Source organism: Phacochoerus africanus, chromosome 4 (assembly GCF_016906955.1).
Source record: "Phacochoerus africanus isolate WHEZ1 chromosome 4, ROS_Pafr_v1, whole genome shotgun sequence".
Classification (NCBI taxonomy): Eukaryota; Metazoa; Chordata; class Mammalia; order Artiodactyla; family Suidae; genus Phacochoerus; species Phacochoerus africanus.
Window position 1 is genome coordinate 21049156 of NC_062547.1, and position 72089 is coordinate 21121244.

Consider the following 72089-nt stretch of genomic DNA (forward strand, 5'->3'; position numbering starts at 1 on the left):
TTCTATGCTCAGTGCCTATAATAAGACCAGACATATATTGAGCATTCAGTAAACATACTGAATAAGTAAATGTATGACAAATAGAATTTGTTAACACTTTAATAGTATCAAGACTCCCTTCTGATACACAATATTTTGGCAATTTTTGAACTCAAAAGCTTGGTAAGTATCATGATCTTAAAAAAAGACAAATTGATGGTATTTGTCATTGATGGTATAAAAGTTACATGGTTTAGGACATGATGGTCATCAGAATCCCTGCCTCTACTGCACTTTGGCTGCAAGAGGTCTCTATGAGCGATATAAATCTGTCAAAATGTTCTTCTTTAAAAGAACTTTCCTCTCCTACGAAGGCATTCTGCATGACAGTTATTAGTAAGCACTTAAAAAATCAGACTGCCTTGGCTCAAGTTCCCCTCTGCCACTTGCTAGCTGTGTGGCCTCGTATAGCTTCCTGGACTTCTTCATGCCTCAGTTTCTCACTTGTAAAATGGAGGCTTTAACTAAAATACGTTCCTCATGGATTTGTTCTGAGAATTACATGAGTTAATATACATAAAGCACTTAGAGCCTGGTATTTAATAAACATATGTTAAATTTCTTCACATGTTACAAGATACTGTGTCTATATATTCTTGACATCTAAGGGACCCTCTGAAAACCTTAGCTAGTTAGGGGAGAGCTCCCTGATGATGGAAATAAATATTAGCTATGATAATCATTCATCATAAAAATATTTGTATATTTGTATGTGTATTGATATGTGTAATAATAATAGCAGGATGATGATTGATGATAGTGATGGAATTCTCAATATAGTAAATTGTCTTCAAATTCTTTTGAACCTAGATCTCAAGTGAGCCAATAGAATTCCTGCTCTAAGAATAAGCTTGGAGTCAAGAATTGAATGCACAGAAAAGTTCCCTATGGATTGAAAGCTTGCAAGTCTGTCTGCTGTCACATCCACAGAGCTGTGTAGTGTTCCCCACTCCTTTTGACCTCTCTGGTCTCACCTTCTTTGGTTCTAACTCCTCTTCTTGCTATGCATCTTGGCAAATGGTGAAAATCAATAGGAAATTATAGATGGGAAGTGATTGTGTTCCTTGGAGAAATTTCTGAGATAAGCAAGAGGCCATGTAGTTATTATATGACTAATGAATACTGTTTTCCTTCACCGCACTCAAATGTGGGCAGCAGTATTGAACCTGGCCTTGGTCAACTGTGGTATTGATTTCCTTTTGTGATTTCAGATTCTCTTCTCAAGTAACCTTAACTAAAGACTCAAAACAGGAAAACCAATTCAAATTAGACAAAGCGTGCACTGAACTTCAGACATAGATTTTAATTAACAATTTTTGATAAAAATCTTATGTTGATTTCTAGAATAGATTTACTTTATTTTTAATACTTTTTGACTATCCTTTTTACTATGAAGTATAATTTTGATGTTTCATTAATATGTAGTGAATCATTATTTCTTTTAACAACCTTGTCTAGATATAACATATATACCATAAAAATTACTCATTCAAAATATACAATTTGATGTTTTTGGTATATTTAAAGAATTGTGCAGCCATCACTACAATGTACATTTAGAATATTTGACACCTTAAAACAAAACCTTGGGCTGATTAGTAGATGTTCCTTATCCCCTGACCAACCCTAGGCAATCACTAATCTATTTTCTGTCTCCATAGATTTATTTATTCAGGACTTTTCCTGTAAATGGAATCATACAAAGTACAGTCTTTTGTATCTGGGTTCTTTCACATAGTGTGAGTCAGCTTTATTAAGATCTCAGCTTTCAGACGGATTGTGGAAAAACCCAGATCATAACCAATCTTCCATTCATTCTGGCTCACCACCTCCTTGAATTGCTGTTTGGAAGTCATCTTTTTGAGATCTCATCCTGGTGAATGTTGGAAAGGGGTGTGACATATAAATATTATTTTCCCTGAGTCTCTCCTCAGGTGATAGTGGAGGTTTGTATGTATTTGGGGATCATTCTAAGAAGTTATAATTGGGTCCCAAGGACTCTAGTAACCCAGTGATAAGGTCAGTAGGTATTACAGACATTGCCTTGAACTTTCCCTCTCCCATCTCTCTCCTTTTACAAAACTTTCATGGGTGCTGATGAGTCTCTCAGTGGCTCTGTGCAGTGAAGATCATCTTCCTCGAGAATTCTCACTTTGTCTAGAGACCCAGGGATCTGTGTTCCTAAAGGCTTCCAAGTCTACTTCAGTCTAGGGGAAGGGGTACTAATCATTAAAATCTGGTTTACTGCTGGAAGACAGGAGCCATCGGGCTCTGACATTAATCTGCCTATGTGGTAGTTAACGTTGACAGGATCTGATGACTTCTGTTGATTGTAGTAATGTATGGACATTCCCATGTGACTTCTCTGAACTCTGTTTCCCCAACAAGGGGTCAGACCATGAGGCATAGTGAAAGGGATATAGGCTCCTGGAAGAGTCAGGCCTAGGACTGAATCCTGGCATGGCCACTTATCAGCCCATTGATTCTTGGCAGTTTTCTTAGCCTTATTTTCCATGTGGGAAAAGCTGGCAATAATAAATGTCATGGGATTGTTGTAAACATTGAGTTAGGTGATATATGGAAAGAAATTTGTAGGGGCTTGATTGCCAATTCCTATTTTTAAAGGCAGTGTGGTTTAGGAGAAAGGGCAAAGGCTTAGGAAGCCAGATGATCAGCATTTGAACCATAGTTTTCAGCTTACTAGCTATGTGACCATGAGTAGGATTTTTCCCTCTTTTTTTATCCTCTGTTTACTCATCTGTAAAAGAGGAATAATATCTGCTTTGAAGAGTTTATAGAAGAATTAAAGACAATTATTTACCAGTTACCCATTCTAGTACCTGCCATTATAGAAAGTGGTCAATAATTGATAACTAGGACTATTTTTGTTATCAAGGTGGCCATGGCCATGAAGGGAGGATCTCTCCAAGTCAGTGGTGTAAAGCACTTACAGTTATATGCTGGCATAGGTTAGAGTGAGATTAGTAATGGTACCAAAACACTCATTCCCAAGGGGAGGAGTAACTCCCCTTTCCTTTTCTCTGGCATTCGGACTGATGGAACATGCATAAAAGGATATCACAGAGTTAGTGGAGAAGCAAAAAAATATTTATCTAATTCCAATGTAAGACTTTTTGGTAAAAGATGGCTGAAACAAGATGATAAACCTAATGCCAAAGTGGAACTACTTATCTTTCATTTTGAATTTGCCCTTAGGGATCTGCAAATTCAGGCATGGCCAGGAAAGAGTGAGAGGAAGAGCAAGAATAAGTCAGAGATGGAAATGAGACCGAGATAGAGAGGTGTGACTCAATGTGAGCACAAAGTAACCCAGGTTCACTTACCCAGCCCATTGCTTGGAAGCGTGAGTATTAACTCATCTACTCAGTCAGAGCCAAAACGAGGGGGAAAAAATGACAGGACAGGCTCAGCCCTGTATGCTTACTGCATAGCAGGAAGATATAAAGCAGGCTTGGGTGTTCCCGTCCTGGCTCAGCGGGAACAAATCTGACTAGTATCCATGAGGATGGAGGTTCGATATCTGGCCTCACTCAGTGGGTTAAGTATCCGGCTTTGCCATGAGCTGTGGTGTAGGTCATAGATGTGGCTTGGATCTGGCAGCAGCTACAGCTCCAATTCAACCCCTAGACTGGGAACCTCCATATGCCACAGAGAAGGGGACCTAGAAAAACTCCTTCACAGAGCTCTCCCTCACCCATTCCCAGGGGACATGGGTCTTCCTTTCTATGCAATCATCCAGCCTTTTTAGATACCCCCTTATGGTATTGGTACATTTTTGCCTTGAAATTTCTATTCATGTTTTATCTCCCTCTATCAGCAGCTTTCCAAGGATGAGATCTATGTCCAGTCCATCCCTCTATATTCTCCAGGTTCCAGCCTTTTGCCTTGCATATAATATAACAAATATTTGAGGAAATAATAAAGACGAGATTACAATAAGAAGCACCATCCCAGAGTTATCTCAATAACTAAATTTTAAGATGTGATTATGAAGTACCTGGAGGAAAGCTACCTATTTAAGGATGGTAGTATGTTTGCACAGATTAAAAACAGGGTTTCAAGCTTGATTACTTCTAAAGGTGAGCAGCTAATGTAAATAGGGTAAGCGTAGCAAATGTAGGAAAATGGATGGACTGTGTATTTTGGACCCAGTAAAGAAGAGAGAGCTGTTCTCAGATGTAGCCAATTACTGTCATGAAGGATGTGAGCTCAGCGTTGCCAAATGCCTCATTTTCTTCAAGAGAACCTGAAAACCCAGACATTATGTGATATGTCTAATCTTTCAGCCACTTTCAGGGCAACCAAACAATATCTATGAATTGAATATACTCCTAGGGGGCGGGCAGGGGCTACAATCCTGAGATTCCTAGGAAGGACCTCTTAGGTTTTACACACCTTTGGTTTTCTGAATTGTGTGTATCTGTCCAAAATAGTTGTAGTTCATGAGAAAATGATGGACTGTATTTACTTGGATGGTCTTTTTTTTTTTTTTGGCTTTTTGCCTTTTCTAGGGCCGCTCCCATGGCATATGGCGTTCCCAGGCTAGGGGTTGAATCAGAGCTGTAGCTGCCTGCCTACACCAGAGCTACAGCAATGTGGGATCCCAGCTGCGTCTGCAAACTACACCACAGCTCATGGAAACGCCGGATCCTTAACCCACTGAGCAAGGGCAGGGATCGAACCCGCAACCTCATGGTTCCTAGTCAGATTCGTTATCCACTGCGCCACAACAGGAACTCCTGGTGGGTCATTTTTATCCACTGTTACGTTCTCGTATTTCTCACTGAGAGGACCAGAGGAGGATGGTTACATGCTGGGCACAGTATTTGGACCATAATTTCCAGAATGTTTTAAGAATTTCATAGGAAAGGTTCAGTACAGCTCTAAGACAATTGTTGTGTTTTTTCATGCCTCATTTTTCACCTTTAGAATAATCTTGTGAAATAGCCTGGCTAACGGTCTTGCTGCTTATTGAAAAATGCAGCCAGGTCAGTTTGTGACAGCATTTTTTGCATTTGTATTTTATGGATGCATACATAGAGATTTCAGACCCAAATCCAGATCCTTTCTTCTACAATACAGGAAAAAAAAAATCTCCTTTTTCTTCCATCTGATCGTTCCTGACATCTGTGTAGTAACTATGGACTAGGTAAGGGCATAAACACTGAATGTCTTTTGTTGCTTCTCACTCATAAAATAAGGTTCTTAGTGTGGGTAAGGAAAGAGGCTCGTCTGTGAACACAGTTACTTAATGGGGAAATTGAAAATGAAGAGTGAGTGTGTGTGTGTGTGTGTGTGAATTATCCAAGCTCAGAAACATGGAGGTGCAAATGATAGGAAATTCAACAGCCTATTGTGCAAAATGATAGGAAATTCTAGTAACTTGCTGGTAAGTAATTTAGCTCAAAGGGTTATACCTTATTTGCTAAAAAGAATTAAGTTAAAGTCTGATTTACTTAAATTGGGTCATTAGAATGGAGCTAAGAAAATAAACCAAGAGACAAGTAAATATCAAGACTTGTGATTTACTGTGCTAAAGTTATCCATGGAAAATGCACAGAAAAGTCCCAATTTAAGGTGTGATCTCATTTGTAAAAAGGGAGAGAAGTCACACATAGTATGAGCTGTTACCATTTATATGGAGAGTCTGACTAGTAAACATTAGTCTTAGGTGGAGAATAGAGATCAGAGGTAAAGGACAATTATGTCTTTTTACTCAGTCATAATCATATGCCCATTTGTACTAAGATGTCTTACTTTCAATAGAGCAAAATTCCATAAACAAAGAAAATTTAATATATTATTATCCAAAGGTGTTCCTAAACTTTCCATTTTTCTTTGGATTTGGCCTCAGTTGGTATCCTTTAGATACCATTCTTTTAAAATTTTTTTTTGCACCTGAGGCATATTGAAGTTCCCAGGCTAGGGGTCGAACTGGAGCTGTAGCTGCTGGCCTGTGCCACAGCCACAGCAACACCAGATCTGAGCTGCATCTGCAACCTACACCACAGCTCACAGCAACGTCAAATCCTTAACCCATTGAGCAAGGCCAGGGACCAGTCTTGCGTCCTCAAGGATGCTAGTCAGATTTGTTTCTGCTGAGCCATGGCAGAAACACCCCCATTCTTTATAAATACTTTAGAGGCATTAATTCAGCTAACAGAATTGTAACTTCTATGATAAAGCTATTGATTTAACTCTAACTAGTGACCATGCTAAATGTCCTTACTTGTTTCATACACACTTTCATCGATTTTGAAGAAGAGATATATACATGTATATGAAATAAATCTATAAATGTTATTTTTAAATTGTCTTTTAAAATCACCAAGTGTTTTATCTCAATGGGGTTTTGTTGATCCATGTTCTCCATTTTAGTAATTTGGGGAATAGGCAAAAAGAAAGAATGAAAGCAAGCATTTCAGGGCTGATGAGAAATAGGACCCTTCATATTTCAGTGGCCTTCTGTTTACACTAGTCAACATCCCTTTTTCCTATATGGTGTTTCTAAGCAGCATTGCTTACTCAGTGGTATTCTCATGGAAAGAAAAGCCTTCTTTCTCCTATGAATATTTTTCAGTGAATAGGAGGAAGAGTGGGATGGGACTACATCAGATTATCTCTGACCAGAGTTCTTGTCCAATCCTCAGAGTTGTATAGTCATTTGGTTTCAGTTCTGCATGTCTCTTGCATTATTCCAAACTAGCCTGAAGGGCTTGCCCATTGCTGCTTAGGTTTTCTGTATAAGATGTCAACAGAAACACAGTGATAGCAATTGTTGCCTTGGATATCTGTTAGAGGTTCCTGAATTCAAGGATCTTTGAAGCATCACTACTTACTCAGTCCCATCCACATGGCTCCCTTAAACCACCAGAACATTTGTTGAGATCTTCCAAGAGGAGCTACAGCTCTTAGCTCTAACCTGCTAAGTACTTGTCTGACTCATACTAAGTAATTATGCTCTATCCTGATCATAATGCTGAAACATCTTTCCCCAAGATCAGCACCTCTAGCATATTTCTCCAGTTGTCTCACCAAAGTATTCATAAACAGAGTGGGGGGAGAAATTGGGAAATCAACATAAAAGGTGATACTAATGAAATCTGAAGGAATATCCTTCAGATTGGCAATTGTTGCAATTTATCTTATAAATTGCCACCACAATTTAACATTATATTCTATGAAATACAATAGCAAACTTGATAAAATTGTATGTAATTTTAATATTGATACAATTTTAATAACATTAATATAGATGTGTTAGCATTTAAAAAATATGATTTTTATTGGTTTTAAATAAAACATTTCCCCTAAATATTTGAGGAGAAATGATTGCCCAGGACACTATGTTAACTTCATCAGTGGTTTCTCCTACTTTTATTGAAGATACCTCCCCAGCCTCATATCCAGTATTGTCCAGAGGTATACAGAGCACGTGAGAAACATTGTTTTATCAGGTATTCTAGCCAGTTGGCCCAATATTGCCTTAAATATTTACCCAGAGGCCAGAGATTTTATGTTTTTAATGCAGTTTTTAATTTTAACATAGCACATCCATTTCATCCCTTCCCTCTTTAAAAGTACCTATAAAGAGCAACAAAATCCCAAGAATTGGCAGCCAGGAAAAGAATATATATATGAAGGACCCCAGAAAGAGTTTTTGGAAGTGAGCTACGTTATCTTTTTATAAACTGTGTGGAGGTTAGAATTTCATGCAAAATAAGAAAATAAATCTAAAAAATAATAGGATATAGTTAAATCCATATTGATTATTTAGAGTGAAAATGCTTTATGGGAGGCAGTAAAATCTTTTAGGATCCTGAGGGAAAAATATGAGTGTAAAAGCAGAATAAATTACTCCAGTTTAATCACTTGGTAAATAACTAAAATACTGTTGCTGGATTTATGGTGTCAGAGAGCAATCTCCTATTAAATATAGAACATATTGGTGATTCAGTTGTGATGGATTTTAGGGAAATTGTGCAAAAGCCATTACTGTCTTTATAGCTTACCTTTAGTATTTCTCTTCATTATTCTCCCCTGCATGTGAGTCCATTTTAAAATGCCCTGTGTTTGTAAAACCATAAATTCTCATTTAAAGAGAGTCTGTCCAATTCTGAAACATCCATTTAGGAGCCTTACCTGTGCTACTCACATTGTTGACAATTTTCACTGAAACTGTTTGTGACTGGAGTTTACTTTTCTCCATTACTGCCAGGATCGGCCTTTTGGCTTCAGCCTCATGGCTCTACCTGATTCCAAAGTGTTTTGAGATGGTATCTGTAGTTGTAACTTTGTGGATAGTGTTAAAAAGAATGGAGCATCAGATATTTAGTATTTTTTGGCTTCCACTAACTTTCTCATGGTAGAGCATTGATCTGAAGAAGTAGAGAAATGGGGTTAATAAGACGGCCTATGTCAAAACTATGCAATTGGTAAGCAAGACATCACCTCCAACGGCAAAGGAAGCCACCACATTTCCATTACCTTCTCACCGCAACACTGCCAAGGTCACTCTTTCCTGACCACTTCTGACATTTTGAAAACCTTTCCTTAACCTTCTTATCAAATACATGTCTCCTTTGTTCCATTTTTTAATTAAGTGGCTAGAAAATGATGACAGATTAAACATCACTAAATAATAAGTAATTAATAAAAATGATGTTTTAAGTATGTTTTATATTTATTACATGTATTCAGGTGTGTGTAATAAAGGTTATATTACAATCACAAGTATAAGGGAGTAGAAAGCATTAACATAATACATACAGAGAAGGTAATATTCAGTTACAATGTAGCAGTTTCCTCATATTCATTTTAAAGTCGTTTTCTCATTTTTAGTAAACTATGTGGTTGGTTTTTTTTTTTTGTCTTTTTGTCCTTTTAGGGCCACACTGTGCCATATGGAGGTTCCCGGGCTAGGGATCTAATCAGAGCTATAGCTGCTGGCCTACACCAGAGCCACAGCAACGCCAGATCTGAGCCAGGCCTGAGACCTATACCGCAGCTCATGGCAATGCCGGATCCTTAACCCACTGAGTGAGGCCAGGGATCAAACCCGCAAACTCATGGTTCCTAGTCAGATTTGTTTCTGTTGCTCCGCAACGGAAACTCCAAACTACGTGTTTTTAATATGTGAAATTTCCATTTCCAAATAACCTTATATCAGATTGAATCACATGAGACTGCTGATCTCTGAGTGTGCCAGTTACAGTTAGGGTTCAAGCCTGAGAAAGAGAACCTATAGGAGACATAAATTAAGGGGTTTACTGCAGGAATTCACATTGTGGCTCAGCGGGTTAAGAACCTGACATAGTGTCCTTGAGGATGAGGGTTTGATCCCTGGCCCCTCTCAGTGGGTGAAGGATCTGGCATTGCTGCAAGCTGCAGCATAGATCACAGATGCCGCTCATATCTGGCATTGCTGAGGCTATGGCGTAGGCCTGCGGCTATGGCCTAGGCCTGCAGCTGCAGCTCTGATTTGACTCCTAGCCCAGGAACTTCCATATGTCACACATGTGCACTTAAAAAGAAACAAAAAAAAAAAATAAGAGGTTTATTGCCAAAAATTGGCTTATATCATTTTGGGGGCTGGCTAGGAAAGTTCAAAACCATAGCGCAGGCAACCAGAAAAGGCAGTCTGGAACTCTCAACACATACTAAAGCGGATACCCATAAGTGGAATTTCTTCATCAGTAAAGCCTCAGCCCTCTGTAAGGCCTTTCAACTGATGGAATGAGGCTCACACTAAATATCTCAGATAATGTCCTGTACTTAAAATCAACTTATTATGGACTTATTCATATATACAAAATATCTTCAAGGAGCACTTAAATTAGTGTTTGGATTATGGGGTGGAGGGTGATGGTGACTACAGCCTAGCCAAGTTGAAACATCAAAGAATCACAATGTGGACCTTTTTTGACTATAATAAACGACAGTGGAATGTGGTGTGATCTAATAGTTAAATACAACTCCCAGATTCTTTGTATATCAAGATGACTTACCTATTTTAGGACCTCATAAAATTGTTCTGAAATTCCTTTAGACTCATCAATGAGAAGACATTCAGTACCTTCGTAGAGTTTTCCAAGCTCCCTTGAATCATATTAGAATATTGTTATTATTATTATTCCACATAGAAAACTTTCTATTATTTGAAGGTCTGCTTTAATTTATTCTTTTCTTCCAAAAATAGCAGGCTTCATTAACTGGGCTATCATTTTTCTACTTCATCTACAGAAAATAATAAAACAGTATCTGTTCAGTATCTTACAGAAAGTCCAGAGAATTATTTCTATAGGATTTCTTTGCCCCTTAGTCTAGGAGCACAACAATAAATGAAGCAATGGTTTCAATTATTTCCTAATCTTTAACCAACCAGATTCCATTCCACATACACAGAAGAACCCAGGATTTTTAAAAAAAATTTTAAATAAACAGTATGCTGACTTGACAGCACCCACAAAAAGAAATTGCAAAGCAAATCCTTGCCCTAAGTTCCAAGAGTCAGTCTTCCCACAGCTGAGCTACATGCTGCTTCTTGAAGGAGAGTGGAAAGTAGAGTGGTACACATTGCTCTTTGCAGGGTCCTCAGAAACTGTGAAGACCTATCTGTTCTTTTTGTATCAAACAAGCCAAGGTACTTAGAGAGCTTGTGAATGTGTCAGCGTAGTCAATGAAAAATAATAGTTTTAAACTTCAAAATATTAAAACAGATGTTAGAAAAGTGTCAGCCTGTAAACAATTGATTGCCAGGATAGAGTTTTTCCTTATACACTTAAGTCAGTATGTTTTAAGCATCATTGAAGTTAAGAAATTTGCAGAGAGTAAATCCATATTATTTATGGCAAAGGACACACCTGTATTATTTTTTTTTCTGCCAGGCTCTGTGATAAATCAAGTCCCCTTGTACTCTGACTCAGTAGGAGCTGTATTGGCTTTCAATCATCAATTCTCACCGCAGCATTGGGGAAAAAGAGTAGTCTCTGTGGCTAAAAAGACAAAGAGGAGCCACTTTTTCTTGGCTTTCTTTCCTGTGGAGTTTGGGGCACTTAAAGCCACCCTGTCATGATAGAACCAGGTGGATCACTGAAGGTTCTGAGCTGTGAGACTGAAGTGAACATTCCAGCAGTGGGGTGAAGGGATGAAGTTTATTGGACCCTCAGCATTTGCAGATCCCAATAGCTGCTTCAGAACAAGGAGTTACCCATGGGGTAATAGCCAAATATTTAACTTGACCATCATGGGACTCAAGATGATGTGACAGTATTTGCCATCCTGCTGTTTCTGTGACAGTCTGTAATGAGTTTTACCTTCCCTAAGATGTGGACAGTTTCTCTTCAAAAATGCATGGAGATAGTAGGCCAAAGGGAAACTATTTTGCTTTAAGAGTTAACCCAAGAACAGTGTATCAAAATGGGTTTCAATAATAGTAATAATATTTAATAATACTATAAAACTTTAGATTTTTTGAATCTACTATGTACCAACATCCTATAAGAAGACTGCTTTCATTATCTGCTTTCTCCGCATAAGGAAACTAAGACTTAAAGAGGTTAATTAAGCTATGAAAAGTTATGAGCTGTGAGGTGACTAGGAATTAGGTATTATTAGCTATTAGGTATTGAGGATTTGGACTCAAGTCTAACTCTGCCTATGTTATCAATACTATGTTGCATGAAGCAAAGAGAAAGTGATTTCACCAAACCATACCGCCAACTCAAAATCTCTATTCCAGGTTTAAGAATTATTTTAGTTCTCTTAATGTACCTCATCCTATCTTGTACCATCCGTCATCTCTGTTTGCCTGTGGCTTTGTTGATGTGGTGGACTTCCAAAGGCTTTTAGCTTCCAAGAGGCTCAGGACTTCATTGTTTATGTTAACTCTCCAGGGCTAGGCAGAATTCCCAGCAGCTAGTGGATAATAAGCAGTGTTGGTCAAATGACATATATTAGCAAAACCATGTATATGTATATAATATCTTTATATGTCTTGACTTTATTATGAACACATACATCTATCTTCTCAGTGTTTTTTTACTCTGTTTGTTTTGATCTTTCAGTGGCTTTTGCTTGCTGCATAAAAGAATTAGATGAACATATAAATTAATTGTTTAATGATGCTGAACCACAGAACAAAGGATTTACAGAGGAATTCCACTTCCTCTTTCATTTCAATTCTTAGAAAAAGCTTTTGTGCTCTTATCTTGGCTGTGTGTTTTCTTCTTACCCCTGACCTTTCTCATTTCTTGAGGCTGCCATCGCTAATGGAGCATGAAGATACAACCCTGATGAATTGGTGTGTCAAATCAGTCATCATCACACTATATAAACTTGGTTACCGTTTATTAATCAATTCCCTGCTCCAATCAAAGGTGCCAATGCTGCCACCTTTGCTGCCACTCCTGGTGAGCCAGTGAAATCCTGGCCAGGGCTGTGTGGAACTTTGGAATATTTATGTGTTTTTTTTAATATTTGTTTTATTTTAAAATAATTTTTTTAATTATACTTGATTTACAATGTTTTGTCAATTTTCTGCTATACAGCAAAGTGACCCAGTCTCACACACAAACACACACACACACACACACACACATATATATATATATATATATACATTCTTTTTCTCACACTGTCCTCCTTCATGCTCCATCATAAGTGACTAGATAGAGTTCCCAGGGCTATACAGCAGGATCTCATTGCTTATCCTCTCCAAATGCAATAGTTGGCATCCATTAACCCCAGAAGCCCAGTCCATACCACTCCCTCCCCCTCCTCCTTTGGCAACTATAAGTCTGTTCTCCAAGTCCATGAGTTTATTTTCTGAGAAAAGTTTCATGCATGGCATATATTAGATTCCAGATATAAGTGATACCATATGGTATATGTCTTTCTCTTTCTGACTTAATTCACTTAGTATGAGAGTCTCTAATTCCATCCTTATTGCTGCAAATGGCATTACTTTGTTCTTTTTTTAATGGATGAGTAGTATTCCATTGTGAATATATATATTCACATATATATGTATACATATATTATACATACATACATACATATGTATATATAGTACATTCATCTGTCATTGGACATTTAGGTTGTTTCCATTTCTTGGTTACTGTGAATAGTGCTGCAGTGAACATATGGGTACATGTGTCTTTTTCAAGGAAAGTTTTGTCTGGATATATGCCCAAGAGTGGGATTGCTGGGTTATATAGTAGTTCTATGTATAGTTTTCTGAGGTACCTCTATACTGTTTTTCATAGTGGTTGTACCAATCTACATTCCCACCAACAGTGTAGGAGGGTTCCCTTTTCTTCACACCCTCTCCAGCATTTGTTATTTGTGGACTTATTCATGATGGCCATTCTGACTGGTGTGAGGTGGTATGTCATGGTAGTTTTGATTTGCATTTCTCTAATTATCAGAGATGTTGAGCATTTTTTCATGTGCTTGTTGGCCATCTGTATATCTTCTTGGTAGAAATGTCTATTCAGGTCTTTTGCACATTTTTCAGTTGGGTGGTTGGCTTTTTTGCTGTTGAGTTGTATAAATTGTTTATATATTTTTGAGATTAAGCCCATGTCAGTTCCATCATTTGCAACCATTTTCTTCTGTAGGTTGTCTTTTTGATTTTTTATGATTTCCTTTGCTGTGCAAAAGCTTGTCCGTTTGATTAAGTCCCACTGGTTTTTTTTTGCTTTTTTTTCTGTTTCCCTGGGAGACTGACCTGAGAAAACATTTGTGTGGTTGATGTCAGAGAATGTTTTGCCTATGTTCTCTTGTAGGAGTTTGATGGTGTCTTGTTTTATATTTAAGTCTTTGAGCCATTTTGAGTTTATTTTTGTGCGTGGTGTGAGGGAGTGTTCCAGTTTCATGGAATTACATGAGGATGTCTGGTTTTCCCATCACTACTTGCCGGAAAGACTGTCTTTTTCCCATTTTATATTCTTGCCTCCTTGGTTGAAGATGAATTGACCATAGGTGTCTGGGTTTATTTCCGGGTTCTCTACTCTGTTCCATTGCTGTGATTATCTATTTTGGTACCAATACCACACTGTCTTGATGACAGTGGTTTTGTAATATCGCCTGAAGTCTGGGAGAGTTCTGCTTCCCGCTTGGTTTTTGCTCCTCAGAATGGCTTTGGCAATTCTGGGTCTTTTGTGGCTCCATATAAACTTTAGGATTGTTTGTTGTAGTTCTGTGAAAAATGTCCTGGGTCATTTGGTAGGGATTGCATTGAATCTGTAGATTTCTTTGGGTAATATGGCCATTTTTACACTATTAACTTTTCCCATCCAGGAACATGGAATATCTTTCCATTTCTTTGAATCCTCTTTAATTTCCTTGATGAATGTTTCATAGTTCTCAGCATATAAGTCTTTCACTTCCTTGGTCAGGTGTATTCCCAGGTATTTGATTTTTTGGGGTGCAGTTTTAAAAGGTGTTATTGTATTTTTATATTCCTTTTTAAATATTTCATTGTTAGTATACAGAAATGCAACCAATTTCTGAATGTTAATCTTGTGTCCTGCTACTTTGCTGAATTCGTTGATCAATTTGAGTAGTTTTTGTGTGGAGTCCTTAGGGTTTTCTGCATATATATTATCATGTAATCTTCATACATTGACAGTTTTACCTCTTCTCTTCCTATTTGGATGCCTTTTATTTCTTTTGTTTGTTGGATTGCTGTGGCTAGGACTTCCAATACCATGTTGAATAAATATTGTGAGGGTGGGCATCCTTGTCTTGTTCCAGGTTTTATCAGGAAGGCTTTTGGCTTCTCTCCATTGAGTAGTATATTTGCTGTGGGTTTGTCATAAATGGCTTTGATTATGTTAAGGTATGTTCCCTCCGTACCCACTTTGGTAAGAGTTTTGACCATGAATGGGGGTTGGATTTTGTCAAATGCTTTTTCTGCATCTATTGAGATGATCATGTGGTTTTTGACTTTTCTTTTGTTAATGTGGTGTATGACGTTGATTGATTTGCATATGTTGACCCTTCCTTGTGCACCTGGGATGTATCCTACCTGGTCGTGGTGTATGATGTTTTTGAAAAGTTGTTGGATTCATTTGGCTAAAATTCTGTTGAGAATTTTTGTGTCTGTATTTATCAAAGAATATTGGCGTGTAGTTTTCTTTTTTTTAATATAATGATTTTAATTTTTCCATTATAACTGGTTGACAGTGTTCTGTCAATTTTCCACTGTACAGCATGGTCTTTTTTGGTAGTATCTTAATCTGGTTTTGGTATTAGAGTTATGGTGGTTTCATAGAATGTCTTTGGGAGTGTTTCTTATTCTTCAACCTTTTGGAAAAGTTTAAGAAGGATGGGTATAGTTCCTCTTTGTATGTTTGGTAGAATTCACCTATGAAGCCATCTGATCCTAGACTTTTGTTTGTAGGGAGTGTTTTTATTAATTACACATTCAGTTTCAGTTCTAGTGATCAGTCTGTTTGGTTGATTTATTTCTTCTTGATTCAGTTTTGGCAGGCTGTAAGTCTCTATAAAGTTGTCCATTTCTTCTATGTTGTTAAATTGTTGGCATATAATTGTTCATAGTGTTCTCTTATGGGTTTTTTTTTTTTTTTGTACTTCTGTAGTTGTGACTTTTCCTTTTTCATTTCTTATTTGGGTTTTTTTCTCTCCTCTTCTTGGTGAGTCTGGCCAGAAGCAGTGGGTAGGGATAGTAGTCCATGCCTGGTTGCTGGGCTCTTGATAGTAGCAAGGGTCTGTAGGAAGGTGGCACAGGCTACTCCTAGTTGCAGGGCCCTGGGAAGTGATAATGAGCCTCAGGCAGATTTTGGCAGGGCCTGGAGCATTTGGCAGTGGCAGTGGCAGCATGTTTGAGTTCCCAGGGGAGTGAGAGCAGCAACAGGTGGTCTTCGGTCACAATGCCCTCTTCTGCAGTGTCCTCTGAGGTGATTGGGGCCATAAGTAGTGCCTGTTCACAGACCCCTAGTGGTGGCAGGCTACACCCACCTCTGGAGTAAGAGATAACTGTGGCAGTTTGCCTTTGCCAGCTGTAGACCACACAAGAAGCACCTTGTCCCACTTAGGCTACACAGGAGGTTCTGCACAGGCCATGCAGTGCCCTAGTTGCAGGGTCCTGGCAAGTGAAAGTGATCAAGCATGAGTGGGCACTGCCCAGAGCGTTTGGCAGTGGCAGCAACAGGGTGGGTGTGTTCCCAGGGGAGTGGGAGCAACAACAGGTGGTGCTTGGTTACAGTGCCTTCTTTTTTGCCAACCTCTGAGGTGGTTGGGGCTGCAGGTGGAGTCTGTTCACAGACCCCCAGTTTTTGTAGGCTATGCTTCCCTCTGGTTTCTGAAATGACTGCTGTGGTTTGTTCCTGATGCCTGTAGATCATGCAAGAGGCACCATGTTGTGTTTAGCCCCCTGCTGCCCTTAGCCCACACAAGAGGTGCCTGGCCACCTGTGGCCTGCACAAGAAGAGTCCTGGCTTCTGAGAACCTGAGGGTGGATGCGGTTAGGTTCCTATGGTGGCCTGCCCCTCCTCCTCTTGCCCTCCCCAGCAATGGCACCTTGCTTTTCCTGCAGGCCCAGACCTCCTCCCAGGTTCCCTTGGCTGTGGTGTTCTGCTCCCCAGCTCATGGCACACAGCTCCTTAGCCTCTCAGGCTGTCTCCACACAGCCCAAACTAGTCCTCTCCCTGGAACTGATCTCTGGAGCCCGAATCTCAGCACCCAGCTCCTTCCCAAGCATCTCAGGCTGTGGTGTCACGGTGTCTGGGGTGGTGGTGCCGATGCACTTTTATCTTATCCCTCCTCTTAACAGACAGCCTTCTTTTACATTTTTATTGTGCTTGACCTGATTGAGAATTATTCGTAGAGTAGAAGATACTGTCATGAAATTTCATGTTAAATATGAGAAGTCTATATGCAAATAAATGAATAAACAAATACATAACATAGATGAAACAAGTTAAAACCTTCATTTATGTAATGAATTTATGAATTCCATTAAGACTCATTTTTTCCTATTGATTAGCAAAACACTTTCATGCAATCTGGCGTGTTTTTTTTTTTTTTTTGGAGCATTCAAGGAGTGTTCAGGTTTTAGATGTGCAATTACCATACTGAAAAGCAAGAAGCAACATCTGGAGTGAGGAAAGGGGCAATGGTGAACAGAAATAGAAGCTCATTTATTTCCAAGCTAGAAGGTGGTAAAAGGAAAAGTACAGCATTCACACCTGGGTGTGCAAATCAATATCTATTACACTCCATTCAAAATGCTGGCAGCCCCTATTATAAGGCTGCTATGAATGTATAAGATAACAACTCTGCTGAAGGCTTTTGGTGACAGCTGTATGATGGAGCATCTACTATCTAGAGCAAGTAAAACTTGGGTACAGTGAGGTGCTTTCAATAGGATTTTACTCTATATGTTTTGAGTCACCTAATAAAATACAATTTCATATCATCTAATCATCATTTCTGCTGCTGGCAGAATAACTTCTGCTCTGGGAAGCACATTGCTAGAATCCACTGCCACAGCCTTGTGTTTGGGGACCAATGATTGAATTGAGCTTGTAACAAAGGTAACTATAATTTACAGATAAATAGATAAATGTGTAAGTAATGATATTCATTTGGGACATGCATTGCTAAAGGTTGGGGGCCTCTGCCAGGAAAAAGAACTGCCAGGCTTCTTGTCTGGTTTTATTAAAAAGTAGTTGTCAAACCCTGAAGGACATCTTTCCTTCCTTTTGTCAAAATATATCTAAATTCTTTCATGTGTCTCCAGATTTGGCTGTTGTTTAATTATGTATTGCCTAAATACTGTCTTGACAGCATAAATTAATATAAAGGTAATTGGTCTGAGGTATTTGTAAAGTCTGGAAAGGTAATATTGATCAGTGCTTCCTAGACATGAGTGAGTCCACATGGTCAGAATTGAGGAAACATAGCACCAGTTTTATTATTTGATGAATTTCAGAATAGAAATTGCCTTCCTTCTTCCCGCTTTCTTGCCAAACTCCAGTGTATGTATGTATGTATGTATGTATGTATGTATGTATGTATGTATGTATGTATGTATCTATCTATCTATCTATCTATCTATCTATCTATCTATCTATCTATCTATCTATCTATCTATCTATCTATCTACCTTTCTACCTATCTGGCCTGATTGTAAATGAATATGTTTATTGACGAAACCTGGAAAATATAGAGTCACATGAAGAAATTAAAATCACTCACTACCCAAATACAAATATTTAATATGTATCACTCAACATTCATTCATCCATCAGACATTTACTAAGCTATCTAATGGATACAGGCAGTCTTCTAGGTGCCACAAATACGTTAGTGTCCAAAACAGACAAAAATCCTTACTCTCTTTGAAATTACAATTAGATGAGTAAATAAACAAATAAATAAGTAAACTGGGCAGTTGTTGGATATTTCCATGCTGCTGTGGGAGATTGAGTTTTTAAAGACCACATCAACCAGCTCCTTTGTCGTCTATGTTCTGGTTGGCTTCAGAAAGTGAGAGGCATTGGCAGGAGATGACGTAAAGGCAAGGGAGGAGGGTATCTATCTGTAGGGCCATGGGTGCACAGTGGATTTACTCCTTTGCTCAGGCCACAGCACTTGTCTGGCAGCCCTCTTCTGCAGTTACCACTTTGTTTCCAGGTTCTGATAACTGCTCTCCCCTTTTGCTTCCTCATAGCATTGCCTCTCCTCACATTATTGCTTATCCTAGGCTGCTTTGCCCTGTTTTGCTGATTTTCCTTAACTCTGCCCACACCCTTGTAAATAGTCCCTGTGTTAAATTCTTTTCAATGACTGTACTCTGTATGCCATCTGTTTCTTCCCAGCACCTTGACAGATAAGTTTAATATGCTACAGAGTGAAAAATGCTAAGGAGGAGAATTAAAGAAGGGTTTGGAGATTGAAATATTTGAGGAGTTCCCGTCATGGCTCAGTGGTTAACAAATACAGTGAGGAACCATGAGGTTGCCGGTTTGATCCTTGGCCTTCCTCAGTGGGTTAAGGATCCGGCGTTGCTATGAACTGTGGTGTAGGTCGCAGACACAGCTGGGATCTGGCGTTGCTGTGGCTGTGACGTAGGCAGGCGGCTACATCTCTGATTAGACCCCTAGCCTGGGAACCTCCATATGCATGGGAGTGGCCCTAGGGAAAAAAAAAAGCAGAAAAAAAAAGCAAAATTTGAGAATAGCATGGGATTTTATTTTTTTTATTTATTTTTTTAATTTGTTGAAAATCTTTTCTTATTTTTTTATTTTATTTTTTTTAATTTTCCCACTGTACAGCAAGGGGGTCAGGTTATCCTTACATGTATACATTACAATTACATTTTTTCCCCACCCTTTGTTCTGTTGCAACATGAGTATCTAGACAAAGTTCTCAATGCTATTCAGCAGGATCTCCTTGTAAATCTATTCTAAGTTGTGTCTGATAAGCCCAAGCTCCCGATCCCTCCCACTCCCTCCCCCTCCCATCAGGCAGCCACAAGTCTCTTCTCCAAGTCCATGATTTTCTTTTCTGAGGAGATGTTCATTTGTGCTGGATATTAGATTCCAGTTCTAAGTGATATCATATGGTATTTGTCTTTGTCTTTCTGGCTCATTTCACTCAGTATGAGATTCTCTAGCTCAATCCATGTTGCTGCAAATGGTATTATGTCATTCTTTTTATGGCTGAGTAGTATTCCATTGTGTATATATACCACCTCTTCCGAATCCAATCCTCTGTCGATGGACATTTGGGTTGTTTCCATGTCCTGGCTATTGTGAATAGTGCTGCAATGAACATGCAGGTGCACGTGTCTCTTTTCAGTAGAGTTTTGTCCGGATAGATGCCCAAGAGTGGGATTGCGGGGTCATATGGAAGTTCTATATATAGATTTCTAAGGTATCTCCAAACTGTTCTCCATAGTGGCTGTACCAGTTGACATTCCCGCCAACAGTGCAGGAGGGTTCCCTTTTCTCCACAGCCCCTCCAGCACTTGTTATCTGTGGATTTATTAATGATGGCCATTCTGACTGGTGTGAGGTGATATCTCATGGTAGTTTTGATTTGCATTTCTCTTATAACCAGCGATGTTGAGCATTTTTTCATGTGTTTGTTGGCCATCTGTATATCTTCTTTGGAGAAATGTCTATTCAGGTCTTTTGCCCATTTTTCCATTGATTGATTGGCTTTTTTGCTGTTGGGTTGTATAAGTTGTTTATATATTCTAGAGATGAAGCCCTGGTCGGTTGCATCATTTGAAATTGTTTTCTCCCATTCTGTAAGTTGTCTTTTTGTTTTCTTTTTGGTTTCCTTTGCTGTGCAAAGCTTTTCAGTTTGATGAGGTCCCATGGGTTTATTTTTGCTCTCATTTCTATTGCTTAGGGAGACTGACCTGAGAAAATATTCATGATGTTGATGTCAGAGAGTGTTTTGCCTATGTTTTCTTCTAGGAGTTTGATGGTGTCCTGTCGTGTATTGAAGTCTTTCAGCCATTTGGAGTTTATGTTTGTGTGTGGTGTGAGGGTGTGTTCTAGTTTCATTGCTTTGCATGCAGCTGTCCAGGTTTCCCAGCAATGCTTGCTGAGTAGACTTTCTTTTTCCCATTTGATGTTCTTGCCTCCCTTGTCAAAGATTAATGGACCATAGGTGTCAGGGCTTATTTCCAGGCTCTCTATTCTGTTCCATTGGTCTGTCTGTCTGTTTTGATACCAGTACCACACTGTTTTGATGACTGTGGCTTTGTAGTATTTCTTGAAGTCTGGGAGGGTTATGCCTCCTGCTTGGTTTTTGTTTCTCAGGATTGCTTTGGTGATTCTGGGTCTTTTGTGGTTCCATATAAATGTTTGGATTGTTTGTTCTAGTTCTGTGAAAAATGTCCTGGGTAATGTGATAGGGATTGCATTGAATCTGTAGATTGCTTTGGGTAGTATGGCCATTTTTACAATATTGATTTTCCCAATCCAGGAGTATGGAATATCTTTCCATTTCTTTACATCTTCTTTGATTTCTTTGATTAAAGTTTTATAGTTCTCGGCACATAGGTCCTTTACCTCCTTGGTCAGGTGTATTCCGATGTATTTGATTTTGTGAGGTGCAATTTTAAAAGGTATCATATTTTTGTATTCCTTTTCTAATATTTCATTGCTGGTATACAGAAATGCAACTGACGTCTGAATGTTAATCTTATATCCTGCTACTTTGCTGAATTTATGAATCAGTTCAAGGAGTTTTGGGGTTGAGTCCTTAGGGTTTTCTATGTACAGTATCATGTCATCTGCATACAGTGACAGTTTGATCTCTTCTCTTCCTATATGGATGCCTTTTATTTCTTTTGTTTGTCTAATTGCTGTGGCTAGGACTTCCAAAACTCTGTTGAAGAGCAGTGGTGAGAGTGGGCATCCCTGTCTTGTTCCAGATTGGAGTGAGAAGGCTTTCAGTTTTTCCCCATTGAGGATTATATTTGCTGTGGGTTTCTCATAAATGGCTTTGATTCTATTCAGGAATGTTCCCTCTATACCCACTTTGGCGAGGGTCTTGATCATGAATGGATGTTGGACTTTGTCAAATGCTTTTTCTGTGTCTATTGAGATGATCATATGATTTTTGACTTTTTTTTTGTTAATGTGGTGTATGATGCCGATTGATTTGCGAATGTTGAACCATCCTTGTGAACCTGGGATGAACCCCACCTGGTCATGGTGTATAATTTTTTTGGTATGTTGTTGGATTCGGTTGGCTAAGATTTTGTTAAGAAGTTTTGCATCTATATTCATCAATGATATTGGCGATAGTTTTCTTTTTTGGTGGTATCTCTGTCTGGTTTTGGAATGAGGGTGATGGTGGCATCATAGAATGTCTTTGGGAGTATTCCTTCTTCTTCAACCTTTTGAAAGAGTTTAAGGAGGATGGGCACCAATTCCTCTTTATATGGTTGATAAAATTCACCTGTGAAGCCATCTGGTCCTGGGCTTTTATTTGTAGGGAGTGATTTTATGACCTCTTCAATTTCATTTCTAGTGATCGGTCTGTTCAGTTGGTCTGTTTCTACTTGATTCAGTTTTGGCAGGCTGTAAGATTCTAGAAAATTGTCCATTTCTTCCAGATTGTCAAACTTGTTGCCATATAGTTGTTCATAGTATTCTCTTATGGTTTTTTGTATTTCTGCTGTATCCGTTGTGATTTCTCCTTTTTCATTTCTAATTTTGGTTATTTGGGTTCTTTCTTCTTTTTAGTGAGTCTGGCCAGGGGTTTGTCAATTTTGTTTACCTTTTGAAAGAACCAGCCCTTGGTTTTATTAATTTTCTCTATTGTTTTTTGAGTCTCTATTTTATTGATTTCTTCTTTGATCGTTATAATTTCCTTCCTTCTGCTGACTTTAGGCCTTTTTTGTTCTTCTTTTCTAATTCATTAGGTGGAGGGTTAAGTTGTCCATTTGGGATCTTCTTCTTTTTGAGAAAGGCCTGTATTGCTATAAATTTCCCTCTGAGCACTGCTTTCACAGCATCCCATAGATTTTGAGAGGTTGTGTCTTCATTATCATTTGTTTCAAGGTAGTTTTTAATTTCCTTCTTGATTTCCTCATTGACCCATTGGTTTTTTAGTAGCATGTTGTTTAGTCTCCATGCAGTAGGTTTTTTTCTCTTCCTTTTCCCATGGTTGGTTTCTAATTTCATGGCATTGTGGTCAGAGAAGATACTTGAGATAATTTCTATGCTCCTAAATTTATTGAGATTAGCTTTGTGTCCCAATATGTTCGATTCTTGAGAATGTTCCATGAGCATTTGAGAAGAATGTGTATTCTTTTTTTTGGATGTAGTGTCCTGCAGATTCAATGAAGTCTACCTTTTCTATTGTTTCCTTTAGGATCTCTGTTGCTTTATTGGTTTTCTGTCTAGAGGATCAGTCCATTGATGTGAGGGGGGTATTAAGGTCTCCTACTATGATTGTATTCTCATCGATATCTCCCTTTATGTCTGTTAATATTTATTATATGTATCTGGGTGCTCCTATATTGGGGCATATATATTGACGATAGTAACATCCTCTCCTTGGATGGATCCCTTAATCATTAAGTAGTGTCCTTCTGTGTCTTTCTTTATGTCTTTTGTTTTAAAGTCTATTTGTCTGATATGAGCGTTGACTCCTGCTTTTCTGTTTGTCTATTGGCATGAATATTTTTCCCCACCCTTTCACTTTCAATCTACATGCATTCTTTTGTCCTAAGGTGAGTTTTCTTGTAGGCAGCATATTGAAGGTTTTTGCCTTTTTATCCACTCAGCACTCTGTATCTTTTGATTGGGGCATTCAGTCCATTGACATTTAAGGTGATAATTGATAGATGATTATTTATTGCCATTTGAACCTTGTGTTCCAGTTGATTCTATGGTTCTCCATTCTTCCTTTCTTTTTTTTTTTTTTTTTGGTTGGATGATCTGTTATTATCTGCTTGAGTGTATTTTTTTTTCATTTTTTGTGAATGCATATTTGCTTTTGGCTTGTGGTTGCCCTGTTTTTAAGTATGCTAACCCCTTCCCATAATTGTGTGTTTTAGCCTGATGGTCCTGTAAGTTCAAACACTTCATTACTATATTAAAATTAAGATGAGAAACATACAAAAACACAAACAAAAGGGTTATTACTCCTAACATCCCTTGCCCACATTTTATGGTTTTGATGACTCTTTTTTTTTTTTCTTTTTAATTTTATTTTGTTTGAGGCCTGTTCATGATTAAATCTGTATGCTGGCTTATTTGAGTGATGCTCTCTGATTGTGGTTTCCTCAGTCCTAGTTCTTCCTCTTCTTTTTTTTTCTTCTTCTTTTTTTCTTCCCTTCCTTTCTTTCTTTTTGGTTTAGAGAAACCCTTTCAATATTTCCTTTACCTGGGTTTTGTGTTGCAGTACTCTTTAAGTTTTTGTTGTTGGAAAAAATTTTTATTTCCCGTTCTACTTCTAAATGATATTCTTGCTGGATAGAGTATTCTAGGTTGCATATTTTTTCCTTTTAGCACTTTAAATATCTCTTTGCCATTCCCTCCTGGCCGGTAGTGTTTCTGTAAGAAGAAGTCAGCTGATATTCTATGGGGGTTCCCTTGTAGGTAACATTCTGCTTTTCTCTTGCTGCCTTTAGGATCCTCTCTTTATCACTAACTTTGGCCATTTTTATTATGATGTGTCTTGGTGTGGGTCTCTTTGGGTTCAGTTTGTTTGGGGCCCTCTGTGCTTCTTGTATCTTGAACCCAGTATCCTTTAGATTTGGGAAGTTTCCAGCGATAATTTCTCCAAATATATTTTCCATCCCCTTATCTTTTTCTACTCCTTCTGGAATTCCTATTATGCGTAGATTGGCCCGCTTTATATTATCCCATAGGTCTCTTATATTGCTTTCCAGTTTTTGGATTCGGTTTTCTGTCTGTTGACTGGATTGAGTGATTTCCATTATTCTATCTTCCATATCACTGATTCGTTCTTCTGCATTATTCATTCTGGTTTTTACTGCCCTTAGTTCAGTTTGCATCTCTGCAAATGAATGTTCTAGTTTTTCTTGGCTCCTCCTTATATTTTCTAGTTCCTTTCTGAGGGTATCTGCATTACTGTTCATATCTTCTCTTAATTCCTTCAGTATTTTCACTATTTCTCTTTTGAACTCCAGGTCTGTCTGACTGCAGAGGTATGCTTCATTGTTGACTGTTTTAGGTGAGTTCTCCTGTTGGTTAGACTGGGGGTGGTTTCTCTGCTTCTTCATCTTGCTTGTTGTTTTCTTTCTCCTGAGGGAGTTGTACTCTCCGTTTTTGGGCAGTGTTTGCCTTGCCACTGCCGTGGAATATTTCCTGAGGGCTGGCGTAGTTGGTCAGTCTTTCTTGAGGCAGTGTGGCTTTTCTGGAGTGTTGATAGGGCTAACAGTATTTCTTTGAAGCAAAGGAGGACTTCCTGAGGGCAGACAGGACTGGGAGGTCCACACCACGATGGTAGCAGATTTCACTTGGTCATGCAGAGCTTGCTCTGGTGTTTTTAGGCTGTGGGGTTCTTGCAGGGGGTTGGCGGTGTTGGGCAGCTGTTCCTCAGGAGTGCAGCACCCCCTGGGGGCTGGAGCAGCTATTTGGATCACTGAGAACCTAAGAGGCTCTTCCCTAGGGCAGCCCAACTCAGAAGGCTGGCCTGAGAATGTAGGCAGATCTTTTCACAGTCTGGCCAAGCTTGTTGCAGCTTTTCTGGGCTGCAGGGGCTCTTCTAGGGGGCTGGTGGTGCTGAGCAGCTATTCCATGGGAGTGGGGCACCCCCTAGGGGCTTGGGCGGGTAGCAGGGCCACTGGAAACCCAAGAGGCACCTCCCGAGGGCAGCCTGACTCAGAAAAACCGCCTGAGATCTTTTCCCGACTCGGCCAGGCTTGTTGCAGCTTTTCTGGGTTGCAGGGGGTCCTGCCTGGAGCTGGCAGTCCTATGCAGCTGATCCTCTAGAGCTTGGCACCCCCTGGGGGCTTGGGCGGGTAGCAGGGCCGTTGGAAACCTAAGAGGCTCCTCCCTGGGGCAGCCCGACTCAGAAAAACTGTCAAGAATTAGGCAGATCTATTCACTGCCTGGCTAGGCTTGTTCTAGCTTTTCTGGGCTGCAGGCCTTTACTTGGGGGCTGGTGGTGTTTGGTGCTGCTCTGCGGAAGTGTAGCCCCTCCAAAGGGCAAGCAGGCCTGTGCAGGGACAGCCCCTGCGGTGGTAGGCTTCAGGCAATTGTTGAGGCCAGCCCTCCTGGCTGGCAGGCAGCCCCAGGTTCGGCGAGAGCGTAGGGGGTGGTAGGGGTGGGGGGAGGGGATGCACTGGGAAGCACAGCTTTCAGCTAGCTAGAGGGCCTGTAAGCTTGCTGTGGCGTGGGGGGTATTCTATGGGGACCCACCCCTTCTTCTCTCCCCTCTCCAGCACCGGCGCAGACCAGGCTCTTCTCCCAGGTTCCCTCTGATGCGGCTTTCCACTTCCCCGCCCCTAGAGTATTGCTCCCTTCCTCTGCGACAGCTTTGTTTTCTAGTCTCCCAGGCAGTCTCTGCCCCGTCAAATGGTTTCTAGACCTCCCAGGCAGTTTCCGCTCTGCCCCACCCCCCCCAGCCCGGGGACTATCCTCTAGAGCCGAGGTCTCGGTGCCCAGCCCCCACCCAGGCGTCCCCCGGCCCTTTCTCGGGGACCACCCTCTGGAGCCCAGGTCTCGGTGCCCAGTCCCCACCCAGGTGTCCCCCGGCCCTTTCTCGGGGACTAACCTTCGGAGGCGAGGTCTCAGTGCCCAGCCCCCACCCAGGCGTCCCCCAGGCCCTTTCTCGGGGACTAACCTCTGGAGCCGAGGACTCGGTGCCCAGCCCCACCCAAGCGTCTCAATTTTTTGGTGACTGTGCCCATAGTTCAGATGGTCCGTTCGGTTCTTGATCGGCTTTTCGGTACTCCAACTTACTGCTCCACTCTTCTCTGCATCTGGAGATTCCTCCGGTTCGTTTGCTCTTTCCCCCGTGTAGGTGACTTTCCAGGGTGCGGATCCCTTTCTCCTCCGCAGTTCCCTTTCGGGAGCGCCCATCCTGCTCGGATTCACCTTCTCTCACTCTCCTCTTTTCTCCCGTTCTGCCCCGTAATGTCACGAACTTCTTGCCATTATTGGAGTTTAGGTTCTTCTGCCAGTGATTGGTTGCTGTTCTGTGCGAGTCATTTATTCTGTAGATGTACTTTTTTTTGTTGTGTTTGTGGGAGAGGGTGAGCGTGTCCCCCTACTCCTCCGCCATCTTGTCCTCCTGGAATTTTAGGTGGAGTGTCCAGGGAAGTCTTGAGAGAAAGTGTTCTGAGTGAGATTTGTGAGAATGAGGACATTCTACACACACACCCACACATCCACACCCCCCCCCCCCGGAGAGAGTTGGGAGGAGAGGGAGAGAGAACATTCTAGACATATACACATTAACATATTGCAACAACTAAATCACATTGTTATACATTGTGTTCCGTAACTGAACCTTGCAGGAGCGGTTTCCCAAACCATAAAAATATGCCTTTATTACTTTATTGTAATGGCTGTACGGAACTTTGTTTTAAGGTTATAACATATTTTACTTAATTGATCCCCTGCTTGTAGACAATTAGGTTGATTTTACAACTCCATTATTATAAATGAACCCTGTTGACAGTCCTTATTTTCTGAAAGCATTTTAACCAATTTCCAGGGCCTGCTGGGTCATCTTTCAGGAATCACTGTTTTGCTCTTTTGTAAAATGGCAGAATGGTCTTAGTTCTGGGGGCTGTTAGTGTCAGTCTTTGGGATAGATTCATCATTGCCGTGCAGCAGTGTAGTTTTGCAAATGTGTGTGGGATATATGCTTACCATATTGAATAACAAGCAGCACCATCTGGAATGAAGGGGAAAAATAACAAAGGGAGTTATATTTCTTTTTTCCCCTAAACTGAACACTTGTGTAGTGAAATGAGAACACAGTATTCCTAACTGCAGCCCTCTTTAACCTGAAGAGTCTTTTCCTTACCCACAAGGTCCCCCTTCCCCAAGCTAGAAGTGTGAAACAGGTTGTTTTGTTGGATAAGCTTCTTTCTTTGGATAATTTCAAGACATAAAGATTTGATTGAGTTTGAGGACTGAAGGGTTTCACTGCTGAGTATGCTTAGGGTCTTTGGTGAAAGATGAGAATGGTGCTTTAATTTGCTCCATTGTACTAGCCTTGGTGTGTTATCCTCCTGTTCTCAGTCAATCTTAGAGGACATATATGATCCTAAGAATCAAGTTCTCATAGAAACATAGTTTTGTCAAGATCCTGAATCTCCTGCCTCTAGTCCTGTCCTTGGACAAACTTTATTCTGCATGGATCTATTTATGAAAAATAAGAAATTAAATAATATTTAAGGAAGAAAGTCAGAAAGAGAAAGTCACCTATTATATAATATTACTAATATGTGGAATTGAAAATATGACACAAATGAACAAATCTGCAGAATAGGAACAGACTCACAGACATGGAGAACATACTTGTGGGTGGCAAGGGGGAAGGGGAGGGAGTGGGATGGGCTGGGAGTTTGGGGTTAATAGGTGCAAACTATTGCATTTAGAATGGATAGACAATGAGTCCTGCTGCATGCACAGGGAACTATATCCAATCACTTGTAATGGTACATAATGGAAGATAATATGAGAAGAAGAATGTATATATTTGTTTGACTGGGTTACTTGCTGTACAGCAGAAATCAGCAGAACCTCTAAGTCAACTGTAATTTAACAAATTAAAAAAAGAAAGCCCCTACACAGAGATGTTCAGTAAATATTAGTTGAACTTGTATTTGAATATACTTTATTTTTTTTCCCTTCTCTCTTTCTCAGCTAGGATTCCGCTCCTTAGTGAAATTATGCAGAAAGCCACCTCCGAAAGTTATTTAGAAGTCAGTCCAAAGTGAAGAGGCAAACTCCAGCACCTGCTCTGGCTTTTGAAAAGTTCTGTTTTCTCTTGTCTTTTTTCATATCTCAGTCACGCCTCCTGAGACTCCTAATGCTAGAATAACTACAAACACAAGTCACTAAGTTTCTCAGGCAGCACTGACACAAAATGAATCAACAGTGTCAGCCCTGCACCACTCAGACTGAAAGAGCCTTCATTGTTAAGCTAAGTTTGGATCAGAAGTTCTTCTCTCTGAGGAGCTTTGCTCTCTCTTTCCGACTTTGGAGTGGGTTATGATGACAGCTCTGGGATATGGAACACAAGAAGAGTACATGTAATCAAAGAAATCACATAATCTCATAAATGATATCTTTGCAAAGATTATTATTGCCTACTCATAAATGAAGAAACTGGAGCTCAAAGAAACCCAAAACTACACAGCTCTGGAGCTAAATTATAAATATGAATATATAGAGCATTCAGTGCAACCACAAGGCATTTAGGCATTCCATGTTACACTGTAACTGATTCCAGAGAAAACAGGAGAATTAAGCCCATCTTCAAAGTTACACAGGAGAGTCAGCAGGCATGTGTTAGAACTCCCAAATAACAGTGAAAAGTTTCCAGAAAGTTTCTAAATTCAGTATCTCTAAATCTTCCTTTTGTACATCAGAAAACTGGGGAGGGGGGAAGCACCTCTCTGAATATAAATTTTACAGACTTCTTATAACATTGGATGTTCTCTGCTTTCCATGTTATTTTAGAGCAACTCTTCAGAGACTAAAATAACAGACACATTCTATCATTACACTAAATTATTGAAATGCTTTTAGTTCCCTGAATATTCATTCCAATTCTTTCTTTGCTCTTGGACATTTTCACATGCTTTCTATCTTTGGGGACCATTTCCCATACCTTCAGTCAGTCTCCCATAACACTCTCTTATTTATGCTTTCACATTTTACTTGACTAATTCCTACTCATCTTTTACTTTTTTTAAAAAAAAATAGTGGTAATTATTGCTATTTTAAACTGTAATTCTTCTCTAGGGCACTTAGAGGGAGGGAGGGTGTTTCAGGTGAGAGGGAGGGCACTGAGCTGCAGTTGAGTGGGCAGGGTTGGGCCGGTCACTTAGCTGCAGGGGCTGGACCCTCCGAGCGTGCACAGGCGGTGTGCTTGAGTCCAGTTGCTGACCAGGTGCTGCGCCTGCTCTTAAACCCACATACGCGGGCCGCTGGCAGAGGCACAGGCGCACCATGTTGTAGCCCATGTCATGCCAGATTTTCTTGCAGTTGAGTCTCCAGGTAGGGTTCTTGCATGTGAGGAGCAGCTCCTTGAGGTTCTTTTTCACATGAGAGACGTGGTGCTGCAGCTTGTCAGTGCCCTGGGCAAGTAGCCTGGCCTCTGAGAGTTGGGTGCCTAGGTGTCTCCGGTACATGTGAATTAGAGATCTGTCCAGTTTCTCACTAGTCTCCAGGCGAGTTTTTGACAGAAGATCCTTGCTGCGGGTGAAGTACATCTACTGACCAAATTTTGTGCATGGGTGCATCGTTCCCCTCCTTGGTCCCAAGGTCATGTTCATTTTATCCTGGGTGGGCGGGAGTGCAGGGGGATCATACCTGTTTCCTATCCCCTCTCCTGCATCTTCCCTTTCTCTCTCCTGGGTATTGTCTCATTCTAGACTCCAGTCACCAACGAGGAGCTGCACTGGTGAGGCCCATCTTCAGCTCTAAGATTCTGTGCATTTTCTGTCCTAGGGAGGTGTACACATTGTAGCCTGTCTGCTGTTGCTGCTTCTGGATATCTTCTTCATTCTTTGCCATATATAGCAAAGTTTTCTTGAGCTCCATCAACAGTCCCTTGGCTTCGAACAGCAATGTGATGCACTCTGGGGTATAGGTGTCCACAGGGTCTGGAGGCAGAGTTTTCAGGCCCTGTCCTATTCATCTTTCAGCTCACTTCTGGTCACATGAAAGTGATCTCATTCTTTATTTACTTCTTTATAGTTCCCATTAATAGGAAATATATGAAAGTAGGGATATTGTAGATCATGTACTACTGTATCCTCAGCATTGGACACAGGGCTGGCACATAGCTCATGCTCAGTAAATCCTTTCAGAATGAATGAATGAGTGAAGTCATGAATAAGTGAACAACATAAGTAGATTAATCCTTCCAGCAGTTAAAGAGTTCATTTTACAACTTTTGCACTTAAAAACTACTATGTGCTTTTAAAAAACCTACTATGTGCTTTAAATATTTGCTTGACACAGTTGAAGAATTGTAATTTAGAAAACTTCAGATCCCCATTCATATTACCAATAATCATGCTTTGGCATTCTGATGTTAGGTTGTACCCATGCTCCCTCTTAGACTGCTTATAACTAGGCAGTTATAGCCACCACACAGAATGGAAGGGACCTCCACCCAAAATTTGGTTCAGATGTCAAAACACACACGACAAGAGAGTATGAAAATGTTTATTTCTCACATAATGAGGCTTTCCAGGGAGGCCAAGGTGGCTCTCAGTAAGGTCTGAAATGGCTTGAGATTTTTGTGGTGTTTAAGGGATGGGGCTGGAGTGAGAGTTCCTGTGCATGGTCAGAGGCTTGTGTGATTTGACCTTCCTGCCAATATCGAATAAGAGAGTACCCAGGCTTTCTTAGTATCTTGCCCATTTATGGGGAAGAAAGGAAGGAGGTAGGGGTCTCAAAAGCTGTCAAACATCCAAAATGGAGTCAGGCTTGTTACATAGACATATCTTTGTATAATTGCATCCTTTTCAGTGCAGGGGGATTTGTGACTTCTTTTTTTCTTTCTTTCTTTGTATTTTTAGGGCCGCACCCTTGGCATATGGAAGTTCCCAGGCTAGGAGTCAAATTGGAGCTGTGGCCGCCAGCCTATGCCACAGCCACAGCAAAGTCAGATCCGAGCCGAGTCTGGAACCTACACTACAGCTCACAGCAATGCCGGATCCTTTACCCACTGAGCAAGGCCAGGAATTGAACCTGTGTCCTCATGGATGCTAGTCAGATTTGTTTCCGCTGAGCCATGATGGGAACTCCTTGTGACTTATTTCTACCAATAGGATATAACAAAGCTAATGAATGGTCTTCTTTGAAATCACTCCAGTGATTGCATTACATTGAATAAGACTCCATCATAGTGCATTGCATAGAGACTTGAAGCAGGTGACCAGGTTGGAGAAGCCCTTATGACAAAGAATTGTTGGTGGCCTCTAAGAATTGCAGGTGGCCTGTACAATCTGATGCTAGCCTCCACCCCACATCCAACAAGAGGAAGGTCCTGAATTGTGTGACCACAAAGAAATAAATTCTGTCAGCAGCCTAAATGAATGTAGAGATGGATTCTTCCTCAGTCAAGCCTTCAGATGAGAACATAGCCCAAACCAACCTTGATTATAGCCTTGGGACACTGAGCAGAGGACTCAGCTAAACCATGCCTAGACTCAGGACCCACAAAAACTGTGAGGGAATAGATGTATGTGTTGTTCTAATAAGCTACTATGTATGTGGTAATTTGTCATGTAGCAAGAGGAAACTAATATGCATTCCAGCCAAATAATATGTCACACAGTTTCTCCACAACTACTTTTTCAACTGATTATCGTGCCAATATTTCTAGCTAGTTTACTTTTCTGAATCACTCAGTTACTCTATCACTGTGGTGGTCTGTATATCAGGTGAGTTTTTAGACTGTTCCAGGTCTTCAGGGCTTACCCCAAATCATACAGGGTAAACGACACCTTAATAATACCTCATAATTATGGACAGTTTTTCATGGCCATTACATCACAGAACATTTTTAGTGAATTATCCCATTTAATTTTCCCAGTAAAATTATAAAATGCATAATATTAATGTATAGATAGGAAAATTGAGATTACATAGATAGGGAAATATCTATATAATCTGTGAATGGAGATTCATAGATGTTGAAGTATGTATGAGAAATAACCCACCTAGTCAACCTCAGATCTGGAATTCAAGCCTGGAGTTGTGCTTAGAGCAAATACCATTCCTCTCCTGTAGAAAGGTTTTGTCAACTTATATCTCCGCTGGTGACATTGTAACTTTAAAATAGACCTTACATTTTTTTTCCAGAACCAGTTACAATTATAATAAATCTAGGCTTCCCACACTCAAAAGAATCCACAGCCATGAATAAAGCACCAAAAATCAAGAGCATTGAATTTTTATTTCCTTAAACCAGGATCAGGTTTGTTTTCATCACGGTGCACTAGGATTTCTGAGTCATTACTTTGAAAAAATCTGCATGTGTCCATCTTTTTACCCAATGACCTGTTGTCATGATTAGGAGATAGCATGCCCTCCTCAAAGAAAAATGTAAAAAACAAGCAGAGAAAATTTTTATAAGAATTATTAAAGGAAACCAGCTGGAACCAGAAAAATTGGGAGCAGATTAATTTCCTAAGGGTGTGCCTAATGCTAATTTATGCCTGGGATGGAGGTCTATTTGTTAGGTAGCATTATTGCAGAAAGGTAATCTAGAGCTTTTGGGTCTCTGGGAAGCAATATCTCTCTTTGTTTACCTATTGCATAATTAATTCAGGACTTAATTGTATTCAATAGAGGTGGAGAATTTAAAAATAAAAAGGTTTCACTGGTTCTGGGAACATGCATTTTATTACTATGATAAAAGAGCCATTTCTTGCAGTCTCCATTTGCTGCATTTTTTCATTGCTTCTCATCTCCAGTATATTACAAAGGCTGGGATCTGGTCCCTTTGCTGAGAACAGTGCTTGAAATGGGTGCCATAGTTTGCCTAATAATGCTTTCAAGTTAGGGTTTCCATTTTTGACCATCAGCTGGAAGGTATATATATCTTCCTATGAACTGATATCCTTTTTATGCCCTTGGCCTATCTTCTACCTTGGACTCAAGGAGCATATTTTTTTCCCCAGTATTCCTGGAAACACATCACATAAAAGAAAGATGCCAGTTCCATCCTAATACAAGGTGGCCGTCGTCATTATCATCATCGTCATCCTCAGTGTGGCAGACATTGCTTCATCCATCCCAGGCCCTGGGATCTTCCCCTGTTTGTTCATTCACTCTTTCCTTTCAACTCTGCTTCTGCCCCCCATCTCGCCCTGTTGCTTGCCCTTGGGGGTACTCCAGGTACTTTACCTGCATGTGTATTGATCCAGAAAGTGCTATGATTTTGTATGCTGTCTTCCCTCACTACTCTAGTCATGACTTTTATTCAGTGACTGAGTGGAGCAGGAGTATGAAAAGTGGAGAGCATGGCAAATCTGAGAATGATTTTATTCACTGGTCTTTTCCTGCAGGGCTAGGCTGTCACTGGGATTTTTTTTCCTAAAAGTGCACCTTTGTATGGCTCCTTCCTCTTCCCTGCCTTGCATCTCCCACTCCCAGTTTTCTCCTAGAAGAGCACATCCTCCATCCTTGTTCTGCTTCTGTTTTAATTAAACAGTTAATACTGTCGTCACATTAAATTATTTAATTCTCACAAAACCCTTTGCAGTAGATAGCGTTAGCCTTGCACTACAGAACACATTGAATATTTTCTCCAAATAGCTAATCAGTATTGCTGCCCAGATTTGAACACAGATTCCTGCAACTCTTAAGACCTGTTCTCTGAACCTTGACATATGCCCCTCAATAGAAACATTCTGCTATTAAGAGTGAGTAGTTTCACTGTAAAATAGTAGCTGAGGAACTGATTTACTAATCGGAACATTTGGATTCACCTCACTCTTTTACTTGGTGTGTGAATTTAGGCAAGTTGCTTTATTTTTCTAAGAATTAGTTTACTTTATAAAAATAGAAAAAAACCCCTAATATCTGTCCTTCTTATTTTCACCTTTGAAAATTAGGATAGGGTAATATGATGAAGGTGAGAATTGCTTTGAAGTTGTCAGGTAAGATTAGAGGAAAGAACATACTCTTGGATTTGGATTTGATAGTTGATTTGACAACGAACTAGCAGTGTGGTCTTGGGCAAAATATTCACCCCTGTGAGCAGTGTCAGCTTTTGTAAAATGGGGATAATCATGCCTTCTTCTTTTCAGTTCTGAGATTAGTTGGCTAGCTGTTCTGTAAATGTGGCTACGAAAGTCAACCATGTCCAGGGTCTAGCCCAGTCCAGGTCCTCAGTAAATGTTAGCCAGACCCATTGTCTTTTCTTCCTCAAGTTGGTGCCTGGACTCAGAAATAACCTAAAATTTTCACTTTTTTTTTTTTTGCTCGTATAACATGTTTCTGTGTGTGTATATATATACAACAGCACATATTTTGATTAAGCTTGTCTTTGCTTAATCAAAAAAAAGCATATCCGTTAGTATGCTTTCTTTTTTTTGGCTGTCTTTTCATGTATATTTTATTCCTAATCAGTGTCAGAAACCTTATGCAAGGGTTTGTTTGTTTCTATCTACTTTATCTACCCAGAGTTGCACTTTTATAGAGTTTTTTTTTTTAATCTAACTTAATTTTTATGTATTTTAAATCAAGCTCTATGGAAAGAAACTGTGTGTTCATTGTATGTGTTCAGTGTGTGTGTGTGTGTGTGTGTGTGTGTGTGTGTGTGTGTGTGTGGTTCCCAGTGGCTGGGCTCTGAGACAGGCTTATAGCAGGATACTTCCGATTTGGGCATCAGTTCCCAGTGACTGAAACTTGCTCCCTGGAAAGTATCGTAAACACTCAGAGTGACCTGAAAGACAATTTGCTGTTTCCATTTATAAATAGAACAGTTGAGAGAAGGCAAGTGATTCATTCAAGACTAGAGTCCAGAACTTATTACTTCTGATCCAAAACTTTTTATCCATGCTGTTCTTTGAAATGTGTAAGAGATAGAAAGTTCCTCTAGAAAGAATTTAAAATACACTAATGCTTGTTGTTCAGAATATATTTGTAGAAATTGTTTCTTCTGTCCTCTTGCCAGCTGTCCAGCCTTTCTGACCATATATATTGTTTTGGTTCAGTTAAAATCCATTCCTTGTCCTTATGCAGTTCCTGACATTGCCAACTTTGTTGAAGATTAGGCAGACTCAGAAGAGAGTCAGAGTGGCTTTGAATTGTAACTATGCTTGCTACTGGTTGCACAAACTTGGAAGGTTATTTAATCTCTCAGTTTCTTCACAGTAAACTTAGAAGGAAAATACATGTCTTGAAAAGTTATTGAGAAGATGAGATTTTATAATACATGGCCTAATCTAGAGACCAATGCATTAACTACTAATAAATGGGTCTTAGAACACTAAGAATACTAAACCTTCTTCAGAATTATGAGATATACTTCATTCTTTGTGAAAGTAAGGATGCATACAATAAATTCCAGAGTAAGATGGGTTGTTCGGGGGAAGTTTTAATGCAAAATGACTATTTGCTTCTTTCTTAGGTATATAAGGTAAAAGAACATCAGAATGGTGTGATTTGCCTAGTGACAGTGATAGTAAGATGATGGAAGGCCCACTTCTTGATCTCTACGCCTTCTGCAAGAGCACAGCTGATATTAGAAAGTGCTTATGTTTTGTTTCCTTTGTTCTTTTAGTCCTGGAGCGGCATGTGGGCCAAGGTGGAGGAGGGGGGTGGCAGTGTTCCTTGAAGAGTGTTACTTGTGTATATGTCACATTGACTCTGTGTGTCTCCAAGCCTCTGCACTCAGCCACCCAAATGTACCCAGTACAGAATCACTGGAGAAATCCTCCTACTTAATAAGGATCTACTTTGTGTTTGGAATTGGCCTAGGTGCTTTTTACACACTGTTTTATTTAGTTCTCACCAGTTTTGTGTTAGACAGAATTACGTGTACTTAGCAGATGGAGAAACCGAGATCCATAATATTTTTTTGCAAGAGGCCAAGTGATAACCATTTGTGGTTTTGCAGGCCATGTATGTCCAACCCAAGATTGCCATTATTTGTGTGCAAGGAGCCATAGATGGTGTGTAAACAAATGGGTGTGGCCATGTTCCAATACAACTTTATTTTCAAAAGAAGATGATGAGATGGATTTGGTTCATAGGTTGACATGTACCAACCTCTGCTTTACAGTGATTATGAGGTAAAACCACTATTTAAAATGAGTTTTGTCTGCCTCCAGAGCATATATACCCTGCACTGATATCTACTCTCTCCCTGGCAAGTTTTTAGATTAGGAAGAAACCCAAACATATCCTACCAGATGGTGGTTTTCAGTTTCCAGGCTTTAAAGAAAGTCTACAGCTTATCAACTGGCACAACAACCAACTCGGGGGAAAATTCCTTGAATTGGAGGCTTTGTGTCTGGAAAGAAATGGCTGTGTATCTCAGTCAGGCCTTGCATGTTTGGTCCTATTGAGTGAGGACAAGCATGACACCAGTGGGCCAGGTGCACTCTGATGGGGCCTTGGCACTCTCTAGCTTGGACTTTGAACCATATTGATGCTTTGGGTTTACACTGAGGATCACTGTAAATTCACCTCGAAGAAGGCAAAGAGACTGACATTATCTAAAAGGTGAAGAAAGAACCTAAAGAGGACCCAGAGCAAGTAAAGAGGGATCTAAATGTGGCAGTGCCTCTCAGTAAGGCCACACTCCACTGGCTTTGAAAAATAGCCCAATTGTCTTCAATTTCAGTGTGCAGAAAAATGATGAAGCCATGTGACCTCATACCGTAAATCCCCACACACATAAACCCTCCCTGTGCAATTAATTGTTCCTCTAAATTGTTCTTGTCTAAGGGAAATGAATAGTCAGTTCTATCTGTCACCCAGGGGAGACATGAAACAGTCACAGAGTAAGACCATTCTCGGCGACCTCAGCCATCAAAGAGAGAGGTTGGGTTTCTAGTTTTGTGAATGTGTTAGCTATCAGAGCACCTGTAATGAAACACAGCATAGTGATGGAGAGAACCTGGCCATTTATCATTCATCAACATATTTGGCCAGCCAGAAAAGGCAAGAGAAAAGATCCTAGAATTCCAAATCATGCCAGCATGCCTGGTTGCTGTTTTCATGTTGGACCTTGGGCAATTGTAGAGGGAAGAGCTCTGGACCTGAAGCCAGATGATGTGCTTTAAAGTTCCAGCTCTCACAGTTATCTGCTGGGTCGGCCTGGGCAAAGTCACTCCCTGTGACCCAGATGGCTCTCACGTGAAGCGATTCTCTGCTCTTCCTAAACACAATTAGGCTGCATTTCTTAGGTTTCGTGTAGTCAGTTTGGCTATGTGGCTGAGTTCTGGTTAATGGGATGTGGCTGGATGGGATGAAGCCAACTTCCAGGTCTAGGCTGTGAAAACTCCCTTCATTCTTTGTCCTTTTCCTCATGTAGGCGAAGTCCAGGGAGTCTTTCTAGGGACTCCGGGAGGCCGATAGAGGACCCTGGCTTCCTGAGTGGAGCAAAGACCTTTTCTGTCTTCCTGCTCTGCCCACTCTCCTCAACCTGCCAACTAGACTTTAGTAAATGGGTAAAACCACTTATATTCCAGAATTCATCTGTTATAGTAAGTGTTAATTCCAGTGGTGACAGGAACAGCTGATTTCTTTTTTTCTTTTTTTTTTTTTGCTTTTTAGGGCCCACCTGTAGCATATGGAAGCTCCCAGGCTAGAGGTCGAATCAGAGCTGCAGCTGCCAGCCTACACCACAGCCACAGCAATGTGGGATCCAAGCCTCATCTGCAACCTTCACCACAGCTCATGGCCGACGCTGGATCCTTAACCCACTGAGCAAGGCCAGGGATTGAACCTGCTTTCCTCATGGATACTAGTCAGGTTCATTACCATTGAGCCACAACAAAAACTCCCTAATATTAAAAAAAAAATCTTACAATCTTATTTGTCAATTATACTTCAATAAAGTGGGAAAATTTTACATATAAATTATTTAGTATTCTGTCTCTACTTATTACTTATCTGATGTGATACTTACTTAATAAGCCCATGTACTTTTCTGTCCTACTGTTCTGTACCATTTCTTTGGCTTCCATGACCCTCACCAAGGCATGGTCCTGCGTCCAAGCAGGGACGCAGGACCACCTTTGTATACTACAATTCCACATTTTTTTTTCATGCAGAAACAGGATAAGTAATTTAAAATTGAGAAAAATAAGTGAAAGAAGATTTCAAAAGCCTCAAAATGTAGCATAGAAGGAGATGAACAAGGGAAATCATGTGAATGCAACATGTTTTTAAGAAATTATTATGGGGTAAATTGACATATTTTGAATATTTGGTGTTCTGCTAAAGTCAAGAAGGGAAAGCAGTGATAATACTTTGATAACAATTCCTATTTAAGTAAGGATTAAGTTGAACAGCTGATATTTTTGAGCCCTTCCATTAAGATAGGCATTGGGCTCCCATGAACTATCTCTTATGGTCTTCAAAACAGTAACTGTGTAAGTTCTGTTAATATTCCTCTTTCAGAGGTGAAGCCAAACCCGACAGAGGTAAGATACCTTGTCTGATCTCCCACAGTTAATGTGTGGAGGAGCAGTGACTTGCTTGAAACCTCAGGTTCTTCTCCGTAATCCAGATGGCGGTCTCCTCCCCACCTACCCAAAATGTTATCACACTTGTCACATGAGTTAATAGAAAGGCACTTTGGAGGACTAAAAGAATTACATAAGTGTCAGATGCCATCATTTGTTCTGCTTAATCACTGTTTTCAGCATTGTAACATGAAACATGTATGGATTCCCTGGAGGCAGATCATGGTGGCAACCTAACATTCCTTGCTGTGTGATTGGCATGTAGTGTAAAAAGTGCAAGATAGTGCAGGAAACATGAGAGGTGAGTATAAGCAGAAAGATGAAGCAGGAAGAAGTATTTATAAGAATTCTGCTCCTATCGCATCCTCTATTCCCTCCAGCTGTTTTCTCTGGTCCATAATTAGGCATGCTATTACTAACTGATAACTGACATCCTAAATCACCCTGTTGTTTCTCAAGTAGCTGATATGATACTTAGGGAAGTCCAGGTCTTAGGACATAAGGAAATGGGAAATTTTGGCATTTATGGGTTTTCCTTGAAAGAAAATACAGAAAATTGTTATAGCATATACTAGTTGATGTTCAATTCTGATGTACTTTTTTGTCTAGGCCAGATCTTAGGACATGAAGAAATGGGAAAATAAGGTTTTATGGTTTTTCCTTTAGAAAAAAAAAAGTAGATCATTATACCATACCAATGAATTCTGAAATTTAATTCAAACTTAGAAGGTAGAAATTCATGACAGATTATTGAAGTACATTTTTAGCATGTCTGTTGTCTAAGTTTTGACTCAAACATCACAAGCTATAGGGCTCTGCTATGTTTCTGACTTATTATCATTACTTTTTAATTAATTTTTTTTTAGAGCTGTACCTGTGGCACATGGAAGTTCCCAGGCAAAGGGTCCAGTTGGAACCATAGCTGCTGGCCTACACCACAGCCTTAGCAGTGCGGGATCAGGGATCAAGCCTGCATCCTTATAGATATTAGTCAGGTTTGTTACCACTGAACTACAGAAGGAACTTCTGTTTCTGTCTTTTAAAAGTTTTCTTTTTTTTTTTTAACTTAAAGTGACATTCATCGAATGTTAAATTGGTGTCAGGAAATTTCTTACAGTCTGTATCTGTTTGGCAGTAAGAAGGACCTAGAAATTTTGAGGCTATGTTCCTGCATGACAACGCTTGTTTGGGACTTAAGAGTGCTTTGCATCTAGATAGGCCCTGAACTGCCTGCTTGGCCACAGTCTTCACCACTCCCTATTGCTTTTCGACGTAGTAGCCAAGTGTTAGTTCCCACTTAACCCTGTCCATCTTGATTGTTTGACTCAATTACACTGATGTAATGCTTCCTCTACTGAATCTGCTACCTGTGCTTTACAATGTATCTTCTCTGGGAAGGTAATATTTAATGCTAATAAAACTATACCCTCCTCTGTGTTGTTTCTGGAGCAGAGATGATGTGCTATTCATTCTAATTATTGGATAAGGCAGGCTTTCTAGGATTTGTTCAGGCACTGTGGATTTTGCATAAAAATCCTCTCTTACCATCCCTTCTCTACTTGAATATCCACTATTTATCATTCAAACTCACCCACAGTGTCACCTCCTTGAGGAAATATTCCACAACTTCAACCACCTGAACACTCTGGATTGGTTTTCATTTATTTATTTATTTATTTATTTTTTAATGGAATATCTCTTTGTTTATTTATTTTTGTTTTTTGTTGTTATTATTTTTCTTCCTATGTGGCTCCTTTATGTTTTTATATAGAACTGTAGGTTCGCTTCTGTCCAAAGACTTATTGCAATTGTGGATTCACTTGTTTACCTTTCACACAAACTTGGAAGACTCATCACCCCTCCTGAATAGGTCATATTCTATCCAGTCATCATGCCTTTGCATATGCCCTTTCCTCTTCCTAGAGTACCCTCTCCCATCTGCAGCACTCTCCTGGGCACAAGGAAATGCTACTCATCCTTTAGGGCTTCTTAGGAATTATGTTTTCAGTGAAACTTTCCATGGAATCTCTACACTGGCTCGATTCCCCTAAACAGTGCTCTCATAAAGCAATTCGAGACCATACTACTTATCACAGAGCACTCTGCTTCTCACACAAGACCCCTCCCATTGACATGAGAAAGATCCTTGAGGGAAAGGGCCTCTTTATTCTCCCTAACTTTAACATTAAGTAGTATGAAAAGGAAGGAAGGAAGGGAGGAAGGAAGAAAGGAAGAATAAAGGAAGGGATTTCTTTGTGACTTGGTAGGTAGGCTCTTACCCAAGTTAATGTCACCCTCTGTCCTTGTCTCTTCTATTCCAAATCCAGTTGGTCTGCTTATCATCTCTTATTGAATACCACTGATATGTCCTAGCCTGTTTTCCTTTCTCTAATGTTAGTGATTTTTGAATGAAACTATCATGCAGTGTCTTATTTTGTCAGACAACTTCTCAGTGGCTTTCCTTATTGTTGGATTCTCCCTGTCTTGGAAAAGTCCTATGTAAATGCCTATAGTTCTGTAGTGTAGTTTAGTGTTATTTATCCTTGTTTTCCAGGCTCTATCATCACCTGTGTCTTTTACCAGAATAGTCTCTGTAACCAGTAAGGCTCCTTTGGAAGTAAATGACAAAAGCCATCTTGAACAGTTGGAGGCAAAAAAAAAAGGATAATATACTTGTTTGCCCAAATATCATACAGCATAAATATGTCATAGGAAAAATTTGCAACTTAACCTAAGGGACATTCCGACTCAACTTGATTCACTGTGTCTTAAGTCCAAAAATCCTGGGAAAGAGCCAGAATTAGCAGTTTGATGATGGCTTCTCTTTCTCAGACCCACCGATTTAAGCTGGGAGAATGGCACACATTTTGTAAAGTGACTACTTCTGTGGTTACCATGTGAGGAGTGGAGAAGGGCCAGAAGAGGAGGGACAGGTCAAGCAAAACAATATGTCCATTTCATTCCCTCTCTAGCTATTTGGGAATTAGTATCTCTTCAATGCCAGTCACTTACTGAATAGCTACCACGACCAGATTAAAAAAATGCAGTAATAAATAAACTAGATAAAATCACTCCTATCATAAGATGGACATATTTTCCATGAATCAGCAGATATTTACTGGGCACCTGCTGTATTCAAAGGGTGTCCTAGGTACTATGGTGAGGTGAAAGTGGAAGATGCAAAGATATATGCATAATCTCAGCTCCCACAAAGCTTCTAGACTGAGTAGGAAATAGTATGTTTGAACAAGTAAATGTTACACACGACTGGCCAGTCCATTCATTTTAGCAGACACTCACTGAGTAGGCAGCGCATGCCATTGTGTTAGACACTTAGGATATCAAGATGGATGAGAAACTGTTGTCCTTATTAACATGTTTATAGGCCAGAACAGGTGAGATATAAACAGTTAATTCCAACCTAGGATAACTCAGTCTTTCTGACAAAGCTATATGAAAAAGGAGATATCTTTATGAAGCAAAATATTTTAGAGGAATCTAGGAGAGACTATATATGTGACAGAAAAGCCTAAATAGAATAAACCTAATCCCAGTGGAAGTAACTGGAGCAAAAACACAGAGGCGTGAAGGCACAGGATGATTTAAAAAAGGATGACAACCAGTTAGGAATTTTAAAAGCGATTCAGGGGATAAATGTAGGTGAGACCAGATTAGAGGATCTATATGAGTTCAGAGTTTTTTGCTTAATAATAAGAAGTCACTGAATGTTTTTGAAAAATCTTAGGGCTTAGGGTGGACTACCCCCAAAATATGCCACAATGGCATATTGATTATTTTGAATTTAAGTTACTTAAGGAAAAGCCGATGCAAAAGGGACACTCTGACCGTCCTTTCTGTCTCTCTGGAAGCAGGAAATGAATCTGTCATGTGGCAGTTGCCTTCTCTACATCTGGAGGTAGAAGGATATTTATTGACAGAGACAGGGAATTTGGGCAAGAGGGCTTTATAAACAAACCTTATTATTTTAATTTATTACGCTAAGCCCAAACTCTGTTTAGATTCTTTGCTGACTGAACATCCAAAACCTAAGTTTTTTTGTCCTGTTAATTCCTCATAAGTTTATTGTTGCTCTGTGTAAAAAGTATAAAATTTTTGCTTTGGTCACTTAAGTTCTATGTCCATGAGACTCCTATGCACACAAATTGAAATTCATTACTTTTTTTTCTGTTAATCTGTCTTCTGTCGATTTTATTATTAGACCAAATGAATTTAAGAGGGTTAGAGGGAAAAACTTCCTCCTCCCTGACAACAGGCAGTAGTACCTTGATCAAAATACATTTTAAGTGATTAACTAAAAAGTATGCTACTTCCTGGATTCCAACTGGTGGAGCAGGTGAGGTACTATTTGAGGGATGGAAAGAGACAAAAGGGTCTGCTTAAAAACTACTGTAAAGGAGATTATTTTTTCCTTTAAACCCTACTATATTTCATAGCTTTGGAAGTATTTAACTTATATTACAGCTCTGTGTTATCATCTTTCCAACTAAACAATAAGATCTTTGAAAATAAGTGGTGTTACCCATTTTTGGATTCCCTGGAGCCTCACAGAACCCCACTTAAATTAAGTTCTAAATAAATACTTATTGATGAATGAATGAATGAATGAAAAATGAATAGCCTCAAGAGAGGAATTTATTTATTTATTCATTTATTTTAATTTTTTTATTTTTTGTCTTTTTAGGGCTCCACTCGTGGCATATGGAGGTTCCCAGGCTAGGGGTGTAATCAGAGCTACAGCTGCCAGTCTACACCACAGCCACAGCAACGTGGAATCTGAGCCACACCTGCCACCTATACCACAGCTCATGGCAACGCCGGATCCTTAACCCACTGAGCAAGGCCAGGGATCGAACCTGCAACCTCATAGTTCCTGGTCAGATTCGTTTCCACTGCACCATGTCGGGAACTCCAAGAGAGGAATTTAGGTTACTATACCCTGCATATCTATAGCATTTGTATATATCTTGAGTATCATAGGGAGACAACACATCGTGATGTAAGTCTTGACTGCTACTTTCTAAACGTGTGAAGTTGTGTTAAGTTTCTCTGTTTCCCGAGTCTCTAATTATTTTCTTTCCTGCTGAAATGAATCTAATGATTTTTACTGTCTTACAGTGGTAGTGTGATGAAAGGAACAGTGTATATAAAGCACTTAGCTTGTTACTAGCACGAAGTGAGAACTCATTAAATGGTATGGCTTAAAATGTTTTCAAGAGCCTACTAGTGATAGGGCTGGAAATGGCATCTTGCCTTTTCTCCTCCTTTTATTTATTCATCCATGCATTTAGTATTCAGTCAAAAATATTAACAAATGCCTGTTATTAAGCACTGAAAGCCCAAGAATGAGAATGACCTAGCATGTCATGCTCAAAGAACCCTCCACATGCAAATACCAGTAAGAAAATAGACATGTATAATAGAGTGGAATAAGTACTACTAAAAGGGAATGTATTTGGAGGACACAATTTCTGAGCAAACCTTTAGTGTGAGAGTGGCATAGCTAGTTCAAGGAACTGAATAATTCAATTGGCTGGAGCTTTGGCGGCAGAGAAGTGCAGTCACGGGATTGGAGCAGTGAGTTAAGTCAAGGAACGGTAGACTTCTCGGGTCTTGACAGCTTTGAGAAAAGAGTTCTAAATTCCCCACTATTCATCCACTTCAACCCCAAATATGTTTTTACTAAGGTCTAACTCTAGTACCCTCACTCTGCAGAGTGGTACATGTCTTAGGAAGTACAGGGGATCCCCAGAAAGCTATGGCTGCACTGGATGGCAGATTGCTCTCTGCTGGAATCAAGCCGGCCTCCTTGGGCTTGCCTTTTCAGCAGGAGAAAAAGATTCAGCTGGGGTTGACTTGCATTAACTTGCAAAACTCATTCAACACATGTGTTCTCTGGAGCCAACTAAGAAGTCCTTCACTGGTGGTGTTAAAAATCAATATTTGTCAGTCTGTCTGAATATGGGAGGTCTGGTGCTGGCTGTGTAAAAAGAGAATCTAAATAGAGGAAAAAAAGAAAAAAAAAAAAGAATCAGAGACATCAGTTGGTTTCATTGAGCACTGGAAGTCTTTAAAAATTAAAGTTGTGTTTTCAACTCCCAGGGTTTTGTTTCAGTTCCCTAAACAAAACCATCATTTTCTGTTTTTAAAGGCAGGAAAGACAAATGTTGCATTGCTGTGTTTACCCATCACCCTTTTACTTTCCAAGATGTCCCAGTGTGTCCAGTTTGGCACCATAGGGCTCTTTCATTCATACTTTCTTCATTTAGAATGCTAGCTGGGAGAATTGAATTTTTTTTTTTTTTCAGACTGAGTGAGGTAATCAAAACATGATTGGGCTGAGGGAACTGGGAAGAAATGACATCATCAGATTCACCTTCCAACCCTGATGGTGTTGGCTGAAAAAAATGCACAATGTGGGCATTGTGAGTTAAGTTTTATGTGGGGCACAATGAGAGCTGTCACCCTGGGAGGCAGCCTCTCAGGTAGCTCTGAGGAACTGCTCTGAAAAGGTGAGAGGGGAGGTCAGTATATATGTGATTTTAGTGAAGGGGGATACATGCAATCAAAGCACATATTTTGATAGAAGATTGCTGCTGGTCACGAGGGAGCAGATGTCTCTGTTAATGATTTTAGCACTTTTCTAGATAGGAGGAGATGTAAGAAATTAGGCTCAAAAATCTTTTCCAGAAAACATCTAACTCTCGGAAAGCCCCTGAATACAGAGTACCTCATGCCTGGTCTCAGCCCTGAACTGCTTTCAGGGTGTGTTGAAGGTCAGTGACTGGTGACTTCACTCTCGAAGGACCTGGTGACAAGCAACACTATTTAGTTGGCAACAGGAAGAGATAAAAAATGAAGTCCAAGTCAGGATATACCTGGTCTGATACTTTACCTGAGCAATGGACATCATCCTCTGGTTGATCACACTGAATCTGCTCTGGCCACATTAGTTAGTGGTTTGTGCCAAATGACATTTATCTTCAGAATGGATGCTGCCTTTAGGTTATGGCCATCCAGCTTCAGTATTTTGTAATATGCCTGAAATAAGGTTGAATAAACAAATGCTCAGGTTTTTCATTCTGGATTATCTCAAACCAAGAGGGCAACTTCTGTTGGCAGTCCATGATCGGGTTGAAGCATGCCAAAACTGTATTGTGTCTTCTAATGTGGTAACTAGCTAATCAAACAAGGGTTACTGATATGTTTGTTTGGTTCTTGACCTGTGCCAGGGGCTTTACCGACACAAGGTTATTTAATCATCCTTATGACCATCCAGGGAAATACTTGGTATTATTTGTCTTTTATCAAAGGATAAAATGGCTCAGAGGGGCCAGTGATCTGTCAATGATCACAAGCCAGTACAGTAAATAGGAAGATGGATGTAAATCTGGATTTACTTGATTCCTAAACTTGTTTTCATTCTGCTGTACCCATATAGGGTAAAAGGTAGAAAATTCAGAAGTTTCATTCTCACCAGTCCCCTTTTGAGACCAATGACCCTCTTTTTGTGTATCTGTAGGAGTGGAAGTTTCAGAGTTTTTTAGAGAAATGGCAAAGCACTGATCTGCTACGGAGGGGAACGTTGCTGTGGGTGGAACTCAAGGCTGCTCTGTATTTACATTTCCTCTAAACTCACAGTTTTGGAAAGAGGCCAAGTTCAAATAAATAAATAAACCAGTAGCTTCTCCTCAGTGCTCAAATACACAGGAGTATGATCCTGAAATCTGATGGGAAGTTGAGAGAATTGAAACTGGGATTTTGATTAGAAGAATGGGCTTTGGGGCCCAGATTTAGACTCCATTTCTGGATAAACATTTTACGAGCTATGTTTTCCTGGGCAAGTTACTGCATGTGTCTGAGGTCTAGAGTCCTTGCCTTAAAATGGTGATTTAAGATTACTTTTCTCTCAGTTATTTTGATGATTTAATGTGATAATTAATGTAGGTGCCTGGCACATAACAGGCTGTTTGTAAATAGTAACTATTAGTATTAACTTCAAGTCTGAACATTTGGGATCTTATTCTGATTCTTCTATTTGCTTGCTCTTAAACCTTTGCTTAATTGCTTAATATTTATGGGTATAATGTAATGCAAAACCATTGCAAAAAATCCCCAAAAGACAAAACAAAGCAACTAATACAAACAACTCCGTAAAATAAGGGATTTAAATTCGTTCCCAACATTTTCACTACCAAGTATTCCTTCTCTTAATCTCCATCTATTACTTGAACTGCATTTATTAATATTTAACTTGTTTTCCTAGTCTTAATTAATCAAGTATATATATGTGTGTGTGTGTGTCTGAGTATGCAGCACAGATAATAAGAATTAAGCCAACAATAGGGAGACAAAACAGAAACAAAGCAATGGTAAATTTTATTAACACGTCCATGTTTTCATTAGGAAATAAGGCCTTATGTAAATATTCAATTTCCAATAGTTATTCTTTGAGCATCTAAAATAAAATAATCCAAAATTCTCCTTGATGCTTTCTTGGACGCCTAGAGAATTGAGAACTCCAGGCTTGGCACTACTGGCCTCGTCTAAGTTCCCTTCAACTAATTTGCCTCAGAATCCTGGGCCTGTCCTTAAATTTTAAGGTTTTTTTTTCCTAATATTCTACTTTTTTTTCTTCTAATTTCTATTAAATAAATTCATCATTGCTAATATTCATGTGTTCTGATTGTTCCCCTCTCCCCTTTTCATAATAACACACATCTAGGGCAAGGACATTACTCTGGATCCTTGCCACTCTAAGTCAGTTCCATGGACCAACAGTATCTATATCACCAGGCAGCTTTGTTAGAAATGCTGACTTTCAGACCCCCTCCAGACCTGCTAAATCTGGATCTATAATTGAGCAAGATCCCCCAGTGCATTTTCTGTACATTATTTGAAAAACACTGGATTAGGTAGAATCCAGATTTGAGCTGAGTATCAAGCAATTCCCTAGTAAAATTGAATTCCTCACCTATTGCCTGGCACAAGCCATTCAGCCTCTGTGAACTTCCATAAAATAAGGATAAAAGTGCCTGCTTGTCTTACCTGGGTAATTTGTTGTTAGTTTCAAGAAAATAAGCTATAATAAAATATTTCATAAGCTTATTAACTAATTAAAAACTCAAAGTGCATATTGTTTCATAATTATAATATTCTTTCCTTAAGAATCAGAATGAAAAATATTACCATCCAGCAAACTCTTTAGAATCACATCACTACTTCCCCACATTTCCCTTGGGATTATGAATGCCCCCTCTCAGCTCTGTCCAGATCAAATTAGAGTTACCAGTTTACCCATCTGTATCCTTTTGGGATTTATTACCTCCTTGAAAACATTAATATGGAGGCTATATTTGACTCACCTCTGCCTTCTCCCCTTCCTTCTCTGTACTCCTCCATCTTCTTCCAGAGCCAGAACAAAGCTGACCATACATGCTCAGGGAATGAACAAATAGATACAGTACTACTTGACAGCATCTCTCTGAAAAACAAAATGCAGCCAGTGCCGTGAGTCCCTGTGCCACCTGTTTAATAGGGTCGTTAAGAGAATAAAATGAGACTGGGCATGCGGTGGCCCTATGTGAGCTGTAAAACACTGGTTAAAAATGAGAGAGTATTATTAGGCATATGTAGTCTGGCAGGGTCTTACAGATGGCAGTCACCTGTCGTTATGAAAACTGTCTTTAGCCAAAGCTGAAACGGTAGTGACTTCAGAGGCTCTTGAGGCAGTGAATTATAAGCTGTTCCTTCTGCTTCATCCTTAGCTGTAGTTTTCATTTGTGATGTCCATTTGCTCCTGGGCTGTGTATCCACTGTTGTGCTGGGTAGCACATCCACCTTGTTAAGCTGGTGTGTACACCTTGCTTTCAGCAGCTGTGGGTGGCCTTCTGGGATGCTGCATTTGGTTGGCAAGGTTTCTCTTCTTGTGCTGTGTGCTTGCTGTGTTACATGCTGTGTTGCTTCATTAGGGAGGCTGGCTCAGATTGTTTTGCTAAAAACAATAAAGCCCACAGTGGAATAGAACAGAGTTTAATAGACGTTTATTCTTTTACAGGGCAAATCAATGAGTAATTTTCTGGTTTGAATGCTATATTTAACATTCTGTCTGGGGAAATGCTGTCAACCATGTCCTACCCCAAAGTGGCTTCATTAGAGAAATTGTAAAAAAAAAAATAAATCTTTATTCCTAGAATATACTTTTTTTCCTTGGTTTAAATATTCCAGGGAGTAGTTGCTCCCCATGTCCTGATCCTGTTGTGCAGTCCTCTTAGAAGTGGGCCATGTGCTGCCAACTTGTGCAGGTAAGCTTGCTTTGAATTCTGTGAAGCAGGAAGACAGACAAGCTCTTTACTCTGTCAAATTCGAAGCTCTCTCTTCTACTGCATGTCAAAGGCAAGGATAGATGGTTCCACTTGTCAATAATTGGCTTCCTGCCCACAGCAAAAGAGAGAAGAGGATGAGGGGGCCATGGATGACCAGTACCTTGTGTTATCATAAATAGTGGAACAGCCCTGTTATATTCAGATTCTTTCAATCACTAAGTCACTTCCAATTTACAGGCTAAGAGGACTCAAGCTTTAACATCTTTTAAAAGATGTTCAATTTCTGGCATCCCAAAGCTGATCCCTTCACCCAATTTTAACCGCATACAGACAAAAAAAGAGAGGCTCAAAGATCAAGTGACTGATTCACAATCACACAGCTAATACTAGCAGATCTGAGATGACATCCTCTGCTGGTGAGGTAGCCCCATTGTCCTCATAGAAGAACAGCAGGGTTCATGGAGCCTGGGAGGACACCACTATTTCATTGATCAAATCAAAGTTTGAAGGAAATTTGTAGCTGTGGGACCTTGGGGGAGCTACCTACATATTTTTGAAAATATCTCCTCTGAATCATTTTCATCTATAAAATGAGGATACCTATATTATCTCCTATGAGTTTTGTGTGTATTAAATGAGATCATGTTTTTAAACTCTTAGGATACTTTTGGAACATTGTTGAGGTATAGTGACTCTAAAAATACCCTTCCATTCTTGACATACTAAAATTTCAGGCTGTACAAATACTGAGTTGTTATTCATCATGTATTAGAGAGTATCCAGATGTTAAACATAATGCAACTTGGAGAATATGACTATATAACATTAAAAGCGAGATTGCCTTACATTGACTATAGTAACATAAAGAGATTTTAATGTTGACCTTAGAAACTTCTAAAGCCTATTTTTTTAAAGAAAGGTCCAATGCAGTGCATCAGCCCTCTCTAACTGGGTAAATTGTAAATATGGGGACAGGCCGTTGTTTCTTCTCTAGGGACAACAGAGGTCATTGAAATGATTTCTTGGGAATCCACTCTTTATGGCATATTCCCATTGACACTAGCTTAACTTTGTGCAGGACGACACGCCATAGGTCCAAGCACCAAGGAAGGTGGCCCTGTGTCATGGAAACCAGTGTTGTCCTACCTCCCTGGCCAGCTTACAATTTGCTGAAGCCACTGGATTTGCAAGTGGTCTGACTTCTGGGCCATTTCTGGAGCATAAGGGTTCACTGAGAGCAGTTCGCACATTCAGCTGTAGGTGGCGATGTTGCACCAAGAACCTCCGCAGAGTCGGCGGCGGGCGGGGAGCATCCAGCCGTGGCCTGCTGAGGCTCAACTCTGCGAATCCTGTTTTAAGTTCCTCTGGTTGGTCATAACCCAGCAGTTCCCTTCCTGCCCCCCCCTTCCTCCCGGCCTTACCTATCATCCTCCGCTAGTACAAGCCGGAAAGAGTTTTGTCTCCATTCCCTCCTCCCTCCTCTCCTTTTCTTTACGGTAGTCTGTGATTAATGGCAGCGCCAGTGAACAATTGAGAGGGAGAAGGTACTTGCGTAATGGAACGGCAGATAGATTAAATGCAACCGGGTGCCGAACCTCTTTAGCGAGAGCATCCTTGCAAATTTGTTTTCCCTTCCCTCCCACAGTGGCCCCCTCCTCAGAGCTGAGGCAGGCACAGCGGACTACATTAATCAAGGCACTTTGCAGGGGCCGATGAATTTTAACAGCAAATTGTCACTTACAATCCTTCGCTGTCTCATGTATCCCTGAGCACTGGTTATTTCATCGTCACCAATTAATCAAGGCAGCCACAAAAGCCACCCTAGAGTTTATTAGCAGAAAACAGGTTGTCTCTTCCCCAGTGACAAGCTTTTTCTGTTACTTCAAATGTGAAGAGTACCTTTGCTTTAGTTTTTTGTTGTTGATTATTTTCCTGTCTTTCTAAGATGATCATTTATCAGACTGTCCCCAAATCTTATTATATTCCTTGCTGTGAGGACTAGAACACCTTGAGTGGAAGATTGACAGAAACGAACCTGAGACAGAATACTGTTTTACCTACAATGGTTCTCAAATCCTGCTGCATATTAGAATTATCTAGAGAGTTTTTCAATACCACCCATGCTTTTGGGCCACATGAAAGGCAAATTATGACAGTTTCTGGAGCTGTGGTCTGGCAATGGATATTTTGAAATTTCTTCATGTAATTTGCAGTCTGACAACTCTTGAAAAAGTTCCTTGCTCCCCTGGAGTTGGTATGTTCATTTATAAAATGATGGACTTAGATCAGTGGTTTTCATAGTACAACCATAATCCTCTTTAATTTTCAACATAGATATTTTGAGAAGCTGCACTGGCTGAAGCAGTGATGTGTGTATGGAGTTTCAGAGCTGCTTTAGTGAGGTTGCTTGTCCTTTCCTCATCACTTGTCCCCCAAACAGAACAACTTTTGTGACCAGGTATTTGCATGATGCATTTATTCTATTCTTCTGTTCATTCATTCATTCATTTCAGCAAACATTTGTTGAACATTTGCCTCTGAACAAAATCAAATATCTGCCATAATGGGTCTTAAAATTCAACAAATACACACATATTACAGTTTGTTATAGTTATGCTAAGTGCCATGCTGGTGCTCTGAGGGCTTTTGATGGACAGATTGAATCTAGCTTGTGAGTCAGAGAAGGAATCTCAAGGAGTGGAATTTGGAGTTGCTGTCATGGCACAGTGGTGACAAACCCAACTAGTCTCCATGAGGACTTGGGTTTAATCCCTGGCCACATTCTGTGGATTAAGGATCCGTTGTTGCTGTGAGCTGTGTGTAGGTCGCAGAAATGGCTCTGATCCTGCCCTGCTGTGGCTGTGGCGTAGGCCAGCAGCTACGGCTCTGATTCAACCCCTAGCCTGGGAACTTCCATATGCTGTGGGTGTGCCTCCCCAAGAAAAAGACCAATAAATAAATAAATAGGTAAAATTTAAAAAATTAAAAAGTAGCATTTGCATGGAGACCTGAGAGATAGGAATTAGTTGGAAGGAATAGGGGGTGGAATGGGAGAGGGAGAGGGAGAGAGCTCTAGGCAAAGGAATAATCTGTGCAGAAGGCCAGTGGGAAGAAGGTTTTTTTGTAGGTTATTGAAAGGAGGTCTAGGGGGCCAAGGCGAGGTTTGAGGCTAAAAGGGAAGGAGGGGCCAGATAACATGGGGCTTCGTAGGTCGTTTGGGGGACTTTATTTGAAAATTAAAGAGAAGCTATTGCATAACTTTAAGAAGAGGAGTTAAATACTTAGACTGTGCTTTTAAAGATATTACTTTAGGAGAAGAATTTCCAGAATGGCAAGGCAAGAACATTAAAAAACCCACTCATTTATAAAGTAGTAGTGGCAGAATTGTAAAATTAACTTTTTCAGAACTCTAAAAATTAACCAAAGGTTTGCAAAATTTTGAGGACTGTTTTCTTAAGAAAAATAGGTGAAGCTCAGTAAAATCAATGAGTTTGTGATGTCTTAAATTGCCTTATACCTATCTCCCACTCTCCAGCTCTCCAGTAGTTTTATCCCCCACCCCCTTTTTTTTTTCCTTAGGGATGCACCTTTGGCATATAGAACCTCCCAGGCTAGGGATCAAATCAGAGCTGTAGCTGCCAGCCTACGCCACAGCCACAGCAACACCAGATTCCTGCCACATCTGCAACCTATACCACATCTCACAGCAGCACTGGATCCTTAACCCACTGAGTGGAGCTAGTGATTGTTCCTCAATCCCAGGTCCTCGTGGATACTAGTTGGGTTTGTTTGAGTCACAGTGGGAACTCTTCCAGTAGTTTTAAAAAGTAGCAGCCTCGAAACCGTGATAGTTTTGAAATCCAGAAGATTAACAGTCACTGGAGGGGCTCAGAGGTTATGGAACTTCTCAAAAAACCTTGTCCTCAGAGAACTGTCACCATTCGACCTGCCTGGCAGCTCCCTGGAAAAACCCCTTCACAGGGCTCGTTTTATTTGATCTGACTCAGAGATCACTCAGTGGCAAAAGCCCCCCCTTTCAGAGCATCTGCTGACAGTCATTGGCATTTGTTTAACACCACAACTGCCTAAGGCAATTTTGCCTGTTGAGGCAAATAGGAGACTGACCAAAAAGCTTAAAGAAAAACCTGGAAATAAGTGTCCATGGGGTTTTTGACATTCCTGGGGATTTAGAAAGCCAGGCACATGTACAGGGCTGTGCACAAACCCGAAAAACATCTAAACATCTCTGCTGACTGTAAGGGTCTGTGCAAGCAGGAAGTAAAGGCTAAGGCAGAATTGTAAACTTTTGAAGGGTTGAAGATGTGCCCTACCCTCCAACACAGCCCCATAGCAAAGGGTGAGAGACTTCCTGGTTCAAGGCATTTATAAAAATCTCTGTTAGCTGACACTGAGGTAATTAAGTAGAGATTCCAGTCAGTGGTCAGACATAACACAGAATATAGTTTGAAGAATTAGATCAAGAAGTTTACTAAACAAACAATAGCTAAAGTAGAAACAATACAAAGACCCTGCAAGGGGTAGGGGTTCTGACTTAGAGTTGCCACAGTACAGTTACTTATATGCCAATTATTTATAATGTTCAGTTTTAAACAACAACAACAAGTAGAAGACATGCAAAGAAACAGAGAAGTGTGACCTATATACAATGAAAAAAGGCAGTCAATAGAAACTGTTCCTGAGGAGGTCCAGATACTAGGCTTACTACAGACTTTAAACTGGCTATTATGAAAATGTTAAAAGAACCAAAGGAAACCATTTTAATTAATTAAAGTATAAGAACAATCATAGAAAAATTTTCTGTAAGAGACACATTTTAAATTCAAAGACACAAATAGGTTTGAATGCAACATAATGGAAAAAGGTACGTCATCACAGTAACCAAAAGAGAGCTAAGTGGCAGCAATAATATTGAACGAAATAGACAACATGACAGAAATGGTTACTAAAAACAAAGAAGGACATTTTATGATGTCAAAGGGTCAATTCATCAGACCGACAAATATTATAAATATATGAGTTCCTAACAACAGAGCCCCAAAATACATGAAGCAAAAATTGACAGAATTGAAAAGAAAAACAAAAGTTGTTGTTGTTGTTTTTTTCCCAACAGAGTGAACAGAACTTTAGCTAAACTGATTTAAAAAAATGGGGAAATAATAAATGGAATGTTAAATGCCACACTTTTAATAATGACATGACGTTTATAGAAGACTCCTAACACCTAACAAACAGCAGAATGCACATCCTTCTCAAGTGCATAAGATAAATTCTCCAGCATAGGCAGTGTGTTAGACCATAATACAAATATCAATAAACTTAAAAGCCTCGAAATCATAAAAAGTAAACTCACAAAGGAATGAAATCAAATACAAAAAGAAATTTGGAAAATTCACAGGTATGTGAATATGTCACACATTCTTCCAAAAATAGAAGAGGAAGGAGCACTTTGTAATATTCTATGAGGTCAGTATCACCCTGATCTTAAAACATGACAAAGGCATCACAAGAGAAGAAAACTACAGATCAATAACTTTTAAATATACATGCAAAAATCCTTTGAAAAATGCTGGAAAACCAAATCAAGCAATGTGCATAAAGGGCTATTTATACTACAACCAATTGGGATTTATCCTGGGTATAAAGGGTTAGTTTAACATGTGAAGACAATTAATGTAATACACTATATAAATATAATAAAAGACCATATGATCATTTCAGTATATGCAGAAAAAGCATTTGAAAAAAACTCATTTAAAGAAGCTCGATTAACTAGGATAACAGAGAATTACTTCAATGTGATAAAGGCCAACTAAAAAATACCTACACCTAACATCATACTTAATAATAAAAGATTGAATATTTCCTCCCTAAGATCAAGTGCAACACAGTTATGTACACTCTCAACACATGTAATCATCATTGCATGAACAGTCTAGTTAGAGCAATTAACAAGAAAATTAAATAAAACAAATTCCAAAGGAAAATTAGAAGTATCCTTAGAGATGACATGAAGTTGTACATAGGGAACCTTAGAAATCCACTAAAAACTGCTAGAGCTAATAAGTGAGTCCAGTAAGATTGGAAAATACGGGATCAATATATAGAAATTAATTGCACTTTTTTTACCCTAGCTACAAAATTATTAATGTGAAATTAAGAAAAACATTCCCCTTTACACTTGCACCAAAAATAATAAAATACTTAGGAGTAAATTTCATACACAATCAAAAATGCAGAATGTATACCCTGAAACTTATAAAAAGTTGAAAGAAATTAAAGGTGACCTAGAGGAATTGGTGCCCATCCTCCTTAAACTCTTTCAAAAGGTTGAAGAAGAAGGAACAATCCCAAAGACATTCTATGATGCCACCATTACCCTCATTCCAAAACCAGACAGAGATACCACCAAAAAAGAAAACTATCACCCAATATCATTGATGAATATAGATGCAAAACTTCTTAACAAAATCTTAGCCAACCGAATCCAACAACATACCAAAAAAATTATACACCATGACCAGGTGGGGTTCATCCCAGGTTCACAAGGATGGTTCAACATTCGCAAATCAATCAGCATCATACACCACATTAACAAAAAAAAAGTCAAAAATCATATGATCATCTCAATAGACACAGAAAAAGCATTTGACAAAGTCCAACATCCATTCATGATCAAGACCCTCGCCAAAGTGGGTATAGAGGGAACATTCCTGAATAGAATCAAAGCCATTTATGAGAAACCCACAGCAAATATAATCCTCAATGGGGAAAAACTGAAAGCCTTCTCACTCCAATCTGGAACAAGACAGGGATGCCCACTCTCACCACTGCTCTTCAACAGAGTTTTGGAAGTCCTAGCCACAGCAATTAGACAAACAAAAGAAATAAAAGGCATCCATATAGGAAGAGAAGAGATCAAACTGTCACTGTATGCAGATGACATGATACTGTACATAGAAAACCCTAAGGACTCAACCCCAAAACTCCTTGAACTGATTCATAAATTCAGCAAAGTAGCAGGATATAAGATTAACATTCAGACGTCAGTTGCATTTCTGTATACCAGCTATGATATATTAGAAAAGGAATACAAAAATACGATACCATTTAAAATTGCACCTCACAAAATCAAATACATCGGAATACACCTGACCAAGGAGGTAAAGGACCTATGTGCCGAGAACTATAAAACTTTAATCAAAGAAATCAAAGAAGATGTAAAGAAATGGAAAGATATTCCATGTTCCTGGATTGGGAAAATCAATATTGTAAAAATGGCCATACTACCCAAAGCAATCTACAGATTCAATGCAATCCCTATCAGATTACCCATGACATTCTTCACAGAACTAGAACAAACAATCCAAAAATTCATATGGAACCACAAAAGACCCAGAATCACCAAAGCAATCCTGAGAAACAAAAACCAAGCAGGAGGCATAACCCTCCCAGACTTCAAGAAATACTACAAAGCCACAGTCATCAAAACAGTGTGGTACTGGTATCAAAACAGACAGACAGACCAATGGAACAGAATAGAGAGCCTGGAAATAAGCCCTGACACCTATGGTCCATTAATCTTTGACAAGGGAGGCAAGAACATCAAATGGGAAAAAGAAAGTCTACTCAGCAAGCATTGCTGGGAAACCTGGACAGCTGCATGCAAAGCAATGAAACTAGAACACACCCTCACACCATGCACAAAAATAAACTCCAAATGGCTGAAAGACTTCAATACACGACAGGACACCATCAAACTCCTAGAAGAAAACATAGGCAAAACACTCTCTGACATCAACATCATGAATATTTTCTCAGGTCAGTCTCCCAAAGCAATAGAAATGAGAGCAAAAATAAACTCATGGGACCTCATCAAACTGAAAAGCTTTTGCACAGCAAAGGAAACCAAAAAGAAAACAAAGAGACAACTTACAGAATGGGAGAAAATAGTTTCAAATGATGCAACCGACCAGGGCTTCATCTCTAGAATATATAAACAACTTATACAACCCAACAGCAAAAAAGCCAATCAAGCAATGGAAAAATGGGCAAAAGACCTGAAGAGACATGTCTCCAAAGAAGATATACAGATGGCCAACAAACACATGAAAAAATGCTCAACATCGCTGGTTATAAGAGAAATGCAAATCAAAACTACCATGAGATACCACCTCACACCAGTCAGAATGGCCATCATTAATAAATCCACAGATAACAAGTGCTGGAGGGGCTGTGGAGAAAAGGGAACCCTCCTGCACTGTTGGCGGGAATGTCAACTGGTACAGCCACTCTGGAGAACAGTTTGGAGATACCTTAGAAATCTATACATAGAACTTCCATATGACCCCACAATCCCACTCTTGGGCATCTATCCGGACAAAACTCTACTTAAAAGAGACACGTGCACCTGCATGTTCATTGCAGCACTATTCACAATAGCCAAGACATGGAAACAACCCAAATGTCCATCGACAGAGGATTGGATTCGGAAGAGGTGGTATATATACACAATGGAATACTACTCAGCCATAAAAAGAATGACGCAATGCCATTTGCAGCAACATGGATGGAACTAGAGAATCTCATCCTGAGTGAAATGAACCAGAAAGACAAAGACAAGTACCATATGATATCACTTATAACTGGAATCTAATATCCAGCACAAATGAACATCTCCTCAGAAAAGAAAATCATGGACTTGGAGAAGAGACTTGTGGCTGCCTGATGGGAGGGGGAGGGGGAGAGAGTGGGAGGGATCGGGAGCTTGGGCTTATCAGACACAACTTAGAATAGATTTGCAAGGAGATCCTGCTGAAGAGCATTGAGAACTTTGTCTAGATACTCATGTTGCAACAGAAGAAAGGGTGGGGAAAAAATGTAATTGTAATGTATACATGTAAGGATAACCTGACCCCCTTGCTGTACAGTGGGGAAAAAAAAATTATATTAAAAAAAAAAGGTGACCTAAATTAAAGACATCCTATGTTCATGTATCAGAAGAATTGATGCTATTAAAATGGTAGTAGTCCCCAAATTAATCCACAAATTCAATGCAATCCCTATCAGAATCCCAGCTGGCTTTTATATAGAAATTAACAAGCTGATCCTAAAATTCACATGGAAATGTAATGGACCCAGACTAGCCAGTTAAAAAAAAAAATCTGAAAAAGAACATTTGAGGAGTTATACTCCCCAGTTTGAAAACTTACTAAAAAAAGCTATAGAAAACAAAACAGTGTGGTACTAGTATAAATGCAGTCATAATAGAGATCAATGGAGTTGGCTTGAGAGTCCAGAAATAAATCTTTATGTGTTTTAGCCAATTCATTTTTTTACAAGGGGTTCAAGACCATGTTCAGGAAAAAGAAGTGTCTTTTGAACAAATATGCAGAAACAACTGGATATCACATACAGAAGGTTGAAGTTGGATCTCGGTGTTATACTCTACTCAAAAATTAATTAAAAGTGGATTATAGACCCAAACGTAAGGGCTAAAAAATGTAAAAGTCTTAGAAGAAAACAGGAGTGGATCTTCATAACCTTTGGAAGGCACCCGGTTCTTAATTCTGGTGTCAAAAGCACAAATGACAAGAGAGCAAATAGACAAATTTGGATTTTATGCAAGTTTAAAAAACATCTATTTCAAAGGATATCATTGAAGAAGTGAAAAGACCACCCACTGATTGGTAGAAAATATTTGAAAATCATATATCTGATACTGGACACTGATACAGAATGCATAGAGAATATTTACAACTCAATAAGAAAGATAATTAACCCAACTATGAAATGGACAACAATTCAAATAGACATTTTTCTAAAGAATGTATATGCATGGTCAGTAAGCTCAGAAAGAGATAGTTGACATTATCCATCAATAGGGAAGTATAAATTAAATACATAATGAGAAATCACTCACACTCACTGAGATGGCTAAAACCAAAAAATCAGACAGTAAGAGCTGTGGACAAGACTATGAGAAAACTGGAATAAGCATACATTTTTTGATGGCATTGGAAAATTTTTCTGCCACGTTGGAAAACAGCTTGATGGTTCCTCAGAATGGTAAGAAAATTCTATCACTTTTAGGTACATACCTAGGATAAATAAAAACTTAGGCCCACCCAAAAACTTGTAGACGAATGTCATAGCACCATTATATATGATAATAAAAAAGTGGAAACATCCTAAATATCTCTCAGCTGATCGATGGGTAAACAAACCATGGTTTATCCATACAAGAGAATATTATTTTCATAATAAAAAGGAATAAAGTACTAATATGCACTAAAATATGGATGATCCTTGAAAATAATATTTTAAAAAGCCAGTCATAAAAGAATACATGTTGTATGATTCCATTTAGTGCAGAATAAGCAAACCTGTAGAGATTGTAAGTATGCTATTAGTTTCCAGGACTGTGCCAAGGGGCAATGGGGAATGACTGCTAATGGTTATGGGGTTTCCTTTGGGGGTGACGAAAATATCCTAAAATTATATGGTTGTGATAGTTGCACATCTCCGTGATGTACATTTTGTATAGTTTGAAACCATTGATTTTATGGTAGTAAGATTGTATATCAAAGATGTTATTGAAAATGTTGCTTTATATACTTCTTTTGTTGTTGTTGTTGTTTGGTTTGTTTGTTTTTTTGAGGGCTGCACCCACGACACATGAAGGTTCCCAGGCTAGGGGTCGAAATGGGCTGTTGCTGCCGGCCTACGCCAGAGCCATAGCAACGCCAGATCTGAGCCACATCTGCGACCTACACCACAGATCGCGGCAACGCTGGATCCTTAACCCACTGAGCGAGGCCAGGGATCGAACCCACAACCTCATGGCTCCTAGTCAGATTCATTTCTGCTGCACCATGAGAGGAATTCCTTACTTTATATACTTCTTGGATGTGTTTGGAGAGGCAAGAGTGTACATACCGAGGGCCAGTTTAGAGACAAATTTCAGCAATTCAGTAACGATGGTGACCAGGACTAGAATGGAAGCAGTAGAATTAGATAGAATTGGAAAAGTGCCAGATTTGAAAACTATTTTTGGTGGATATATAATATCAAGAATGATAACTTTTATATATCCTTTTAAATTTTCTGGCTTTGTACTAAATTCTTTGTGAATACCAATTTATAATCCTCCCAAAGACCTTTTTGGTTGATTCTATTTTGAACTACATTTTATTAATGGAGAAACTGATATACATATAGATGAATTCAGTCTATGCTTAGTACCTCTGTGTAAAGAGCTTAATAAAATGTTGGTATTTTCTATTAATGCAGCATAGTTTTAGGAAATAGCAGATGACCCTGATTTCAGTTTGTAGGCTGCTTAAGCTAGTCAATCATTTTGTGTTGTTTCACCTTGGTATTTTAGTGCCTTATAAATATATACTCCTAGATTATGTCTCTAAGATTTATGTCTTTCATGATAATAGATCAGTAGTAAGTCCATAGTGTGGGACTAAGCCCACTTCCTCAGTGGAAAAGATCAAAAACAAAACTCCAGACACACGCAGTTCTTGAAGGGGACAGTGCTCTCAACCTTACCACTGTCTGCTTTCAACTGACCAGCCCTGATTTCATCATGCACTTTATCCCTTATGGCCATCACAATAAGAAGCCCCAAACAGCCTGGTTACTTTTCTGTTCTTTTCACTCAAAGGCTCAGCATACCCTCTTTTCTCCTCTAACTCTCCACGCTTTCTTCCTACTGAATTTTTTCCACCTTGGCATCTCAAATTTGTGGTTTATTATTAGCAAAACCGCTATTTCTAAAATCTCTTAGCATTTCCTTTATCTTCTTGCTTTGAATAAAACCTTATTTCTCACCTCTTCTTTCTCTCTACTCTCTTTTTAGTGATTCCCAATTTTTTATATTCATTCAACGTCTTTTTTTCCAAAGGTAGATGTGTATATCTCTATGTTTCTGTCTTTGTGTTTCCCTTTTTCTGTTTTTCTGTCTCCTCTTGTTTCCAGCCATTATTATCTCTGTCTTCCAAAGTAGTCTTGCTTGGTTATTTCTCTCTCCCCTCAGTCTATCCACGTGACTGCTGAAGAGATCTTTTAATCACCCAAGTCAAATATTGTCACTCCCCTGCTCAGAGACCTGCACTCACTCTCCATTTTAACCAAAGGATAAGTCAGAGTGCTTGTAATAGCCTTCTGCCCATATATTACCTTTCTGATTTGATTACCTCCCACTCTTCCTCTTGGTCACTTCCCTCTCTGTGAAAACTCAGAAGTACAACCCTGACCCCCTGGAACTGTTTTTCCTTAAATAACTATATAGTGGGTGTTCCCACAGTGGCACAATGGAATCTGTGACAGCTCTGGAATGCTGGGATGCAGGATCAATTCCAGGCCAGGCACAGTGGGTTAAGTATCCAGTGTTGCCAAAGCTGCAGCATAGGTCGCAACTATGGCTTGGATATGATCACTGACCAGGGAACTCCATATGCCATGGGGCAGCCAAACAAACAAACAAAAACAAACCTCAAACCAAAACCAACTATGCTCACTAATTCAGTTTTCTTCAGCTATTTCCTCAAGTATCACCTTCTCAGTTAGGCCTAGTTTAGCAACCTTTCTTAAATTGGACTTTTCTTGGTTGGTCTCCATGCACTGGGATCTCTTGATTCTCCTTATTTATTGAACTTTTCCCTTTTTTCAAAAATGATTATAATCATTGCACACGTTAGCCACTTCAATCATATATTATGTTTATTGCTTGTTTTTCACCTCAATCTGCTGGAAGGTAAACTCCTTGAGGAAAGAAAGTTTTGTTTATTTTGGTATGTCCTCCAGTATCTTGCAAGTAATATCTAGCATAGTATCTGGCACAGAGTAGGAGCTTAATCAGTATTTTTTGAGTGGATATGTAAATAATTCTGTGTTCAAGTATTAATATTTATTGGAGAATGCAATGGAATGTTCTTGATCTCTTTGGAAACATACAACTAAACTTTGATCCCAACTCACTGCAGATTAAAAAAAGTCGGAACATGTTGGACTTTTGATTTTAACAGACCAGAAATAGCATCTATAAAACTTGTGAGGTATACCCCAGGAAAGACCAAATCAAACCAACTATGCAGGCATATCTCGTTTTATTGCACTTTGTTCTATTGTGCTTCACAGATTTTGTGATTTTTACAAATTGAGGATTTGTGGCAACCTTGAATTAAGCAAGTCCACTGATATGTATTTCCAAGAGCATTTGCTCACTTCGTATCTCTGTCACATATTGGTAATTCTCAAAACATTTCAAATTTTTCCCTTGTAATTATATTAATTGTGGTGCTCTGAGTTCAGTGATCTTTCCTGTGGCTACTGTCCTTGTTTTGGTGCACCAAGAACCATGCCCATATAAGACAGGGAATTTAATCAGTAAATATTGTCTGTATTCTGACTGCTCCACCTTCCAGCCATTCCCCATATCCTTCTCCTTGAGCCTCCCTATCCATGAGATACAAGAATATTGAACTTGGGCCACTTAATAACCATATATTGGCCTCTAAGTGTTCACTAAGAGGAAGAGCCCATCAATGGGACAAACTTTATTGTTGTCTTATGCCAAGAAATTGCTACAGCCATCCTAGCCTTCAGCAACCTTGATCAGGCAGCAGCCATCAAACACTGAGGCAAGATCCTCCACCAATCATCAAAAAAGATTATGACTCACTGAAGGTTCAGATGATGTTTAGAATGTTTTATCAATAAAATTAAGGTTTTTACATTTTATTTTTAGAACATAATGCTATTGTGCACTTAATTGATTACAGTATAGTATAAATACATTTTTATATGCACTAACTGGGAAACCAAAAAACTCATGTGACTTGCTTTGTTGTGGTGGCCTGAAACTGAACTATAGTATCTTTGAGGCGTAACTAATTAACTCTGAAGCATCTTTGTCTTCTTTATGAATGTTTATGCCTCGTTAAAGTAGGCCACTTTACTGAAAAGCTTAGTCTTACACAGTTACCTTTGTAATATTTTTCTTTTCGTTTTTGTATGGAATATCAGGTTTCCCTGCTATACTTTTCTTCTTTGCATTGTAGATTCTCTCATTTTATGACTCTTTAAAATTCTCTTGTTCTTTTAGATTTCATATTGAATTTTATCTGCCAACTGCCTGGGTTCCTTCCTCTGATGTTATTGGGTCTTCTGAACTCTGCCTTTTTCCCTACTCATCTCAGCTTAATCCAGATTAATGGATTAGATACCTGTGGTTTAGATATGTCCTATGTTTCCAACTCTGTCTTAGATTCTGGGGGACTTTCCAAAGGTAATAAAACATGTGGTTCATATTTGTTAATACTTTCTTAATTGCGAGGGACAGCAAACCCAAAGGAAAGTTGGACAGTTGGTTGATTGTAGAGGTCACTGTTGGGCCTCAGAAACAACCAGGAGTTCAAATACCATCAGTTCTCTCTTCACCTTTTACTTTTACCTTTCTTGAGAATTTTGCTTCATTTATTTTCTTGCCCTGCAGTTTTGCTTTATTCACATGGTAGGAAACCTAGATTTTGACAACTCACCAATTTTATATTTTATGGTTTTATCACTGAAAGGAAGTGATTCTGCTATTCTCTGTGGCCCAAATACTGCATATACCTGGTCTCATCTGGAAGGGTCTCATCATCCTAGCCAGGGTCTGCTGTTTACCTCTGTGAAAAATGTGGTAGGATGATACTGTACAAAAATTACTACTTTGGTGGAAGCCAAGTAGATGGGAGCTTGCATTTCTCCTAAAAGCTGGTGCTGTTTAGATGAATCAATATGTCCTCTACCTAAAACCTATAATCTCAGAGTTTGCGTTTGCGGAGAAAGCCCAAATGATAATTGAGAGAAGTATACATTTAGAGGGAAGTTTATATCCAGTCAAACTGCCTGGAAGGGTTGCTTGAAAAATGAAGCAACTATGCACTGATGGCAACAATCTGAAGAGTTTGGGGAGGTTAATATTAAACCAGTATCATGTAAAGTTGAATTTTAGAAAGATAAAGGAACCCAAGCTTGCTTTCTCCACTTATTCCCATGACTATAGTGTCTGGGCCCTTTAGAATTCTGGAAATGGAGAGAGAGTTTTCTGTGAACTGTTTTTCAAACATATTTTTCCTACTAAATTTCTTTCTCATGGTACAACGTACTGGTGACAATATCAACCATAAAGGTTTATTTACAGAAATTGCTGATAGAACACAAAGCAGTAAATAAAATCTTCCCCTACCCCATTTTCATTGCCTCCCCCATTGCAGAAAGATATGTAATTACAAAGAGATGCCTGGGGGTTATTTCTTTTGACAAAACAGTATCACATTTTACATATTACTTTGAAAAATTATTTTCTTTCTTAATAATGTGTTGGGGACATCCCTTAAGGTCAGTGTTTACAACTGTAAAGATTATATCTCAAGGAGGTGTGTAAGCTTTCATAGCAATAAAGTACCACACTTTATTTAACTATACACTTATTGGTGTTTTTCAGGTTTTTCAAATAATTTCTAGTTTTTCTCCTTTTCAAACAATGATCCAATAAAACTTCCCCTTAATACTTTGGCTTGACAATTTGTACTTGTATTTCAATATGACAGAGTCCTAAAACTGTAATTTCTCTATGAAAGGTTATATTTATTTTAAATTTTAATGGATATCACTAGATGATTTACAAAGAAGTTATAGGAATTCATTTTAAACCATACACACACACACACACATGCGAGAATAGTCATTTCTCTGTGTCTTCAAAGAGGTGATACTCTGTTCCATTTTAAGTGTGAAATATAAATTCATTATTTACTTGCTTTGTTCTGATAACTATTGCAGTTGAATATATAATTGTAAGTTTATTGCCGATTGAATTTTTTCCTTTGCAAGTTGAAAATGTATGTTCTTTTATCAGCCTTTCATTGATTCGTCATTTTTCTAATCAGTTTGGACAAGTTATTTGTATATTATGGAGTGATAATTATTTCTCTGTTATATACATTGCGTGTTTTCTCTAGCGTAATATATGTTGATATGAGTTTTTCTTATTTTTCTGTATACACAAGCACACATATTTTGCCATTATGCATACATATATACATATATAATTTTCTTTTATAACATTTGAGTTTTTTTGTTTTTGAAAATCTAGCAAGAAGACCCCACATAGCTTATTACAAGCTTTCATTTTGAGAGTACAAATACAATTTTGATGAACAAAAATTTTGAAGTGAGATAGTTGCTTAATAAATGGTGTTTTCTTAGTAGACTTCATCTTCCAAAGTATGGAGATTGTTTTATAGATAGGTTCATTTGTGCTATATTTTAAATTCCACATATAAGTGATATCATATAGTATTTGTCTTTCTCTTTCTGACTTACTTCACATAGTCTGAGAATCTCTAGTTGCATCCATGTTGCTGCAAAGGCATTATTTTGTTCTTTTTTATGGCTGAGTAGTATTCTATTGTACATATACACCACACCTTCTTAATCCTTTCATCTCTCACAGACGTAGAGAACAGATATGTGGTTGTCAGGAGAGAAAGGAGAGGGTGTCGGATGGACAGGGAGTTGGGGGTGGTGGATGCAAACTACTACAGTTGAATGGATAAGCAAAGAGGTCCTACTATATAGCACAGGGAACTATATCACTCTCTTGTGATAGAGCATGATTGAAGATAGTATGAGAGAAAGAATTTATATATGGTATGACTGGGTCACTATGCTGTACAGTAGAAATTGACAGTGTAAATCAACTGTACTTTAATTTAAAAAAAGGAAAAAAAATATGGACATTGGGGTGACTCCAACCAAAGCCGTCTTTGGCTGTAAAGTGTTTGGAAGTTTTCTGGTCTATTACAAGTGACTCATTTTAAAGCAAAGCAAAAGAGACAGTATAGTGAAATGGCTGGTATCTGTCCCTGTTGTTGAAGATGAGTGATGAGCAAGTTTAATGAGTCTGTGAAGTAAAACACCTAAAAATACATTTAATGAGGAGAAGATACAACTGGCTCTATATGCCTTCCCACTGACTTTTGCCTTGTTACATACTTCTTTCCACTGACTCCCACAATACCTTGCAGAAGAGAGCTAGTTCAACAGAGTAGTAGTGGGAAGGGTTCATCTTTTACAGGTCTTTAAAGGCACTTGGGGGTAAAGTTACCCTAACCAGATGTAACCACCCTTAAAAACAGATAAGATTTCTCTTAACCTACAGTAATTCTTTTACTATTATCGCTGTAACAGTGTAGTCCCCATGATAAAGCTATGACATTATAATCAAGAGAAAGGTTGCATAAAGTGAATCAATAAATTAGCTTGACAGCACCTGCCAGATTTCTGGCACTAGGGACATGAGTGTTATAGAGATGGTCCAGAAGAAGGGAAGACAGTTTATTTGAAAAGTAGAAGTAAACATCTGAGTCTGTATGAAATATGATGCTTAGCTATGAAGTCATACATTAGCAAAGCAGTACTAATTAACAGAATAGTTTTGAAACTTCAGTGCTCTTATTATCTTTAACAAGGCATATCGCTATGAGCAAGTCAACAGGGCCTGCTTCCCTTGCCAGCATCTTGAGTGTCTGAATCAACCTTCTAAGAGTTCCTTATCTACCAATTCCAAGTGTTGGGACAGCTCCTCATGTCCCAGTGGATTAGTCTAAGATTTGAGTTTAATAGAAAGCAGAGTTTGAAGAAGGATCTAAGTATCTCACATATCAGTCCAACACTAATGATTGATAGATCTCAAAAGTATCTGGAGCCTACTCAGAATTTCATCTGAATTATGCATTACTTCCCTATGACACATCTCATCCGCAGTTTGATCTACTTGATGCATTCATGTAATTGTCAAAGACTCCATTTTCAAAAGTGGTCCATGGGGTTCAGTGTTTTGCATGTTGAGGGGCCATTTTTATCTTGTGCTATGTATTCAACTTGCTGTGGTTGTTTTTTCAGAGTCCAAATCAGTTATGATGAATAAAAGTAATCTGGTAATATAGTTTTTCCCACTAAGGATTACATATGTCTCTCAAATTTGTCCCTAAGTCTTCACATTATCTTATCAGAGCCTTCAAGAATCTCTATTTTGGAGCTTCCCTACCTTGGTCTCTCAAGTCATTTTTGGACCAGCTGGGAAGCTTTCTCTGTTCACCCTCAGAAGCCTTATTATATAATTAACAAACATTTTCACACCCACCTGGCGGTGTGTGTGTGTGTGGCTTCATCCGTGTTAACATCTGAACCACATTTTGGTTGGGGGTCCATCCTGTTTATCAGTGTGACTACAACTACAGGCTTTTATATCTAGTGCTGGCCTACTTTTCTACATTCTCATTCAACAAATACTTATACTGAAAACTTGTATACCATGTAATCTCTAGGCATTTGGGAGATGGTAGATAAATAAGATCTTGTGTTCTAGTTCAGTGAAACAAACAATAGGCAAATAAATGAGTAAGTGAGTTTATATGGTGTCAATTGCTATTAAAAAAAGGAAAAGAGGGTGATATGGCATAATGTGGGCAGATAGGATAAGATTGAATTGTTAGGGAAGGGTCCATTGAGAAGGTGATGTGACTTGAACACTACAAGCAAGAAACCTTCACCCATGCAAATATTTCCCGGGCAAGGAAAAAATAAGTATAAAGTCCATATGGTGTGAAAGAAAGGATTGAGTGTTTTAGAAATAGAATAAAGGCCCTTTATGCTGAGCATAGTAAACAAGGGAAAGAAAAACAAGAGGAAAGTGTCTGGTAGGTCATGTCAAGGAATATGAATTTTATTCTGAGTTCAGTGGAAAACAGTGAAGGGTTTAACCTGTCCTTATTTGCTTTGTAACTGATAATCCTGGCTGCTAAGATGAGAGTTAATTGCACTGAGCAAGAGTGGAAACAGAGAGAAATTAGTGTGCTAAGGAAGATGACTCAGATAAGAGATGATGCAGATTTGGACAACAGTGGTAGTGTTAGGAAAGAGAGGTGGATAGATGGTGAATGTATTTACAAGTAGAATAAAGAAAGTTTACTATTTTATTCACAGAGGGTGGCAAGCATCTTTTCTCTGGACATATGGAACATGATGCCACTCTGAGCACTCTTCTTCCTATGATTGATACTTGATGTGCCCTGCAGAGGGTACACAGCTTTGCTGAGAACCCTGTCTTGCCTGGCCGTGTCATGTTGGGCTCATACAGAATCCTGAGGATACTTTTATCACAGCACTTATCAGAACATATTGTGATTGTTGTTTCTCTCTCTCTAAAGTAGGAAGTTAACCCAGTAGTGAACACAGTGCTTGACAGTGTCAGCATTTAATAAATTTCTGTTGGAGTTCCCATTGTGGTGCAGTGGTTAACGAATCTGACTAGGAACCAAGAGGTTGCAGGTTCGATCCCTGGCCTGGCTCAGTGGGTTAAGAATCCGGCGTTGCCATGAGCTGTGGTGTAGGCTGCAGATGCGGCTTGGATCTAGCATTGCTGTGGCTGTGGTGTAGGCCGTTGGCTATAGCTCCGATTCGACCCCTAGCCTGGGAACCTCCATATGCCTCGGGAAGCAGCCCTAGAAAAGGCAAAAAGACAAATAAATAAATAAATAAAAAAGATACACATGCACCCTCATGTTCATTGCAGCACTATTCACAATAGCCAAGACATGGAAACAACCCAAATGTCCATCAACAGATGATTGGATTCGGAAGAGGTGGTATATATACACAATGGAATACTACTCAGCCATAAAAAAGAATGACATAATGCCATTTGCAGCAACATGGATGGAACTAGAGAATCTCATACTGAGTGAAATGAGCCAGAAAGACAAAGACAAATACCATATGATATCGCTTATAACTGGAATCTAATATCCAGCACAAATGAACATCTCCCCAGAAAAGAAAATCATAGACTTGGTAAACAGACTTGTGGCTGCCTGATGGGAGAGGGAGGGAGTGGGAGGGATCAGGAGCTTGGGGTTATCAGACACAACTTGAAATAGATTTATAAGGAGATCCTGCTGAGTAGCATTGAGAACTATGTCTAGATACTCATATTGCAACAGAACAAAGGGTGGGAGAAAAAAAATGTATACATGGTAAGGATAACTTGATCCCCTTGCTGTACAGTGGGAAAAAAATAAATTATAAAAATAAATAAATAAATTAATTTCTGTCAAGTAAATAAGTGAGAGCATGCCTTATGAGCCACTGCAATGGAGGGGTATAAATAAAGGCTCTGAGCCTTGGGCCAAAACTATAGCATTTGATAAGTACTGCCAAAGGCCTGGGACCCATCCAGAGGATTTCTTGTAATTACCTTAGGAATTCTCAAGAAGAATGATCAGAACATCTAAATGGTAATGATCTAGAAAACAGAAAGGGGCTTACACATTGGAAAATGAAAATAGTAACCCCAGATGCTACAAAATTAGCTTAAAATGCAAGCCAACTGAAGGAAGGAAAGCAAGTCATCCCAAGAGAAAAGATTAAATTCACTTGAGTACAGGTCAAGTCCTATTATCTAGTACATTAATCTTGCTGAGGCTTTTTCATTTCCAAAAATTACTTTTTAAACCCTGACTGATGTCCTATTATTTCAAGGTGCATTTCATACTACAAGAAATCCATAGGAAAAAACAGAATTTTGAATAGTATGGTGGTGGAAAGTTACTTAAAACTGTGATTTCTGATTCAGGTCTTGTCATTACTTTGTTCTGTTAAGTAAGTGGGTCTCTGGGACTCAGTCTCCTCATACGTTAAAGAAAAATAACTGCATAGAAGTAGTATTGTACATTCCTTTTTTTTTTTTTTTGCTTTTTAGGGCCACACCTATGGCTTATGGAGGTTCCCAGGCTAGGGGTCTAATCGGAGCTACAGCTGCCTGCCTACGCCACAGCCCCAGCAACACAGGATCCGAGCCTCATCTGCGACCTACAACCACAGCTCACAGCAACGCAGGATCCTTAACTTGCTGAGTGAGGCCAGGGATCTAACCCACAACCTCGCTGTTTCTAGTTAGATTAGTTTCTGCCTGCGCCACAACAGGAACTCCTTTTTTTTTCTTTGAACATTCTTTCCAACTCTAATATTCCATAAGTTTTAGACATTCATTGCTTTAGGATTTGTCATTGATTTGGTGACAATGTGATAAGGAGTAGAGAATTACAATTCCACTGTATACATACATATATACATAATAAGTATGTATATATATAAAATGTTGATGTAAGTACAGTAAGTGTAGAGATGTAATAATTGGAATTCTAGTGAGAACATAGACATTGTGATGTGTGTCAGCTGAATAGTCACTGCTCTTTGTGAGAATGTTATTTGAATGTATGACTAACACTTTTATTACAGTTTACAAAGTGTTTCTATATCCATCATTTAAGGATATTATCAAAACTCTTGTCTACTATATAAAGTTGGTGCTCTCAGTTCCATTTTAGAGATGAGTACCCTGAGGCTAACTAACAAAGATCATATTATAAATCTAAATCACTTGCCTGAAGCATAACCAAGGTTTGAACTCAGATCTTCTGGCTTCTTGTCTGCAACTCCTTCTCTAACTCTAGAAGATCTCTTTGGCTAAGATTTTACATGTAATACATTATGATGTAGGACCTATGAGCAGTCCTCTGATGTAGTAATTAGAATTCCAGCTGTCAAATGAGAAAACCTAAAAGCTGAGAAGTTACTTGCCCAACATCTCAGAGACATGAAGTAACTGAGTTGAGATTCCACCCAAGATCCAATTCTAAAGACCACCAAGTGCTGTGGTAAAGAAATGCCAAACTCTTTTAAGGAATTAGAAAAAACAAACAAACGAACAAACAGTAAGTAGAGTTGGCAAGGTAGAGACAGCAAAGAAATGATGAGTTAAATTGTAAACTCAGAAATTTTTCTGGGCTGATGTAGATGATGCCATTTTGGGCATGCATTGACATGAAATCTCATCTATTCATCTCTGCATGTCTATTGAGAAGAGAGAGCTAAGCCTAATTTAGTGACTCGTAGAAGTAGTGGCCATGACATAAGGACTCATAATATATTTAGAAAATGCATCATTCCTCCTAGGAAAAATCTGTAGGTATGTATGATTATGAAATATGATGTTCCCCAGCCTAATATTTTTTATATCCTACTGCTTCACTGATAATTGTCTATCATATTCTTATGAATAGTCCAGGAACTATATCCCTTAACTATCTAAGTGTTGGTGTTTATCCAATTTCCCCCTTTTGTTATCAAGGCAGTGTTTAATATTAATTGCTGGCTATTTACTAAGTTCATTAATTAAGTTCTGAAAGAGTCAGGATCATCTCCTCTAGATTGATGACTTGCAAATTCTCTACGATTTAATCTTGATATATGCAATTCCTTCTTAAGCCTCCCAATGATAATTTCTACTTCCCTGCACTCCTACACCTTTTGTCTTCCGTTTAGTATCTAATAGACCTAAGTTATGGAGTCATTTTCCTTGTGTACTTACTAATCTCTCTCATCATATCTCAGAATATCCTAGGACAAAAATGCATTGCATAGAGGGAAAATAATTCTCTGCTTTTGCTTTTGAGTTAGATTTATACATTTATTTTATAACTGAAGGGGCCATTTAAAAAATAGATAACATTAATTAAGCAAATAGTATATGTCCTGAATATTAGATGATCGGGAAGATACTTGGAGTTTTTTTTTTTCCTGCTTCCAAGAAATAAAAATTCTAAAGGGAAATATGAATCACATATATGGAACTTAAGACATATCTTTCTCACCTTGTGGAATTTTGGGAAAAT